This window comes from Eschscholzia californica, unplaced genomic scaffold (assembly GCF_041429995.1).
Source record: "Eschscholzia californica isolate CP2 unplaced genomic scaffold, dmEscCali1.0.p SCAF_2, whole genome shotgun sequence".
NCBI lineage: Eukaryota > Viridiplantae > Streptophyta > Magnoliopsida > Ranunculales > Papaveraceae > Eschscholzia > Eschscholzia californica.
This window is the reverse complement of record NW_028238309.1, coordinates 38,257,475-38,309,616: the sequence shown is the minus strand read 5'-3', so window position 1 is coordinate 38,309,616 and position 52,142 is coordinate 38,257,475. Positions and strand designations below refer to the sequence as shown.

The 52,142-nt window shown below is 36.5% G+C and overlaps 2 protein-coding genes and 1 long non-coding RNA gene across 3 annotated transcripts; 1 reads left to right on the top strand and 2 right to left on the bottom strand.

Annotated features, from left to right (window-relative positions):
- Positions 1 to 17,309: 17,309 nt before the first annotated feature.
- LOC147557733 (NAD(P)-binding Rossmann-fold superfamily protein) lies at positions 17,310 to 22,718 on the bottom strand. Its single transcript, XM_086659338.1, has 6 exons — positions 22,270 to 22,718; positions 20,695 to 20,847; positions 19,841 to 19,934; positions 19,025 to 19,107; positions 18,618 to 18,771; positions 17,310 to 17,849 (listed from the first exon to the last, which is right to left on the bottom strand). Exons 1-6 carry the CDS (start codon positions 22,450 to 22,452, stop codon positions 17,614 to 17,616), a joined length of 903 nt encoding a protein of 300 aa, XP_086515464.1. The 5' UTR covers positions 22,453 to 22,718; the 3' UTR covers positions 17,310 to 17,613.
- A 4,319-nt stretch (positions 22,719 to 27,037) lies between these two features.
- LOC147557732 (uncharacterized) lies at positions 27,038 to 32,068 on the bottom strand. Its single transcript, XM_086659337.1, has 8 exons — positions 31,690 to 32,068; positions 31,526 to 31,597; positions 31,329 to 31,388; positions 29,271 to 29,342; positions 29,117 to 29,185; positions 28,144 to 28,755; positions 27,968 to 28,039; positions 27,038 to 27,487 (listed from the first exon to the last, which is right to left on the bottom strand). The coding sequence occupies exons 1-8, from the start codon at positions 31,804 to 31,806 to the stop codon at positions 27,251 to 27,253; spliced, it is 1,311 nt and encodes a 436-aa protein (XP_086515463.1). The 5' UTR covers positions 31,807 to 32,068; the 3' UTR covers positions 27,038 to 27,250.
- A 6,289-nt stretch (positions 32,069 to 38,357) lies between these two features.
- Positions 38,358 to 44,633, top strand: LOC147557731 (uncharacterized). The gene is made up of 2 exons (XR_015235346.1): positions 38,358 to 39,790; positions 43,594 to 44,633. It is a non-coding gene; the product is annotated as an uncharacterized LOC147557731 (long non-coding RNA).
- The last annotated feature ends 7,509 nt before the right edge of the window (positions 44,634 to 52,142 follow it).

Here is a 52,142-nt window from a genome sequence, read left to right as displayed (position 1 = left end):
AAGCTGGAAAACTTTGGTTATCACAAGAAAGATACATTGAAAAGGTTCTAGAAAGGTTCAACATGGACAAGACAAAACCAGTAAGTTGTCCATTAACCAGTCACTTAAAGTTGACTCGTGATCAGTGCCCATCAACTAGAAGTGAGAAAGAAGAAATGGAGAAAATTCTTTATGCTTCAGTTGTAGGAAGCTTGATGTATGAAATGGTGTGTACGAGACTGGACATTGCATTTGCAGTTGGAGTAGTAAGCATTGTACTAGGCCTCACAACCAAGTTAGTGGGTCTCATGATGAGACATGAAAATGTCCCATCTGAATCTTTTAACTCGGGTTAGTTAGTCCAATTCGAGCAGTTACTCTGATGAATTGTGTGTTTCTTTTGTCAAGAAGTATTTTATAGAATCGAACGTAGAAAACAGATATAATCGAGCTAAAGACACACTTGAGGGTTTATTGGTCATTTTGGTGGTAAGGGTATTCGGCGAGCTGTGGCCGATGTTGATTCTCAGATAAAAATAAAGTCCAAGACAAATCCAACGGTGAAAACGGGAGTCAAATTAGAGTCCAGATGAGTGAGTTATAACAAGTCAAAGTTCTGAGTCAAATCAGTTGACATGAAACAAGCAAAAAGAATGCCAAGACACGTGGCGCGCAGAGGGAGCGAATCTAGCGGCTCAGATCGATAGCGGGCTCTTTACGGTCATTTGTGTTTGTTACGCGGGAATGTTTAGAGTTCAAAATCCACTACAACCGACTGCAACATATTTCCGTGTACTCGAGTGGGTCTCTCTGATCCAACGGGCCAAAGTTAGCCAGCACAAATGGCTTCAACCTACCGTGCGATGCAGCTTTATTCACTACACTGAGATGCACAGAATCAACCCCTTTATTAGCCAACATCAACAGCTCACGTACTCGGCTCTCCCTCTTTATCTCCTCGAATATTTTCTGTTTTAAGAAATCAAAACAGTAGATAAAGAGAAAGAAAATCTCTCCCTAGATTCTTCATGAGGGAATTTTCTTCAATGGAAAGAATGGGTAATGCAAGGATTTCGATTGCATATAACAATGAAAGAAAGAAATCTAGAGAGAGGTAGGATTTGATTGAAACCGAGTTGGAAAGAGGAAGGGAAAGAAAAATTGAGCAAGGTTGATTCGGCTGTATATATTCAAAGAGATTGAAGAAGATTGACAGTAGAGATATATGCAGGAAGATTTGTTGCACTAATAGAGGAGTTGAAGGGTATATTTTAGAGAGTTGAAGATGGGTTTGAAATCAACAGCATAGAGAGAGAGATATCTTATCTCTATCATTCTCGGTTGTTCTAGTAGAGAGAGAAACATATTAGAGGAAATTGAAAGATTTATGAAAGGATTCGGTAGGTTGGGATTTGGTATGTTATACTTCAAAGAAGAGATAGCTAGAATTAGAGGACTGGTTTTCTCCTTTTCTCTTATAAATACAGAGACAGTGAGCATCAAAAGATCATCTCATCTTTGGGGGTCTTCTCTGGAGCTCAAATAAAACACCAAGATCAGAGAGAGATAGAGAGGAAAGAAACGAGATTACACCATTATCAAAGATCATCACTCGGTTTTAGTTTTATTATTCTTTTTATTTTCTTGTATCCTCCTTCTTTGTGTGTGAGAGAGAGATTACAGAGAGAAGAAAGAGATTGTAGACAGAGAGAGATATTGTAGAGAGAGAGAAAAAGAACAGAGAAGTTTCGGTTTTGAAAATAGATTATCAATTTCATCTCTTCTTTTTTATTTTTCTTTTTATGATCTTTTTTCTTGGTGAGAGAGTGAGAGAATACAGAAAGAGAAAGAGATTACAGATAGTTAGAGAGAGAGAAAAAGAGTTGGGGAAGACGAGAGAACTATTTTCCCACAGAGAATTCAATTCTGAGAAGACGAGAAAATCATTTCCCTTTAAGGCGCGTTTGGCAGATAAACAGTAAAAACAGAAGGAAAACTGCTCCTTACGGTGCGTTTGGCTGCCAGACAGGAAATCAGTATGAAAAGTTCTGTTCTTCTTCCATTTTCTCTCTTATTCTTCGTATTTATTTTAATCTCATATTAAGATTAACTAACCCATCAATCTAGGTCTAGGATGAAACCACATTCAAAATTTTAATCGGGGTTTTAACGAAAACATTTTCCGGAATTCGGGTAGTTCATTATCTTGAATTCCGAGTTATCAAAAAAAGAGTGCTTTAATTTGTCCAAGTATTTGTTCTTAAAAGTAATTATATGTGGTGAATTTAGAAATCCTAGGCTCTCTCCCCATTTGACTTCTCCCCATTTGAGTTCGCCTTTTTAATCGTTTTAATATTTTATTTTTTTATTCCAAAACCAAAATCAAAACCAAAAATCGTACTAATTCTAAGTTTCAGCTAAGATTGACTAGTCTCTGCGGATCGACCCCGACTTACCAGGAAATTCCAACTTGACACCCGTGCACTTGCGGGTGTAGACCTATTTAGGAAACTTTCTAGGCCCATCAAGATTTAGGCGCCGCTGCAGGGGACTATGTTTTAAATTTTTTCTAAACTTAGAAAGTTTTATTTTTGGTAAGTTTTGACTTTTTGAATACTTTGACTTGCTTTTCTATTTTTGGTGTGTAGAGCTCTAAGAAGCTAAAGAGGAGGCGCAACAAGGAGGAGGACCTCAAAAGAAGAAATTTACATTTTTTTTTATTTTTTTTCTATTTACTTTGGTGAGAAAGAGAGACTTTAGACTTTTTTAATTTTATTTTTTTTGGATTAAAGTTTTGACCCTAAATTAGAGGGCTTTTAAATTGTAACTGAAAACCAAACGAAGCCTCGGGTTCGAACACTTGAGGGAAGAGTGGCCCGGGTCGCCTGCAAAGGTCGTCGCCCGTCTCGAACAGGAGGTAACTTCTCTGATAACCCACGAATCTCCTGTTAGTGGGTACTTTTCTAAAAGATCTTCGTAGTGCTTCCTCGGTTTTCGATTTAAAAAAAAAATTTTGGACCAAAAGAAAGGAATCAACTGTAGTTTTGTAAGTGTCAATTCTCATCTTGTGATCGTGCCTGACCATCATGGCACATTTTTCTAATGGTTGGACGTAGCCTGTTGATGATGATGACCCTTATCTAAAAGGACCCGTCATCAACCGACCTGATATAACTTTAAGAGAATACCAACAGTTGCGTAAAGACTGGCTTAACCGACCTGGTAGGACTCTAAGAGATTATCAACGATTTAACGAGGGGAATAGGCAAGTTGAGCCTAACCGACCTGGTATGACCCTCGGGGAATACCAACAAATGTGTAAAAACGAGCCTATTCGACCTGGTATAACATTTGGGGATTATCAACGAATGTCTAGAAACGGTTCGATTAGTGAGATGAATAGACCAGAACCTGATCGATCTCGTATGACATTAGGAGAACACCAAAAAATGTATAGAGATGGTCAGATTAGTGATGGATATAGTCCGACACCAAATATGTATGAGAGACCTTATAGTCCACACTATTCTGAGACCAATGATTTTAGAGGCACGTATGATCCTAATATGTATGGTGGGAGTTATTATCAAGAGTCTTCATTTAATTACACTAGTGAGCCTTATTATAAGGGGACTCTCGAGGACAGATCCCAAACAGAGTCTAAGAGTCATTTTACTGAGATGATTTCGCAATTTGTAGAGGCACAAATTCAAATGAAGCAATAGTTGGATCAGACGTTTGAGTCTCTAACAAATGAATTAAACATGATAGAGTCACAGGTAAAGATGGTCGGATCATAATTATTCGTCAACGGGGAAGGGGTTTCACCACCCCAAACTCAAGAGGGTACTAGGTACGATGACGAGGGTAATACGTCTAACCCTAGTACTAAGTTAAATGTCGACGAATCTACTGAGAGGACCCTAGAGCCCGAACGGACTTATGACATTGTTGTCTTGTTTCCTCGACCCCTGTCGTCTCATCATGATAGGACTGCATTAGACGTTGATGTTCAGGATGATGGCTCTATGAGCAAGTTTGAGGGTGACATAATTTTGAACTTTCTGATATTGACACGTGTAAGGAGTCAGTCTTAGATGAAATTCTAGGAAGGCATGATATTATAACTGACTGTGAGGCTTCAGATGTCTTTGAGGACATTGATGACGTTAGAGACATGTTAGATAATTTGTCAGACTGTTTACCTAAGGAAACCAAGGACCTTGACTTGGTCCCCGAGCATATTGCCTTACCCTTAGAGTCTAGTTTGACCTTCCACATGGTCTCAGACTCGGTCGTTGATCCCTTTTGGGACACTTCAGATGTCTCCTCGAGGACGTCTATGGAGATAGTGGATATTCTATCCACTAAGCTTAGAGACGACTTTTTGCCTTCGAAAGATTTATTGGCCCTTCACTGTTATGTCGATCCTTTTGATAACTTTCTAGATGTTGGTCACATGCAATCTCTGCAATTCACAAAAATGTGATACTATCGTTCACTGAAAACCTTGTGTTTTGGGTGGACCCACAGATATATCGATTATTGGTTTACAGTTAGTTACACTTCTGTAATCCAGTAGGTATAATACTTTCTACTTTTCGAGTCATCTGTTTCGTCTGGCTGAAGACGTTAAACATAGCGCTTTCTGGGAGGCAACCCATGCTTAGGACGTTGGAATCGGGTAATATCTCTCCCTTCACCCTGTGATCTGACGCGTCCAGAAACGGCCAACGCACACAATTTAATCTTGGGACGCTGCTGTATCTTTTCTCGATAGTCCTGCAATGTACTGAATCAGTTCTATCCCAATTGCCAGCGCAAGTTACTCGATTGGTGATGAGTACGTAAAGTACTCCATTTTTGGGCTTTATTTTATAGTCTTTACATGTTAATTTTGATGGAGTTAATTAAATTACATGGTTTTGTAGGAAGCTCCCAAAAAGATAAAGAAGTTACTAATACAAGAAGTTCCTAAGGATATTGAGATAGATGTATGGATTGGTAACTATAAAGAGTGAAGTTGCTGAAGAAAATGGTTTGTTTAGGGTGCGTTCTGCAGTTTGGCATTTTTCAGGGGGTCATTCTGGATTCTTGGGGACTGAATTGTGAGAAACAGGAAGTACATTCTGCCCACAGCCCACGTGAATGGGAATTATGGTAATGGTGACGTCATCATGACATCAGCACAACTTTTTACAACCAAACAGCAACTTCCACAAATAAGGTGCACCGAGAATGCCGCCTATGCAAAAGTCGGTTATTGCTTCCTATGAATGGGATATAGGGTCGATTGGCAATTTTTGGCAACTTTATTATGGGAAGTTACTAATTAAATTAGTTTTGCAAATCTATAAAAGCCAACCAACTCAACGAATTAAAGACACACCCCCCACACACTAGTGAAAGAGCAAGTTTAGAGGAGCAACATTAGAGATAAATTAGCTTCTTTGGGTGCAAGAATTTGGGAGATTCAAGGGCTATATCGAAGACAAGTTTTGGAGAAAGACGAGAGGAACGGGCTTCATCAACATTAATTCGGTTTTATCTTTTCCTTTCTTCTCTTTTCTTTTACTTGTTTATCATTAATTGAACCATGTATTTAATATACATGGGTTTCTAACTCTCCCACTAGGATAAAGGATGAAACCCTAACATGAATATTTGAAATTTTAGTATCATAATTTATTTTATTATCTCTATTAGTGTGCCTTAATGTTTTATAATTAATCGTACTTCGGTTAGCCTAAGAAACTAACAACTTGGTTCTTAATTGCATGATATTTTAAGTGAAGTGGGTTATGGGTTTAGTTAATTATAAAAAGGTTCTTTATTGTTTTATCTTCCGAAAATTGAAGATTGAGTTCTAACAATTTTTGAGTTATAAAAGAGAGATAATAATTTGAATTAGATATTAGATTTGAATATGATTGTTAGTGGTGAATTCCAATATCCTAGATTCACCAACTTATAGTTTCCATCACAATTTACTTTGTTTCTTAAGTTTTAATTTTTAGTTTCTCAAATTATTCTAAAAATCAATTGTTTACTTTCCTAGTTTGTTAGTTAATCTTAGGTTTAGATTTAATTCCAAACAAATCTTCGTGGGATCGACCTCGTAATTCTTGCCATATTTACATACGGTTCGTACACTTGCGAGTTTTAATTTGACCTAATTAGCCTAGTATTTAGGTTCACTAGATTTCACATCAATTAGTGCCCAAGTTTTGGTAAATACCATTCCTTTCTCTCTCATCTCTATCTTTTATTAACAGCATCAATTAGAAGGAAAGAGATCCTTCCCTTGTGAAGATATTAATTTTATAAATGGAGAAAAAGGGAAGCAATATAAACAGAGATTTCTTGCTGTTAGAATTGAGATCTTAGAGAAAGAAATAGAATGCTCTCGCCCGGATATATTTAGACAGAGAAGAATTCAATTAAGCTGGAAGATCAATTGACAGTGGAGAGAAGATATCTCCCTCTCTAGAAATTTAAACAAGAAAGAGAAAGCTTCTCTTTACATAAAGGAAAATAGAGAAGAATTCTAACAGAAAAGTTTAGAGAGAGAAAATTGGATATCTGAATAATACACAGAGAAGAAAAAAAAATCAAAGAGAGGATTGAAGATAATTGCAATAAGGGAAAGTTATTTTCTTCTCGGGTATAAACAGGGGAGAGAGCATCATTAGGGGACATCTCATCTTTGGGGGTCCTCTTTGGAGCTAAAATAAAACACCAAGATCAGAGAGAGATAGAGAGAGCTGCTACCATTGTATTTTTCTTTCTTCTTTTACTGTCTTCTTTATCTTTTAGTGAGAGAAAGAGAGCAACAGAGAGAGAGCGAGAGAGAGTTATTTGTAATCAGAGAGAGAAAGAGAGCAATTTGTGGAGAGGATTATCTGTTTTGTTATCTAATATAATCTCCTTCAAGTTTTGATTCTCGGATTGAAATTAAAAGAGAGAGAGAAATCAGTTGAGGAAGACGAGAAAACTTCTTGGAAAATAACTTTCCCAGAGAGAAAATACTTCCGAGAAGACGAGAAAACTGCTTCCTTAAGGTGCGTTTGGCTGCCATATAGGAAAATCAGTGAGAAATTTGAATTCTTCTTCCATTTTTCTTCATATTTATTCAATCTTTGATCATGACTAGCTAACCATCTCATCTAGGGTTAGGATGAAACCCATTTTTGAGCTTTTAGAGACATATTTTCGTGTGATTAATTCTCTTGATTTTGTTTAAAAGTTTAAGTTGTTTTAGTTAGTTAAACTTATTTTCTTTTCATTGTCTATATTTTTAGTTTGATACACCATGCTTAGATTAAGTTTTTTGATGGTGTATGCTTATCGATTAATAGCCAATAGTTTAGAAATTTGTTTTTCCAAATAAAACAATTACAAGTTTATGATCATCAATCGGGTTTTAACGAATACATCTTCCGGAATTCGGGTAGTTTATTACCTGGAATTTTGAGTTATAAATAAAAAAGAGTTGATTAGATAATTATTAGTTCTAAGTGTGATTTTATGTGGTGAATTCCTAAACCCTAATCCTCTCCCCATTGATCCGTTTACCGTTTTTATTCTTTTAATATTTTAATATTTTATCACCAAAACCACAAAACCAATTTCCAAACAAAAACCGTCTTACTTCCAAGTCTTAGAATAGGTTTCACTTAGTCTCTGAGGAACGAACCGGTCTTATCGGAATTATCACTTGACGCCCGTATACTTGCGGGTATAGACCTATTTAGGAAACTTTCTAGGCCCATCAAGTTTTTGGCGCCGCTGCCAGGGACTAAGTTCAAACTTTTTTCTAAACTTGGAAAGTTTTTATTTTTGGTAAGTTTTGACTTGCTTTTCTATTCTTGGTGTGTAGAGCATTAAGGAACTAAAGAGGAGGCGCAACAAGGAGGAGGACCTCAAAAGAAAAAATTTACATTTTTTTTAATTTTTCGTATTTATTTTGGTGAGAAAGAGAGACTTTAGACTTTGTTAATTTTATTTTTGGATTAAAGTTTTGCCCTAAATTAGAGGGCTTTTAAATTGTAATCGAAAATCAAACGAAGCCTCGGGTTCGAACACTCGGGGGAGAGTGGTCTGGGTCGTCTGCAAAGGTCGTCGCCCGTCTCGAACGAGAGGTAACTTTCTCTAATCACCCACGAATCCCCTGTTAGTAGGTACTTTTCGATAAGATCTTCGTAGTGCTTCTTCATTGGTTCTGGAGAGAAAAAAATATAGGACCGAAAGAAAGGAGTCAAAGTTTCGTTGCATAAACGTCAATTCCCATTTTGGTATCGTGTGTTACCATCTCGAATACTCTAGAGATCATGGCGCGTTATTCAAACGGTTGGACATACCCTGTTGATGACGATGACCTTGATCTAAAGGGACCCGTCATCAACCGACCTGATATAACCTTAAGAGAATACCAACAGTTGCGTAAAGACTGGCTTAACCGACCTGGTGCGACTCTAAGAGATTATCAACGACTTAACGAGGAGAATAGGCAAGTTGAACCTAACTGACCTGGTATGACCTTCGGGGAATACCAGCAAATGTGTAGAAACGAGCCTAACCGACCTGGTATCACATTTGGAGATTATCAACAAATGTCTAGTAACGAGCTTATTAGTGAGCGGAGTAGACCAAAACCTGATCGATCTCGTATGACATTAGGAGAATACCGACAAATGTATAGAGATGGTCAGATTAGTGATGGGTATGGTCCGACACCAAATATGTATGAGAGACCTTATAGTCCACACTATACTGAGACCAATGATTTTAGAGGTACGTATGATCCTAATATGTACGGTGGGAGTTATGATCAAGAGTCTTCATTTAATTACACTAGTGAGCCTTATTATGAGGAGACTCTCGAGGATAGATCCCAAACAGAGTCTAAGAGTCGTTTTACTGAGATGATGTCGCAATTTGTAGAGGCACAGATTCAAATGAAGCAACAGTTAAATAAGACGTTTGAGTCTCTAACAAATGAATTAAAGATGATAGAGTCAGAGGTAAAGATGGTCGGATCACAGTTATTCGTCGACGAGGAAGGGGTTTCACCACCCCAAACTCAAGAGGGTACTAGGTACGATGACGAGGGTAATACGTCTAACCCTAGTACTAAGTTATATGTCGATGAATTTACTGATAATACCCTAGAGCCTGAAAGGTCTGATGTTGTCTTGTTTCCTCCATCCGTGTCGCCTCACCATGATAGGACTACACTAGACGTTGATATTCAAGATGATGGCTCTATGAGCAAGTTTGGGAATGACACTATTCTGAACTTTCCGACATTTGAGACTTGTAAGGAGTCAGTCTTAGATGAAATTCTAGGAAGGCATGATATTATAAATAACTACGAGGGTTTAGATGTCTTTGAGGACATTGATGACGCTAGAGACATGTTGGATAGTTTGTCAGACTGTTTACCTAATGAAACCATGGACCTTGACTTGGTCCCCGAGCATATTGCCTTACCCTTAGAGTCTAGTTTGACCTTTCACATGGCCTCAGACTCGGTTGTTGATCCCTTTTGGGACACTTTAGACGTCTCCTCAAGAACGTCTCTGGAGATAGTGGATATTCAAAGAGATTGAAGAAGATTGACTCGGCTGTATATAGTGGATATTCAAAGAGGAAGGGAAGGAAAAATTGGGCAAGGTTGATTCGGCTGTATATATTCAAAGAGATTGAAGAAGATTGACAGTAGAGATATATGGAGGAAGATTTGTTGCACTAATTAGAGGAGATTGAAGGGTATGTTTTAGAGAGTTCAAGATGGGTTTGAAATCAACAACATAAAGAGAGAGAGATATCTTATCTCTATCATTCTCGGTTGTTCTAGTAGAGAGGGAAACATATTAGAGGAAATTCAAAGATTTATGAAAGGATTCGGTTGGTTGGGATTTGGTATGTTATACTTCAAAGAAGAGATAGCTGGAATTAGAGGACTGGTTTTCTCCTTTTCTCTTATAAATACAGAGACAGTGAGCATCAAAAGATCATCTCATCTTTGGGGGTCCTCTTTGGAGCTCAAATAAAACACCAAGATCAGAGAGAGATACAGAGAGAGATAGAAAGGAAAGAAACGAGATTACACCATTATCAGAGATCATCACTCTATTTTAGTTTTATTATTCTTTTTATTTTTGTGTACCCTCCTTCTTTGTGAGAGAGAGAGAGAGAGAGAGAGAGAGAGAGAGAGAGATTACAGAGAGAAGAAAGAGATTGTAGACAGAGAGAGATATTATAGAGAGAGAGAGAAAAAAAAAGAACAGAGAAGTTTTGGTTTTGAAAATAGATTATCAATTTCATCTCTTGTTTTTTATTATTCTTTTTATGATCTTTTTTCTTGGTGAGAGAGTGATAGAATACAGAAAGAGAAAGAGATTACAGAGAGTTAGAGAGAGAGAGAGAAAAAGAGTTGGGGAAGACGAGAAAACTATTTTCCCACAGAGAATTTAATTCCGAGAAGACGAGAAAATCGTTTTCCTTTAAGGCGCGTTTGGCAGATAAACAGTAAAAACAGAAGGAAAACTGCTCCTTACGGTGCGTTTGGCTGCCAGACAGGAAATCAGCATGAAAAGTTCTAATCTTCTTCCATTTTCTCTCTTATTCTTTGTATTTATTTTAATCTCATATTAAGCTTAACTAACCCATCAATCTAGGGTTAGGATGAAACCACATTCAAAATTTTAATCGGGGTTTTAACGAAAACATTTTCCGGAATTCGGGTAGTTCATTATCTTGAATTCCGAGTTATCAAAAAAGAAGTGCTTTAATTTGTCTAAGTATTTGTTCTTAAAAGTAATTTTATGTGGTGAATTCAGAAATCCTAGGCTCTCTCCCCATTTGACTTCTCCCCATTTGAGTTCGCCTTTTTAATCGTTTTAATATTTTATTTTTTATACCAAAATCAAAACAAAAAATCGTACTAATTCTGAGTTTCAGAATAGATTGACTAGTCTCTACGAATCGACCCCGACTTACCGGGAAATTACAACTTGACACCCGTGCACTTGCAAGTGTAGACCTATTTAGGAAACTTTCTAGGCCCATCAAGTTTTTGGTTTAGAAAAAATTTAAAACTAGTCCCCGGCAGCGGCGCCAAAAACTTGATGGGTCTAAAAAGTTTCCTTAAATAAGTCTACACCTGCAAGTATACGAGGGTCAAGTAGTAATAATTCTGGTAAGACCGAGTCGATCCGCAGAGACTAGTCAAATTCGTCATAAGACTTGGAAGTAACACGGTTTTTGTTTGAAAATTGATTTTGGTGATTAAAAATAAAATAAATAAAATATTAAAATAGAATTACGAAAATAAAAAAAAGAACTCGAATAGGGAGAAGTCAAATGGGAGAGAGCCTAGGGTTTCTGAATTCACCACATACAATCAGTAGAAGAACCAATAATTAGACGACTTGAATCTCTCTTTTTATAACTCAGAATTTCGGATAATGAACTATCCTAATTCCGGGAGATGTTTTCGTTAAAACCCTGATTAAAAGATTGAACATGGTTTCATCATCAACCCTAGATAGACGATTAACTAATCATAATGCGAGATTAAAATAAATATAAAGAATAAATGAGAAATAGGGAGGAAAACAGAACTTTTCTCACTGATTTTCCACTGGCAGCCAAACGCACCCTTCAGGAAAATAATTTTCTCGTCTTCTCGGAAACGATTTCCCTGTGGAAAATTTGTTTTCCACGCAGTTTTCTCGTCTTCCCCACTTGAATTCTCTCTCTAACTTTCTGTAATTTCTCTCTTTCTCTACTATAACTCTTCTTTTCTCTCTCTATATCTTATATAATTGAAAATGAGAAATCTATAACAATGAAATTACTGAAAAACGAAATATCTTTATAAACCAAAAACTCAAATAATTCACTGATTTACTCTCTCTATCTTCAATCAAACTCTCTGTTTTATCTATCCATTTCTCTCACTAAGAAAAACCAAATACAAGAAATAAAACAGAGGATCACCTCTTTCTCTCTCCAGAAAAATGTTCAAAAACAGAAAATTGAATCTAACTAGCTAACTCTCTCTCTCTCTGTTTTCTCTTTAATGGGTGATGATAATGGTTCTCTGTTCTTGTTAGTCGTGAGATGATGATGATGATGACAACTCTCTCTCTCTCTCTCTCTCTCTCTCTCTCTCTCTCTCTCTCTCTCTCTCTCTCTCTCTCTCTCTCTCTCTCTCTTTCTCTCTCTCTATCTCTATCTCTCTCTCTCTTCTTCTTCTTCTTCTTCTCTCTCTCTAATATTCCTCTTTAATTGAGCTTGAGAGGATGATTTGACCCCCAAAAGATGAGATGTTTTGCCTCCTCTACAACTCTCTGTTTTTATATGAAGAGAGAAGAGAGGTCGAATCTTTTTTCTTTAGCTAACTCTCTCTTTAGAAATGACAACAAAATCCTCAAGAATAACTGAAAAAGAGAAGAATTCCTGTTTTCAATCACTGATCCTCTGAAATTAATCCCACCATTAATGGCGCTTTCCTTCTTTGAACAAAATCTTCATCTCTCTTAATCTCTAATATATATTTTCTTCCATGTTCAACCTAAATATTTCTCTCTTTAAATATTTCTTCAATCATTTAACTTCCCTTATCAATCTCTCAATCCAATTCCCAGCCTTTCATACTAAGAGAAAATTCAATTCTCCCTCTCTAAAATATCTCACTCAATCCCTCTTTCCTTCTCTGTAAAATTTCCATGAGCTCCATCTTTCTCTCTCTCTCTTTATCTTTAAAGTTAATTTTGGTTAGTTATTGGATAGAAACGAGGAGAAGAGAAAGAAAGAATCTGGGCATTTGAACGTGTTGTTATAGTGAATGCTAGGGTGCGTCTCGGTATATATTAAGATAGTATGGCGCGCTGAAGAGATGAATGCACGTGTCTCTGGCGAAATCTTTGTCGTCTAGAGCCCTCGGACACATGGTAACCGCATGTATGTGGATACATGGAATTATGTTCATGAAAAATACCAAATGTCGTCCCGCTCATCCCACCAATATACCGAAAATTCTCCCTGGTCGTTAGATTGTCCGCCACGTGTATGAAGGTGCTTGGTGCTGAATTTGGTCAACTAATTTCAACCAAATTTTTGACTTGCTCCCGTTTGCTCACTAGAACCCCGATTTGACTCCCGTTTTCGCCCACGAGTTCGTCTTGAACTGTACTTTTCATTCGAGCACTAATGTTGATCAAAATTACCATAGTCAAGAAATGACCGAAATACCCCTAAAACGTATTTCTCTCGATTTTTATCCGTTTTTCGCACTGAACTCCATAAAAGACACCTGCGAAAGAGAAACACACAATTCATCAGAGTAACTGCTCGAAATAGACTAACTAACCCAAATTAAGAGATTCAAATGAGGCATTTTCATAACTCATCACCTCACGACCAAGCTAGATAGAGGGCCTCACAGCCGAGCTAGCTAGAGGGCCTCACGACCGAATCTATTAGGGTTAGATTTAAGAGTTTCTATGTTTGAGTAATTCCTATGAAGTCTAGATTTAAAAGATTCTATGTTTGAGTATCTTTGATATTTAAGAATCCTAGTTTGAGTCTATCTAGAAGAGTCTAAGTTCCTATAAAAGAAGTCATGTCTGTCATTATTATTAAGATTTCAGAGATTATTAATCACGTTTATTAAAGTTTATCGCATTTTCCCTTATTTTATTAGTCGTTCAATCAAGTTTTATTCTTCTTTTCAATTTTCGTTGCGTCTACATCATAAGGTCTTTAAGACAAGAAATTAGGGTTACTATTTATTTCGCCCTTTTCTGCTTTTTTGTTTATTTGTCTTGGATGTCGTCGAAATCGACGAAATTGATGATAAAGAAGACGAAGCAAGGTATAATTCGAATCAGTTTCCGGCAAATTATTTTCAGAGATAATGAGATGGTGGTGGTTAGGATGGTAGTTGTCGGGGGTGGTGGTGGCCGGATTTAGTGATCTGAAAAAGAGAGATGAGAGAGAAAAATTTGAATTTATTTTTTAAAGTCGCCGGTATGGAGAAGAAAATAGTCAACAAAATTTTATTCCCTATAACAATTAGAAAATATATTGGTCAACTAAAGTTGACCAATTTTTAAAAAGTCTTTGCACCCCGAATAATTTTTTTAAATCAGCGGCCGTATCAAAATGATACGATGGAAAAATTAGAAGATATTAACATACTAAAATTGACATTAACATATTAACATGCTTTTAGGATTTTTATACTTTACTCCCCAAACATAATTTATTAGTTATTTACCCCTCCAGTAATTGATCTTTAATTAACTCCCTTTAACTAGTGTGTTTTGTTATTGTTCTGCCAAGACAAATATTGTATATGGTTGCCGGAATACCCTTATGGACTCAAATGAGTAAAGCACCCCTCCTTGACTCACCTATTTAACTTCCTTAACCTGCTTCTTCCCTCTTTCCCCTCTTGACTCAGTGAGGCTTAAATTTATTGAAAGTGCTACACAACTCAACGAATTCAACCCACTTGGTTGACAATAAATACAACTGGACCATTAAAATAAACGGTCTGGTTTCTAGGTTTTTATTTACTTTTATCAAGTGTGGTCCAGCTGTATTTGTCAATCAAGTGGGTTGAATTTGCTGAGTTATCTAGCATTTGCGAAGATTTATTAGTCTATAACCGTCTTCTCCGCAATCAATTTATTTTAGTAGATCATCCCTAAGGGAGCTAAACATTATCTCATCTTCTAACTTTACAGCTAATGTGTTCTCCATCAAATTTGTAAAGGAGATTTACTCATTGCTCTAATTTCATTATCATTTTCTAACATATCCTTAAGCATCATACCCATCTTCCTCTTACAAGTATAAACATTCAAGTAGAAACCAATCAATAATCAATCATGTTTTTCGTTTCTTATCTCATTTCTACAAATTAAAAAGTGATACATTTAATTAGACCCAAATTTAAAATTCAAATTTTGAGTTTTTAGTCCAAAAGCAATAGAATATTGAAAATTTGAATTATAGGAAGAGGGATTGAATTTCTTGTATAGACTTATTGTTAGGAAAGAACAAAAGTTTGGAGCAAAGAATTGGATGAACTTGTAAAACAAAACATTAGGTGAGGGGGGTAAACAGAATTAGCAACTAGTTATGAGGGGTAAAGTAAAACAAACTCATATTTTTAGTAACTACTAAAAAGCTGTCTTAAATCCTCATCTTAGAAAGAGAGAATGAGAAATCTTTCCTATTTAATGAAACTAAAGAGAAAATCTTCAAACTCATCAAGAACTTAATTCATCTTGCTCTTGGTAAATTCTTCTTCATTCTTCTCTTCCCTCTTCCTAATAAGCAAGAAATAAATTCCTTATTTTCTCACACTAAATTTTAACTTCCTTTTCCTATTCTTTGAGTAAGCAAAGAAATGGTACGATCAAAACAAAGTTTAAAACTCATACCCAATGAAAAAACTCGATTATCAACTTTTCTCACAAGAAAAAATGGATTGAAGAAGAAAATTAATGAACTCAGTATATTGTGTGACGTTGATGTATGCATGCTAATTTACGGACCATCTGCTGACGGTAAGATTCACCCTGTTGTGTATCCCGAGAATTCGGATAATTTTCATCGTATTGTTCAACGATATCAAAGTATGGATAAGGATGATCGTGGGAAACGAAGTTTGACTGTTTCTGATTTCTATGATGATCAGATGAAGAATATTGAAGATGAAGTTACTAAATTAACAAAAAAGAACGATCAAGATTTTGAGAAATTTATAAGGGATGATTGTCTTAATAATCTCACCGTTGATCAACTTCATCAGATTATAAACAAGTTAGATTTCAAGATTGATCTTCTGGAAACTAAAAAGGATATGATGACCATGAAGGGTAATTATGGATACTCCAGTGTTGTACCGAATCAAAACCCTGCTGATATACCTAGTACAAGTCATGGGATTAATATGTCTAAGAGAGATGATACCATGTATATGCAACCATATTGTAATGGTGAACCGTTTGATCAATATCATCAACAAATAATGCCGACGGATTACCCATCATATGATAATTCATCGATGATGTACGATAATAACCTTGTTACGATGAATCTAATGAGTTCATTCAACTGTTACGATGGTATGAATTTCATTGACAATGGTTTAGACTTTTCATATCCGAAGGTTCAAAATCAACTGCCATATGATGAAAAGATTATTACAACAATGGGAAATAATATGGAGTTTGGAAATTCTACGATTTCATTATCATACAATTTGCAGGCATCCATGGTTCCCCCAATAGATTCTAAGTTTCCAAATATGATGGTGCATGGAGATGGAGAACCATTATCACCTGAATTATCAACAAATCAGATGGTGCAAAATCAATCAACCTTTTCAAGACTGAATTGATGTCCAAGATTTTTCCGTGATGGATTAGTGTTTAGCAAACCACTAGTTATGACTCTTTCTTTTTTGGGTTATATGTTTTTTTTCCCGAGTAGTATATGCATTTAAACAATTGGGTTTTCAAATTTTGTGATATTAGAGAGGTTATTGATGTTCTTTTTTAAATGGATAGGTTATTGATGTTAATTAGATATATGGCAACCCAGGAATAATCTATATTCGAAATACTACAACTGAAGGACAGATTCACCGAGTCGAAAATTTTCTACATTCCTAGAGATTACAACGTGATAGCATACGCATTGGCTAGATGGGGGAGAAAAAATCGCCAGAGGAGGATTTGGGACGTCTTGCCTTCTTTTATTTCCAGTTCTGTTTAGTTTTCTTGTATTATCTTAACAAAAAAAGATTAGATATATGGCAATTGGTTGGAGTTAAGTTTTGAAGTATTTCATCATGCACTTTTTCAGATCCCTCTAATGAGTTAATTACTCATTTTCAAATAAAGAAGAGACGAAAATCACATTATTATTATGGTCTTGTCGAACGCCCCAAAAAGAGGGCAACCAATTTTCCTCTTCACATTCTCACAATCGAGGTTGTTGTAGTTGTGAGGCTTACTTCATTTGGTAATATGTGTATTTCTTTACTAGATCAGTGTTTGAATGAGCTACAATTGGCTCATGACCATATTCAGTCAACCGTGGTCCGTGGTATGGCTAAATGAGTAAGACTAAATTTCATTATTCACGAAATAATAACATTATTCCGATGAACAAAAAACAAATAATTTTGTGGCTCCCTTGAGAGACCAAAAGTACACCTCCTGCCTAGAAGCAAGTAAGACTAAATTTCATTATTCACGAAGTAATAACAAATTATGTGAAGGAATATCACCCGAATTCGATTACACAATACTTCATTCATATTTATAGAGTTGAGATGTTACATTTTAAGCTATTTGTCTGTTTATTGTTTTAATTTGACTCATGTGGATCTAACTCCTCTACGTTTTACTTGTTTTTGTCGGAGGTACAATAGTAATTCTAGGTTATTTAAATCAATGCATTCTTAATCGAGACTTATTTATGTCCGACTCAAATGGGCCCAGCTAAGACCATTCGGTACGAGGCACGACTGAATCTAAAAAAAGATACATACATAAATGAAACTCAAAACACTGGTAATAGCTAGGATGTAGAATAAACAAATCACCAGGGGATCTCTTGACCATCCCAAGCGAAGAATTTGCCGTTGTCAGACCTCTTGACATTGTTGATGATGCCTAAGAGTTTATTTACAGAGAATTCCTTGGAGAATAACTTGTCTTGAGCAACATTTCTTTGAAAGGGCTTCGACAAATCTGTATCCACAGTGCCAGGGTGCAGTAAGATACAAGCAATTGGATCTTTTTTTCGCGCAAATTCCACTGATACCGTCTTTGTCACTGCTACCAGAAAAAAACATTATTAGGTATACCCTCACATTTCACCGTAGAACTTGCATCAACGTGTGGTGAAATTAGAACGTAACTTCATAATAAATTGACAAGTTACTTATTTTGTTTAGTATATCTGCAACATAAACTGAAAATTTGCATACTTGTAGTAGAATTTCATGGCTACACCACCACCTTCTTACCAATTCACAGAAGTAGAGACGTAGACGCTTTAAAATAATGTAATCAGAACTAGAAATCAATAAACATAGAAGAAGATAACATGTGGAGGAGTTGCATGCTAGTATAGCTTATGACTCTTTTTCTTGGATGAGACAACCCAAGAATAACACATTATGACCTCGGAGACTCAACGGAAACTACAAAAATTCATAAGAAAAAGAACCTAATCTTGATCAGTACAATCTAATACTGGCAAGATGCTGATTAAGACTTCAGTTGAATTTAGATGCTAGTACATAATTAGCAACTATTTGGAGAGATTGAACCTAGTTACTACTAGTGATTGCTTAATTCTTTCGGTGATAATCCAAGATGTTTGCACTAGTTGATTCCAGCCATTACGATTTATATCACATCAATATGTGTAAGTTTTTTTGTTCAAGTATTTAATATTGATGCGTTTGCAAGTATTTTTACTAACATTGAGATATACAAAGAACAATGTTCCTGGCAAAAGATATGAAAAGAACGAACAAGGATATAAATACGTGGTTGCATCAATAAATTAAGAAAATTTGGAGTATAAGAATGTACACTGATTGAGTGCTGTCTTTGAAGATCGATATGAATGCCATCCCCCCAAGCGGTTATCACCTATGGATCCGACTCTGGCACTTAGATTTGCAACCACTGCAACATCTCGTTGAGTCCCGGATCCTCCTCCCATCTTCAAAAGAGGCCACATATGCTGCTAGTTCAAAATATAAGTTAGCATTATCGTTTCAAATGGCCTGTATAAATCAACCTTAAAGAACTAATGGTTCAAAATAGATGCTGTTAAAATCATAAGGAATTGATGATTTATAAAATAGACATTGTTAAAGCATTAAGATTGGATACTCAACAATATGAACGAACAATTGATAATAATAAGGCCATAGTGAAGACATTTAAGGATCTCACGAAACTAAAGATAGAAAAGGAAAATTGACATTGCACACCTTGATCACTAAAATGGGCCCCACTGCGTTCACCTCGTAGGAAAGTAGTAAAGAAGACCTTTCTAATTTACTCAAAGTTGTTTCTGCATGGAAGATGCATAATGATTAGTCTTTTTTTAAGATGTCCGACAAAGAAATTCATTGCCTGACAACAATAAACAAATAATGTTATGTCTATTAAGCAAATCAAAACATCAAATTGGGGTGTCCCTCGCGTGCAGGTTCAAGTATTTGTCTACCGAGCTTCTGCACTATGAGAAAACCATTTTTAATCCCGATAACATGGTCCGGACCTGACGTCAATGTTAAGTCTTTTTGCACAATACTTCGCTAATTTAATGGAGGCAGAAGAGGTGCTTCCCTCTCTATAATCGGGTCTCACATCCGATAATGAACTATCAAGAGAGCAATGCTAATTCTACCTACATTGCCAAACCCCCATAACGATTTAAAAAGCAAGGCTGAATCATCTTTGATTCCCAAACCTCCGCTTCTAAACGGTTTACTTATGGAATTTCCACGAAATGAATCTTACGGTCTTCAGCTTATCATGCCACAGGAAATTACTAATTTATTGCCTCAATCACTCTTACTACCGACATAGGCATAGAAGAAAAATCAGTAAAAAGAAATTGGAAATGCCACAATTATATATATAGTGCATATATATATATAGTGCAGGTGCTCAGCCCATCCTGCCCCGACCCACACTATAATTTTAGACTCCTCCATTCTTCGTTTTTCGCCCCTAAAGCTTGTTTTATAACATTTACTAAACTGATAGTCAGAACTTTAAAATGCGGGTAAAATTTGTACCAGGTTGCAATAGATTGGGTATTGAAAGAATTCCAGTCGTATTAATGAGAAGGTTCAAGGCGCCATATTTTTCTTGTATAGAGTGTGCCGATGCCTACAAGAAATGACATGACCGAGGTTAACTAACATACTTTTTCAGTTCTTCCTCAGATAAATCAACAACCAAATTTTATGATAGGTAGTAAACTTCAAGAGCATCAAGTGATTGAGAAAATTAACATCTAACTTGAACCAAATAACTCGAAATACAAATAAGTACGTAATTACCAATTGCACATTAAACTTAATAGCTACTACAGCTAAAACTAAATATCTGTTTTCATGTTCATTCCTGTAGCTAAACTCCTCATTAATTACAAATCATTTTGCAAGTTCCTAACCAGTACTACAATTTCTTCTAAAATAGTATACCAGTTATATTATATAAAAGAAGTCAAATTTGTCAATTCCTGGAAACCCATCGAAGCCTATATTTTCGTTTCAATTATGATTTCCAACTCCATTTATGGTAACAAAAAAACAGTACCTATATGAACTTTTCACAATCTAGAGTGATAACAGAAAACTAGTACTGCAGCTGTTGTTTCTGATGAATAAAAGTTGGATAAATGCATCAAATCTAAATACCAATGACAGATTATTATAATTTGATTACGGGGTTCTGGGAACAATGCCTGGTAGATTTTGATGTAAGAATACAGAGGAATCAAAATGCCTAAAGCCAGTTTATTTCCTTTAATACATAAACATCAGGATCTGTTTTCTTTCCTTCGTTGACGGAATTAGCGAGATGAGAAAAGGGTGCAGGCCATAAACAGAGGGTTTGTCAGTGAAAAGCTTGCAAAAAAGGTTACCTCGATGGTGCTGTCAACTGTAACATCCAACTGCAATATGTTGAGGCGTTCTGTAAAGGTCTTTTTCAATTCCAGAAGGTTTGTGGCTTCCTCAGGATTCCGGCAAGTGGCAACAACATGCCCTCTATCATTGTACTCCAATAGTTGTCTAACCTATAAACCGAAGAACAAAAAAGGAAACACAATTTATATACAAGTATGTAATTTGTGATTTTACCAATAGTAATATCATCAAATATCAGGTTTTTGTAGCTGTTTTTTTTATTGTATGTGCCAACTATGTGGGGATAATACTATGGTTGAAGTGAAGTAACGTCAGACTAGGAAATGGAAGTAATACACTAGTACATGAAATTCAGATATAAGAATGTTTGTTCTTCATTGTCAAATTAAAATAAATAAAATAGTTGTCTAAAACAATGTTACTGTCATATGGAAAACAACATCAAAAAATAGGGCACCAACTCGAGAAGAGAAAGAACATTTTTTTTTCTAATGGCCTTTCTTGACTGCGATCACGTGATTCTCAGTCACAACTTGTGCTTCAACATATTCAGAACTCAATAAGAATTTGAAATTTTTTGCCAGCCATACAAGTAGCTAAAGTAAAAGGTGAGATCTTAAGTTCACCACTCTTAAGTAAGTGTTTGTGTCATAATGTGATGTAAACACGTCGCTAGAACCTTCAACAGAGGTTAACTTCATTGGAATAGAATGCCATATGTTTACAAATAATTCATAAACTCAAAAGTTCAAACTAAACAAAACATAAAATCAATCGAAATTACATAGACAACGGTGGTACATGTATCCGTGCACCACTTCACACAAGGTAGTGAATATGGCAACCTATCCCAAGTACATCAATTAGTAGGAATGAGAGGATTAATATCGGACCCCCAAGAACAAATGATTGATTTACCCATTCAAAGCAATTTAGGCGAAGGACTCTCTTTAACGGAATATATAATTTAAAGCAAGAAGTACAAAGAACTGAAACAAACCCATAGATCAAAGAGCTTATTGTGAACTTTAGCAAACACTCACATCCCCATTACACTTTGTGGTGTTTATGCAAGTGTTATAAGATGAACCGATTCAGAGCAACCCACGTGGATTCGGCAAGATAGGGTCTGAAATTCTGAATACTAGTAGTTAGTTCAAAACATAGCTAAAATTGTTCCCATCAATCTTTGTCGAATTCAGACACGCTAATTACAAATTGGTTTATATGTTATTGAAAAACAAACCCTTTTCGTCCTGAAAGTATATGAATTCAATTCATAAAGTAAAGGTACAAAAAACTTTCCGTTACTTAAAACCTATCCATTGATTGTAATTTTGCAAGACTACATATGGTTCAATTAGGCATTAAATGTAACAGTATGATGACAATTAACTGAATCTAAGAATTTGGGTGACAATGGGATGGATCTCCAGGAGAAAGCCCTAATTACTTACAGGTTTTTTTCTTATGATTCTAAAAAGTAATAAAAATGATATCTAAATTTGAATTTCTAAGTAAGAAATAAAACGAGTATAGGTGAGAGATTGAGGGGGAAAATAATACTCAACAAATTCAAGACCAAGTCCTCTTGAAGCTCCCTGGACCATAGAAACTCCTCCAACTTTCTCTGCTTCTCGTTTCAATGGCAGGGCGTAACTGCAGAAAGATGAAACCCTACTTCTGCTACTGTTGCTGGTGAAGGTCCTCAAGCCGGCAATGAGGATGGTTCGCATCATGAGAAGGCCAGCCATTCAAATGAAGATAATGCCGCACCTCGTTCAAATTCAATCTTCTAGGGAAATCAGGTATCTAGAAGAAGATAAATTCCCCATTTTGTTAGATGTTTTTTTCAGTAGTTAGGTATTAAATGAAACCAGTTATTACAGTTGTCAGTTCCTCAATCAAAAGGCCACAGCTCGTCTGCTATGGGGAGGGAGGCAATGGTTGCCGAGACGGAAGACTTTTGCGATAAACTAGTCAATCTAATTTGACTCTATTGATTTTATTGTTTTGAGAAGGCCACCAATATTCTTTCAACAAAAAAAAAAAAAAAAAGAGAAGGCCACCAATATATGGACAATCGAAATTTTTAGGTGGACAACAACAGTTTGTGGAGTACGTGAATTAAAATTGGCCAGCGCTTTGGGGAAAGCTAAATAGTTTTCGGAGTGTGAAGACTTGGTCAAAAATTTGTCAATTTTGTTTGACAATTTTATTTAGGGGGAAAGCAAAATACTTCTCCACCTCACCTCACTCTCTCTCCACCTCACCTCACTCTCTCTCCACCTCACCTCTATCTTCTCCGATTAGGTCGCCGGCCGGAAAATTTTCCAGTCGGCGACCATTAAAAAAAAAAAATTCACTCTCTCTCTCTCTCTAGAAACTCCGGCGAAGGGGTTTCCCTTCGCCGGAGTTTCTAGAGAGAGAGAGAGAGAGTGAAATTTTTTTTTTCTTCATGGTCGGCGACCTAATCGGAGAAGACAAAGAGGTGAGGTGGAGATAGATTGAGGTGAGGTGGAGTGTTTTTTTTATTTCCCCTCAAAATTTATTTCACCGGAAAATCTCTAAAATTCTACATATTCCCTTTAAAATTTCACACCTCAGAAACTATTTAGCTTTCCCCAAAGCGCTGGCCTTAAAATTTGAGACAACCAAATGGAGGGATCTAACACTAAATACCCCTTTATCTTTGGTTGTCAATACGTGGACAACTGTTTTTCTTATATGAACAACTATCTTATGTGGACAACCAAAATAGTTAATTTCTTTTATGTGGACACCAGTTTCTAAGGGGACAACTCTCTATTATTTTCACTCAAGTCCTCTTAGAATTAGATGTATTATTTTAACACCTCTCTCTTTTCTCCATAAATCCTAAGTAAGTTTGGTCTTCTTCTACTACTTCATCTTCATCAGCATCCCAAAATTCTAGAGAGAGAATTTTTTTGGAGAAGATTATGACATCAAACAAAGGGAAGGGAATTGTTAAAGGATATTCCTAACCAGAAAAATCAGATTGAAAAACCCTAAAACCTGTTAAACTTGTAAAACCTAGAAATCAAAGATTTCAAAATCCTATATTTTTTTTTACAAACAAGTAGAGTTGCTCCTTCCTCGTGGAAAATCGACAAAACACGAGAGATCTTAACTTCGGACTTTTTGTAAAAAAAAAAAAATCTGACTTGCCAATTTCGTAGATTTCCCATGAAAATTTGGCAAGACAGAAGGAAACTTGCCACGAAAATCTAGCATATTTTCGTGGATTTCCCACGAAATTCTGGGAATTTCTTCTTCACTTCGAATTTTTGCCTTAAAATCATTTTGTTTTCTTTCTAACTAGCCAAACGAAAATACAAAATAAAATTAAAAAAGTTAGAGTTTACCTCATCAATGTAGGGTTTGAATAAAACCCATCTAGGGTTTGATAAAAAACAAAGGGAAGTAGTAGAAACTATAGTTCACTAAAAATAAAGAGAAGTGGTAGAAACTATAGTTTACTAAAAAACAAAGGAAGTGGAGATTGATGAGTTTTATCTTCTTCATTCATCTAGGGTTTAATAAAAAACAAAAGAAAATGGTAGAAACTATAATTTACTTTTAGTAGCAATAAAAGAATAAGAAGAAGACTAAGAAGAAGGAAGAAGAAGAAGATGATGAAGAAGATGATGAAGAAGATGATGAAGAAGAAGACAACTTAGGTTTTCAATTTTGAACTATTATTTTGTTAATGGTCCACAAGTTAGTAACTGTTACTTTTAGTAACGGGCCCGAAAATAGTTGTCCATATAAAAAAAAAAAACAGTTGTCCATGTATTAGCCACCTTATCTTTTTCGTCTTGATCTGCATCACCATCTTCAACCGATTTTAAGTCATGACTACCACTTATTGAGGGTTTGTTTGATGATTCCGATGAATAGCTTTAGCAATGGAGTGGGTTTGAACATGTTGTTGGTTCTGGTGTTAGGGTTTGTTGTGTTGTAGTTAATCCGACTCTCATGGTGGATCTTAAATTTTGATTCCTGATTCTACCCAAAAGTTTGGAAGATCGGATTCTTCAATTCCATATCTTCTTCTACAATGATTCTATTCCATGAATTCGATTTAAAATCATTCTTATCAAGTAAGGGCTTCAAATGTATCTCATCTCCTTAATTCTCATCAAAGAACCCCCTAAAAAAATGTGAGAACCCTGTTTTCTGAACCAGTAACTAACTCTCTCTATCTTATCATGGAATCTAAGTATTCTATAATTGAATTCGATCAAGAAGAAATTTTGTAAGAGGAGAAGCTTTTCATGTAGACAAACTTCAAAAATGAAAAGATGCATCCCTTTCCTGACAATAAATCTTTAATCCTGATGAAGATTGAATAATCTGAACATAGTAGAGAATATGGTGCTTGCCTAATTTAGTGGTGGTCGTCGGTAGTCATATAGATGATGATCATGAAGAAGAAGAAGAAATACAGTTGAATATTTAATCCTAAATCATTCGATTTAGTTGCCTCAAACTAAATTTCTTGTCCCTAATTTGTTTGTCCATCTAAGAAATTTAGTTGTCCATATATTAGTCACCTTTGAGAAAGGACCTATTTTATGATCGTCAGTGTTTTGGGAAAATAAGCAAAGTTTCCGAGGAAATAAGTTGTGGGTGGAAACAAATTTTTTTGTTTCCTCCAAACATCACCCTTTCAATTTTTTTTTTCTTCTTCTCCTCTCACCTCAACTAGAACTCCGACGATCTCCACCGGATTCCGGCGACTTCCACCATTAATGTCGGCGATCACCATCAACAGAGTTCTTTCTTCTTTCTTATTTCTTATTTCTTCTCTCTCTTCTACATGAGGAAATAAGTTGTGGGTGGTATAGGAAAGCAATTTTTAACAAAGGCAGTGCATTAGATAGGGAGAGCATTTTTTTAGAATAGGGAGAGATAATAACTATTTTCTAAAGTATCTCAACTTTAAACTTTGGTCTCTCCCCTTAAACTAAGACAACACTCATCTCCATAGAGGGGTTTGTAATTCTTGTTATTGTTTGATTTGTCCATACAATTTTAGGATTTTAACACTGATTAAAGTAACTTTTGAAGATTTCGAGTATCAATATTGCATTGAAGAATACAAAGAAGGAAAGGTAGGAGTTCTTCCTCATAAAAGAAATTTCGCTTAGCATAAATAAAACTTCATGAATGAAAATAGTGAAAATTTTCATCCAGAACAACTGAAAATTTTAAAAAAATTCGTCTAGAGCGGATGAAAAAATAGAACAATTTCAGCTTGCTCGGCCGAAATATATTTTTTTTTCAGCGGGCCCGACCGAAATTTGTTGTCTTTTTCAACCAATCCGACCGAAATTTGTTGTCTTTTTCAGTCGACCCAACCGAAAATCCTTTACGAAACAAAAACGACCTTAAACCCTAAAACGTTTGTTCAACTATAGATGAAGAAAAGAAAATGATTCTTCTGTACCTGAGACATATTATCTTCGTTATATATGTCTTCTTTTAAGTCGATATCTTCGTTTAAGTCGATGTCCTCGTTTAAATCGATGGTTTCGCTTAAGTCGATTGACTTTTCTTTCTTGATGTAGGTTGCCTCCTTCATTAATGGTGGTTCCTCATCCATGAGATCTTGAGGCATCATTAAAAGCTTGAAATTAAGACTATAGTGATGGTAAACTTTGCAAGTTTTTTTAATAATAATAGTGATGTTGATTAGTGACGATATTAAGGTTGTTTATGTGAAAGAAACTTACAAGTGAACAGAATATTAGGTTTCTTATTATTTTTATCGAACTCCTTATATTTTAGCACTATTTATTAAATGATCCTTATAACGGTCTCCTTAAACTAATTTGGTAAAGGAAGAACAAGTACATAAATTGACCTTACTAATGCACTGCCTTTACTAAATATTACCCTTCTTATACCAAAGGCCAAAAGGACCTTGAATGATATTGATACATCATGAATATGCATCATGAATTAAAGATGTTTTTTTATAGGTTGCAGCTTTGTGGACTGAATGTATTTTGAGGACTCCAAAGTTAAAATTATTTGTCAAAAGAGAATGATGAAGCTTTGTAAAAAGAAAAAAAGATTGAGGATTTTGAAATGCATGACCCTTCAATGTTTCTGTTGTCCCACAATCTGGGAAACACCACTGCATCCTCTAGAATTTTCGCCCCAACAATGTCCTAAAACACATCACTTGGAAATATGCTACATCCGCACCAACATTTACAGAAATATAATCACTAGATATATAAATCAATCACAAATCAAATATTAAAGGTATCTAAAATCCACTAGTAAGCACTATTAGTTGCAAAATCCTTTAAGTCATGCTTTCCTTTATTTAACCATATAAAAAATTCGAAATATATTATTGGATAACAAAATATCAAATAATGGTATATTCCATAATCCAAATGTAGTTATAAACACTGTCTGTGCCTCTGTGGACATGGTTCGTGGAGTCTCTTAAGGGTTTTGTAGAAGAAGATTTACAGTCTTTACTCTTTAGACTGAGACAACCAATTAAGATCTCTAGCTTTCAGCTATGGGGAATACAGAACCAATCTTGTCATTCCCATGACGGTAACATTTGATGTTGACATAATAAGGACCAATCTGGACATGGTTGTCTTCTCCACCAGCAAAGAAACAAAGAGTATAGAGAGCAACTTCGAATTCAGGACTCACTCCGACTAGTGTGCTCGAAACAGATTTAAGTATACCATTCCATTCAAACTGTACTGTAAGCAATTGAGTTTCCGAGTCTGGCTGCAGGTTCGAGAGAAAATTATTTAAGAAAGATCACATGTTGTCAGATAAAAATTCTAAAGCCAATCCAACGAAATAATATTAGCATATACCACATTGGCTGGGCATTAAATAAGTTTTGGGTAATTTTTTCTTACAGGATGATTTTCAAATAGAGTTAAGCCCAAATGACTCTAGGATGGTATCAGAGCTATTGTTTCAGTGATGGGTATGGAAGGGGATTGCCGAGTGAATCCGACCCTCAACGCCAGGGCATTAGAATTTGTGCAGTAGATATAAGTCCTGAGAATCCTTTCCTCACAAAGCAGGTTTTCAAGGAGAGTTAGGCCCAATGGACTTTAACAAAGAAAACTACAAGTACCAGGTATGAGGTACAAAGAGAAGAGGTTTCTGTCACATATCTGAGCAAATGTCGATAACGGACTAGTAGTTTATTGTTGTTTTTAAAAAGTATGGGCATAAGCAAATGAAATCACTTACAGTTTCTCCACGTCGTCGAGGGAAAATATAACCTTGATAATCTACTCTTCCTTTTGCTTCTTCCAGGTAGAACTGCAAAAACTCATGATGGGTTAAAATTTCCGAAAACCGAAGAATTGATTTGTCTTATATCGAGGGAATATATCAAAAACAAGGAGGAGAACTGAGAGCGAAACCTGAAGCCAGTTATGGAAACCTGAGACTTGATCCTCCCCTCGAGTTTTGATTTCTCCAACAAAAACATGTTCAAAAGCAGATGAAGTACTAGATGAACCGCCTCGGCCATAAAGACCAAACCATAATTGAGTCAACATTTGCTTAAAATCTTCATAGTTCTGAGATACAATTCCTTTGGACGTCAGATACTTGTGAAGATATTTGATCGGTGCAGTTCTGCTAATCTCCTCTACAAAAGCAGCTTGCTCATGCTTCTCTTCTGTCGTGACTTCTTCTTTAGATCCTACAACCGGATTGTAGTTATCTAAAAGAGCACAAAAACGTCCATACGTTGGACGATTGGAGATATCTTCGCTAATCCATTGAAATAAGCTTCCTTGAGCCATATCTTCACGTTGGTAGACTTTCTTCCCTTCGCCACAGTCAATCTCATAGTCTTTTCCAGGTAACAAACGGTTCGAATCGAGCTCCCAAAGTTTATTACAAGCCTGTGAGATATCAAGAAGCTCCTCTTCTGTAGGTTCAATATTAGCACCATACCCAACATCATCATCAGAGTACTTCTGCTCACTTACTGGTCGTTTATATCCACTGAAATGGTCTTTTCGAATCTGCCAAATTGCGAGTGTTGATTAGTATCTAAAATACACAAATTAATGAATATAATTGATCCAAATATGTGAGAAGGTAGGGTTTGTTTTTTTATGTCAGATCTGAAGTCTGACTCGAACTCTCGAAGTTTGAGTTGATAGGAGTCATATTTCAATATGTTGTTTATTGTCTAGCTCCTGTTGTCTGAACTGAGCTGATTTTGGGTCTATATGAGTCAGATCTAGACAATGAGAAGAAAAAAAAAACACCATCGTAGTATATGTACTCCACACTTTCTCGATTTCAAGAAAAATATTACAGGATATCATGTTCTCTGACTCAAAAATCATGTAGTATACAAAAAGATGGCAAAAAGGGTACCTTTTGAAGCCTATCTTGAGATGTTCTACCAACAGTCTCCCAACCCTCACTGTTTCCCAGTTCCTCTTCCTATACAAATCCACAATAAAGAAAACTCTCAGCTTCTTATTACAGAGCAAGAAATAAGTATAAGTAATAAATAATCAAAATGAACCTTTCTGTTCGATTTGTTCTGGCTATAGTTGTGCCCAACACTTTCCTCTTCTTCATGCTTCCCATACCCAACCTGCAGTTAATCATTTGTTTGTAAAAACATTACTCAAAATTTTGAAATCGACTTCAGAACAGAGTGAAATATCTCATTCAACATTACTAGAATGTTGAACGTTAATTGGAAACAACGAACAAACATTATTAGTTATAGACTAGTAGACCACAGTATGGGTACCCATTTGGGGCACAGGAGTAAAATATGACTCTTTTGCATATAACATTAGAGTTTACAGATATTACTTGTATATCAAACCAGTGTCCTAATGGGACCAACAATTAGGCTTAACGAAGATTAGTTGCAGGCTTGCAGCATAAAGTATCACGGTCCAAAGTATCTCCATATATCTATATAAACAGCAATCATGGCACAAGATCATGACATGTTATTGGACAGACACGCAAGGTATTAAATTTCGGCCTTGTTTAAAAGAGACATATTTTGTGAAAATATTTCGACCATGGCTGCAGCAATTACAAATTTACGGGAACAGTTGAAAAAAGAAAATGATATATAGACTAATTCATACTTTCATAGTAAGGACAATAAACATAAGAAGAAGGTCGTCCTATATAGTAATAGTAATTATTAAAACAGCTTCCTCATAAAACAATCATACTCTGAATCATTTCTTGTAGGCCCGACATGTATAATGGACACAAAATGTTAGCTCAAATAGACTATGGTATTGAATTATATGTTTTTTGAGTTATACAAAACTAATGATATTGCTATTTTTTATTTGCAGTCTCGCAGCTGGTAAATGTGTATTAGGAGCTCTTCCTGTTGATAAATTCGCCAAAAGATTCTAAAGCATTAATGACAACAACAATCACTGCCAACGTCTTGACAATGGCCACAAGGGTAGTAACCAGACCCCTTTCGCAGCCATCGACCCCATTGAAAACCGTTCGCCTAAAGCAGCCCATATCCACGTGCTTAATCTTACACAAACCCCACCATACCTCGTGGGAATAGATATCTTATTCAAATCCAACCTTCGAACGAAATAATCTGCCCAGAACCAAGCCCCTCTCTCTACTCCCGCTATAGCTCCTGTATCACTATTCCCAATCGAGATTCTTCTCATACCTAGCAAAAATCTGCCTGAACCATGATTCCGTACTGCTTGGAACACGTGTCAAATGGTGATGAATTACATTAGACATGTCAAATGGGTGGTATTTTGAGCTGCTATGTCTACCACGATCAAAGAGCTAATTTTGGTTCCAACTGAAGTTGCTTTAATCTGGTGTTAGAATTTCATTACACTTGCATTTAGTTTTCCTGATCTTTTCATTTTAAACCAGCTTAAACCTTCACCTGCGTTTACTATAGAAAAAAATTGATCCAACGAACGATTTGTGATAGTGTGGAACTGAGACAGCTTAGTTAACGAAAGGCCTTCATATCCTATGGCTCGATTCTTGTAGAAAAGTGGTGGTCTCTGTTTTTCCCAATTTTACACCTCAATTAACCTAACAATCATACCGATCTTGAAATACTTGCAGCACACTTGGGCAGCTACTGATAACGTCATAATAAAGCAACTCCAAAACAAATAAAGGAAAATCTTCGAAGTCAATAAGCTAAACCACTTTATCATGGTTTATGGTTTAAATGGACTCCTACGTAATTATCAACTGTCTTATGCTGCTGATAAACCTCACCTAATTCAATCAAGGGTCTCTAGAAATGACTTAATCAATGCTGTATGGCGGATGGATCAGTATTAATATATGTTAATTGACGATCCAAGCCCCAACTACAATGGATCTTGTATCTGTTAAGATTGGACCTAAGTGCCAAATGCGAAACAATATTGGTAACTGCTGGGTCTTGGATCGTAAACAACTACAAAAGAAGTTCTTGTGTAGATCAAAGTGTTCTTAAAGAATCCACTAATTTTCACACCAGTGTTAGTCAATTTCATGTGAGCTAATTGTTCAAGTAGCAATCCCATCAATAACTTGAACATGATAAAAATAAAAATAAGAAAACCTTTTTGGTTGGGGCAGTCTGCCACTCCTCAGTGCGTCTTTCCTCTCTCTCATTCTCTTCCTACACAAGAATATACACATATATATGTTCAATTTCAACACAGCAAAATTAGGGTTTATTCAATTGTTCAAATTGAACTCACCAGAAAATAACCCACAAAATCAAAATTAAAGAAAAAAAGAAACAAGGGGAAGAACCTTTCTGTTTCTGTTCCAGTGTTGATCCGTCTTATTATCCTGCTGGTGGTCGTCCTGCTCCCCTGAAACTACCTGCAAATTTTATAACCTAATTAATCAATTGGGATCCAAGAAAACAGAGGAATGGGTGAATCAAATGAGATCCAAAAGTAGGAAATACTAACTTCCGCCCAGGTAGATCTGGATCTTTCGTCTCTAGACTGAGAATTTGACTCATCTTCCTCATTGTTGTTGTTGTGATCGAAAGCAACATTAATCAAACCTTTGATCAGACCTTCCATACTATTTCTCTCACTAGAACTCGGAGGTTTTTTCGTCTTCTTGTTGGAATTCCTGATTAAATGGATGACGGTGAGAAAGACGGAGAGAGACTATATGTGTGTGTTTGTGGTGGTTGAAAAGACAAGGCAGTGAACAGTTGAAGATGAAAGGAAGTTGAGAGAAATAAATAAATAAAATAATAATAGGGGTCATTGAGAGAGAGGTGGTGAGGGCGGAGGAGATATTAACATTTATTTTATTTTCTTTTGCCGACTAATTCACGAATCCCATGAAATCGTATCTTGACATGTACAAAAAGGGAAAATTTTAATGCACTCACCATTTTTTTTCGTAGTTGTGGGCATCCACAAAAGTCTCAAAGATAATGATTTTTGTCAACTAGAACTGATTTAGAGGTTTTATTTTAGGGTTATTTCCCTAGTGGCCCCAAACTTTGTGACCTGCTTCCCGCCTGGTCTCCTACTTTACAAGAAATACTCATATGGCCTCATTCTGTTATAACACCGTTACTCTCTCTCTTCCATTTCTTTTCTCTCTCCTCCAGCATGTTTTTTCTTTCTGCCACCTCGTTAAAACCATCCACATCATCGTCTTCACCGGCAGGGTCGCCGGCCGGCCAAATTTCCGGCCGGCGACCTTCAAACTTTTTTTTTTCTCTCTCTAAAAAAAAAATTAATTTTTTTTGTAAAAATTCTCTCACCTCTCTCTCTCTAAACTCCGGCGAAGGGAAACCTTCGCCGGAGTTGGGTCTGTTCATCACGAACAGACCAGATTAGGGTCTGTTCGTGATGAACAGAGGTCTGCTCATCACGAACAGACCTTTGTTCATCACAAACAGAAATTTGGCCGGCCTTAATCTAAATTTGTCAATGGATCTCCCAATATTCGACATCTGACCCGCATCCGTATTCGAATTTAAAAAAATATCAGAAATTTCGGATATTGAATACGGATTTGGATATTCCTTTTCGGATATCTGCTTACCGGATTAGGATATGGATATACTGATATTCGATCCGATAGATATTTGTATCCGTATCCGATAAGTAATATACAAAAATAATAAAAATTTAAATTTATTCATAATAATATATAAAATGTATTGTTGAGATTTATTATTTAGATCTAATGGTTAAAAATTTAAAGAAAAAATTTAAAATTTTGTTAAATTTTTGGATATCAGATATTATCTGATATCCGTTAATATCACCGGATTTGGATATTGATTTATAATATCCGCCGGATAATTATCAGATATCGGATAGCTTATCGGATTCAGATATGCCTACATCCGATCCGATAAGATACCGTTTACAGGCCTAGCTTAATCTTCATCTTTCTCCTTCGTGATGATTTTTTTACCTCTCTCTTCCTCTTTCTCTCTATCCTGCTCGAAAGTCTGAAACTTTCCTTGAGATCCCTTTCGTCTCAAACGAAGAGGGTTCTGGTGAGGGGAATGCTTTGCTTCACCATAACTCCGAGTGAGACATAGACAGTGAGTAAGAGATAATAAGATATAGAGAAAGAGGGAATTGCTTGAGAGAGAGAAAACGCGTAGTAGGTAGATCAGAGGAGAGAGAGAGAATAACAGGAGGAGATAACGAGCAGGAGATAGAGAATGATAGAAAATGTAACAGAGAAAGTGAAAGTGAAAGAGGAAATAGTTTGTGGTCGAAAATGGTGGTGGTAGTTAGAAATTGGAAGTTTTGGTAGTGGCGGAAATGTGAATAGGAAGATTATGGGGTAAAATACTATCACGTAAATGTTTGGTCGAAAAGATGAGTATGCCCCTAAGCCAACTTGGTTAAGTCTTTATTTCCGGGACACTACTTTTTGGATGCTCCAAAATTACGACCTTGACTTTACACAAAAGGGTGTCATAGATTAATCATCCCAACTAGCCCAAACTAAAAACGGATCGCGTAAATTGTCAAAAAAAAAATGGGAGTTAATAGGACGAGGTATAAGCTGAGAAAAATAAGTAAAAAGAATATCCACATAAGTCATGTTCAAAGTGGTCAAAAAGCTATATGTCGATGTACTAGTGTTTCTGCAAATTTTGCCGACTTTGGTGCATTGTAAGTAACATAAGTCATATATTGACACACACAAAAAGGAAAATGTTATATGCACTCACCATTTTTGTTATATACACTCACATCAAAGGTATTTCTCGTTCAAAGTCAAAGGAAATGCGAGTGCATACAACAAACAGTACAAAATCCAACTTGTGATTCTGACCCAGTTATATATTATAGAATTAACTTTTGCCTTGGTTTTGGGACATCCATAAAAGTTTCTGGAGAATAAAGACTTTTGACAATTAGAATTTTTTTTTTTAAGGGGGGGGGGGGGGGCGTTTGGACTCAAAGTCATTATATTTTAAATGTCATTGATACATCATTATTTCTATGAAATACATCATGAATTTAGATAAACACTTAAACGGCAATTAAGACATCTTGGGCCCTAAAGGTCATATAAAGATCCTTAAGGCCATCTTAGTGGGCCTGTAAGCCCATGGAATCCTACCTTTACTTTCTTTATTACCTAAATTACATGTAGGGACGGAACCAGGACCAGAAATCAAGGGGCCGATATTAAACTATATTTCTTAACATTCATGGAGTTATATGATAAAATTGATGATTTAAATTTTAAAGCACAATTTAGTTCACAACTTGCTAGTCCTAAAAAGTGAAATCGCTCTAATGAATCGAAACATAATCGAACAAGAATTGTTTTAGTCGGGTGTTGAACTAAAAACCTTATAAAAATTTAAAAAAATCTGAGCCTAAACGGACTTAAACTCGCGTCCTTCACACTCACAACTCTCATCCATACCATCTCACCCACGCCACATATCTGTGTCACTTTGACTTGCAAATTATGTATTTAACACACTGAGTGGGCACTCAACTATACTTAAATGGATTTGTAGCCATCCAAGGGGGACCATGGCCCCCTTGGCCTGATTGTAGATCCTTCCCTGATTACATGGGATAAATCTTGGTGATAAACTGCTTCAACCGAGACTCGGTCTCAAGACCTTATGGGCTTAAGAGGGAGTGGTAAATTAGAATTGACATAGAGAAAACTTAATTTCGAGTCAAAATATTGATTTTTTTTCTTTTTGCCCCCTTAATCTTCATTCCCCCCTCTTTCCAGCTGATTCCCTTTCTATCTTTCTCTTCTACTTGTTTTCTCCCCCCCGACCCTTCTCTATCTCTTTCTCAATTTCCCTCAATCTCTCTCATTGTCTCTACACACTCTCTCCTACTCGTTTTCTCTTTCTCCTGATCTTTCTCTCTCCTGCCATTAACTCCCCTCTATGTCTCACTATCTCTTGCTCAAAAGCTTGAAAGCCTCTCCGTGTTTCCCTTCATCTCAGACGAAGGGAGTTCCACGATAGAAACACTTTTCTTTGTCAAAACTGTGAGCGAGAAGAGGCAATGAGTAGAAGAGCAAGATAGAGAGGGATTGTAGGAGAACAAGCAAGAGATAGAGAGACAGAAAGAAAATCAGAGAAAAAGAAAGAAAGAAAGAGAAAGAGATAGAGAGAATGACATGAGAGGGGGAGAAAACGAGTAGCAGATAGAAGAAAAGAGAAAGATATAGAAAAAGGAGGTGGGTGGTGGTCGGAAGTTATGGTTGTGGAGAAGAGGTGAAGATGATGATTAGGGGGCAAAATGCTATCATGTAAATTTTTTCTTTAAGAAATAAATATGCCGCCAAGTCACTCTTGGTTTACTAAGTCTTTATTCCTTGCACACTTTTTTGGATGCCCCAAAGCTGCAACATTGACTTTACATACAAAGGTGTCACAAATTAATCACCCAAAATTATCCAAATTAAAAAAGTGTCTCGCAAATTATTGAGAAAATGGGAGCTAATAAGAGGTCTAAGATCAGAAAAATAAATAAAAAGCATATCCCAAAAGTTAAGTTCGAAGTGTTAAAAAAGTCATGCATCTATGTATATCACATAATATTATATGCATAGTGCCACCATTATAGATGTTGCATTGTCCGCAATCCAGCTATTTTCTAAATAGGTACACATTATTTACATTATTTACATTTTGTATGTCAAATATCCGTCGATTATGCGTAAAAGCGGTTGCACAGTACATAAATGACATTATGGCGAACAAAAGCACTGTTGTATACAATATCTTCAAAATGTATGATGATGTAGGAGAGTGGTTAGGTGGGATATCAACCAGATGATTACATTTTTCTGATTGGATAATGAACTCTCTCCTTTGTCTTTCTGGTTGAATTCAGTAGCAATGACCTGCAAAATAAAGAAAGATACTCTGACGATGAAATCGGTGGGGAACTTTTGCAGTTAAAGGAAATAATTCAAAGATTCTAATTGCACAAGATGACATTCAATTCCTTTTAGGGAAAACCTAGTGTTCTTATATAGGTTTGGATGATCGCGACAAAGCAAAGCTGAGATGATTGGTGATTAGACATCACTTCTGATGATAGCCATGTGGGTGTGACCATTTGGAAGATAACATCTGATTGAGTGTGTATCTTCTGAAATTGACGGATTCTTCTAACACATAATAGTGTTTGTATGAAAAGTGGATTTTTGACTCCGTTTGGCCTTCCACGTCATTATTGTTCTCTTTAGGCAGATTTGAGCTCAAGGGGACCGAACTCACTTAAGCCAATCTCCTTGCTTTGTGCCTTTAAATAAGGTAGGGCTCAAGTTGTGAAGCTGTCTCGGATCTACCTTCCCTCTTGCCTCGAGGCAGAAGAAGGCTTAAGGTGTCGAGCTGACTTCTTCAAACCTGTCTCCATTGTTCAGAGACCAAAACAAAGCTCCAGCTGAAGTTGGCCCGAAGCTACTTCACTCGCCTCTAGGCAACAAAGGGTTCAAGGTGCTTAGGGAACTCGTGCCGACCTCCTATGTCAGGGCTCAAGTGACAAAGTTTCGTTGGATCCACCTCTGTGATGGCTTCGACGAAGGTCTGACTATATGCATTCCTGGATGATCAAATGAGTCTTTGACTTGATCAATATTTGACTCAACATAAGTCCCCCCACTCCCTAACCTTTCTTCTTAGACTCTTAGTCGTCTTCCTGCTAAGGTTAGTAAGTATACTAATGCTGAATTAAATGAGCTAGTCATCTTGATAAGATGAAGCATACCTTAAAAAAGAGTTGGTTTGTTCAGCTTGCCCTATACTTCTTCAAATACTACGACCGAGCTTTGTGGTCGGGGTTAAAGTTCGTGCATGAGCTTATGATGCTTCTAGCCGGCATGCGCGCGTGCCTTGTTGTTTGCTCAGACCCATGTGTTCATCGATTGTAGGTTAGGCTCTGATTAACGATTCAACACTGAAACATCTTTTCATTGAATTAACGGGATCGTGTAGGCTTGTTATTCCTGTTGTCCGTATTCAATCACCACCAGATATGGCTATATAAAGGGGAAGTTACTCATTTCTAAGTTTCTTCTTCTCCAGCTCCTACTTCTTTTCAAATGTTCTCTCTCTAGAAACCCTTCATATTTTTATCCAAGATCTTTTTCTTCTTCGGTGTCTTCTAAGTGGAGTTTTAAGCTTTTATATGTGCGATTACTTCGACCGCTACATCAAGAGTATAGGTAGGAATCGGGTCGGACGAGCCACCCGCAGGCAGAAAAAGACTTGGGTCGGGCGGGTACGGGCAAGTTGGAATGATGATCATTGAGGCAGACGAATGGGCCGGGAGGGGAAAATGTTTCTCCTTGTCCACCAAAGCACGTCTGAACCCGTTTATTTTGACGGGCCAGCCGGGTAGCGAACAGGTTCGGCTCGGGCAACCGAGATAACAAAATTGTCCCTCCTTTGTTTCAGAAGCACACTGTTGACGAAAGCTATTGCCATGGAATCGTTGAAGGAAGCCGGCGAAGATAGTTGATGGGTCATGAAAATGTCCCATCTGAGTCGTTTAATTTAGCCGAGTTAGTTCGTTTCGAGTCTTTATTATAATAAAATGGTTGGTATTCTTGATTAGGTGTCTTTTGCAGAGTTAGGTGTGAAAAACGGTTAAAAATGAGGAAAAAGGATGGATGAAGGGTATTTTGGTCATTTTGAGCACAAGGGTATTCTGGAAAATTTGGACAAGGTCAGTGACGAGTGAAAAGTAGAGTCCGAGACGAGCTCGTAGGAGAAAACGGAAGTCAATTCGCAGTCCGGAAGAGTGAGATATGCATAGTCAAAGTTGGAGTCAAACAATGTAGACTGGTGGGACACTTTCGGGCACCATTCTGGCTGGTGGGATAATAGCAGGTGACGTGGCACGTCCTGAATGCACAAACCGGACAGCAGCATGTGGTCCCTCTTTTCACTTTTAAGCCCTCTGAAAATTACTTTTATACCCCTCCTTTTTGTCTCACTTTATGTTCAACCAATAGGAAATCATTTCTTGAGTAGAAAGCAACCCTAACTTCCTATTTTAACCCTCTTTCTCCCATTTTCTCCCAATTAACTCCTAAAACCCTAGCCATCAACCCATCTATAAATAAATCTCTACCTCTTTCATTTCTCTTTAGACTTAAAATCCCTCTCAAAAGGCTTCCTTCTCTAATTTCTAAGCCACTTCTCCTTCCCTCTTCTAACCCTAAATTCATTTCTTCTATTACTTTCTCTACCACCTTGATATCTTCTTTCTAATTTCTTTCTACTTCTAATCTCTACATCTAACCTTCCAATTTCTTCATCCAAACTTCTAATTTCCTCATAAATCTCTTCTTCTTCTATCTCTCTTCTAAATCTCTCTTCTTTCATCTTCTAAAAACTATTATTTGGAGTTTTGGGTAATATTCTTGGAACATTTGGAGCTAATATTGGACATCAACATGGAGGCACAAGGAGTTATGGATCTAAATCTCATTTGGTGATTTCTTTTCATTATCTTTTGTAATTCCATTTACTTTAGAATTTCAATGAATATTACTTTAGATTTCATGAGTAGCTAATCTCGTACCTAGGGTTGTAGAGGAAACCCATACTTGGGCTTATTTTGAAATATGTTATTGATTAATGAATCCTTGTATTGAGCCTCAATGCCTATTAATTGTCATTTGATATAGATTTTATGGTCTTTTCAATGTTCATGCTTCATAGTGAGATATTTCATGCTTTTGTTAAGTTATTAGATGAGGTATGCTTATTAGATGATGAATGATTGTTAAGGTATATAGGTTTTATATGATAATCAATTAAAAATACTTGATTTTGAAATGTGTTATTAAAGAATATCTTCCGAAATCTAAATAGTTTATTATGTTAGATTTTGAGTTATATATGAACAAAGGAATTTATTGATTGAATGCATGTTTTAGATAGTCCATTTATGTGGTGGAATCAAGAACCCTAGATTTCTTTCCAACCTTGACTTCACTCTTCTTTAGTCTTTTTATTGTTTTCTTTGTAAAATAGTTTTTTAAAAACAAATCAAAATTAATGAAAGGGGTTTTAATTTAAGATTTAGATAAAATTACTTGTCCCTTGGAACGATTTCCCGATTTACTAATTATACTATAACTTGACCCCTACACTTGGGGAATAGACCTATTTTAGGCCTATCAAGTTTTTGGCGCCGCTGTCGGGGATAAGTTTAATTTTATTTTCAATCTTGAATTGGTTTTTTTTTTATTTTTGTCTCTTTTGATTACTTTGACTTGCTTTTCTTTTCTTTGTGTAGATTCACAAAGGAGCTAAAGGGAAGGAGCATCAAGGAGAAGGATATCAAAGAAGACCTTTTTAGATTTTAGTACGTTATTTTTATTTTGGTGAGAGAGTGTTATAACTTTTTTTGTATTTCTTTATTTTTTTTTTTTGTATTAAGGACTTTATTGTTTTGACCCTAAATTGGAGGACATTTAATTTTGTAACCGAAACTAAGAAGCCTCGGGTTCGCACACTTGCGGGAAGAGTGGCCCGGGTCGTCTACAAAGGTCGTCGCCCGTCTTGAACGGGAGGTAACTTCTAGATCACCCACGAATCTCCTGTAAGTGGGTACTTGTGATGTTTTTGCTTGCCTAATTGATTGTAGAACTGTTAGTTTAATTATCATATTAGTAAGGGCATCAACCCATTACAAGATAGGAGTCGGATTTCATCACCGGTCTCTTGCCCATCTAGGTAACAACATTGCGCGATCCCAAGCGTCACTCAAAATTAAAAATCGATTTAGACATTGGCCAAGGGTAACGAGCTTATAGGACCTTCTTGACAAATCTCGAACTTGATTAGTATTTGGAGTTTTCCCAGGAAGAGGGAACGATCCAAGCGCACAATTCTTGATCGTTGTACTGTGACGGAGTAACTCCTTATAAGAATCATAGTTCAAGATTTGGAAAGAAATAGAAGCTATCTAGATCGATTTTTAGGTGAAAAAGACTACCCAGTCGTCTAGATTGTGTCTAGGTTGCTTGGTGAAGTCAGCTTGCTTGCTTCGTTGTTTTCCTTAGGATCTTCGTAGTTCCGTTACTCTTTTAAAACAAAAAAATCAAAAAAATGGATGGATTCTTCTATGAGGACGAATTGGAAGAGAGACGGAAGGAACAATCATTGTTAAAAACACAAGAGATACTTTTACGGAGCATGTCTAGACTTGAGGCGACTAACGCTACTCTAGATAATTTTGACCAGTCCTGTAATGATGGTCATAACGTCGATAACTATTGGAATCATCATCAACCTCAACAAGGTTGTGTCCCTCAGTTACAAAATACCAATAATTATCAACGTTTTAACTATCAAAATTATTTTGAAAATCCGAGGGATAATGTCTATGGTGATAATTATAGGGAGTATTGTCAACATCAAGAAGGTTATGAGTCACATTATGCACATGTCAATAGTTCATCCTACAGTCAATATAATGAAGAGTTTTATGATCCAAACATGTCCCAACCACCTCAATGGGATAACATTCAAACTAATGACTCTTCATCATCTTCATTAGACGAACTTTATAGTCTTCTTGTCAGGAGTAATATAGAGCTTGAGCAAAAAGGTCGGGAGCTACGAGCTGAAAGATTAGCTAAAAGTGAAAGAATTGATGAAAATCTAGAATTGTTCCTCAATAAAAAACCAAACATCATAGATGATGAGTCCTTTGATAATATGGAGTACAATACACAATATCATGAGTCTTATGATGATGAGGATGGTAGTATAAATGAGGAGAATACTTTGTTTGATCCTACTACATGTTTAGTTTCTGACCATAGTATTTTGCCAACCATAGAGTCGCCGCTATCATCATATGAGTCCATTGCTGAGGAAACTCTTGAAACAACTTCAGAGAAACCAAAAGCTGAGTCTGTTTTGTCTCCCGGGTCTAAACCTTTTACTCATCTTGTCCATGATAATCTTTTGGATCAATCTAGATTTCTTACTAAAGATGAAGATGAAGAACTATGGCTAGTTGGAATGTCTAAAGAGAGTGATGACTCATTTGACTTAGGTGAAACCTTAGAATTCTTTAAGGACACTAATGACATCATAATAAGAGAAATTTTAGAAAGTTTTTCAGAGTCTTTACCTAAGTCAGATTCAAATAAGCTAGAACCTAACTTGGAGGTGATTATACAACGAGCCAATGAGGCTATTTTAGAACCTCCGAGTTTGAGTGTTGATCTAGGTGAGTCAAACCTCTTAAATAGTCATGCACCATGTCCCTCGGAAGTCCAAGTAACCTCGTGTCAATCACTTGTGTATTCTTCCACAGTCTCTCAATCAATTTGTCATGTTTATGAGGATCCATTTTATCCAATGTCTTTCAACTTTAGCTTATCGCCAAACTTAATGATTGTTGCTTCATCTAAGTTTGGGGATAAATCATTCACATTGGAAGTCTCACTTAAACTGCCATATCATTCTATGGATGTGAGACTGAACCTTCCTGGATACTTCATTTTTTGGGTTGACCCTCAAATCTTCCGATTACAATTGTATGGGGAGTCATCAACCCTTAATCCAGTAGGTTTACAGTAATTTTTCTTTGTTTTTTCATCGTTTGGCTGAAGACGATAAATTTAGCGCTTCTTGGGAGGCAACCCATGCTTCTGATATTGGACAGTGGAGTATGGTAATATCTTCACTCTCATCTTTTTAATTTTGGCATAGTCTTCAGAACATTGAGGACAATGTTCGGTTTAAGTTTGGGGATAGGGAACAACTTTTGCTAAGTCCTTCATTTCGAAAATTCAAGAGGGTTCAAAATTTTTCAATCTTGGACCGAAAATGTGAGTCTAATAGTTGTTTTTGGCTTGTTAATAGTTATAGAGTCGAGTTGATCGTACTATCCGGTTGTTAAAAGTTTCTTCATGAATGTCGAGTCTTGAGGTCGTTTGTGTGCTAGACATGTGAGTATTACGAAAGTGAAGGGTAGACGGTTCTAAGATAACTAGATTAATCATTAGTGGAGACTTAACCCTTGTGAGATTTCTGAGCCTTTCTATTACCTTTGAGCGTACTCTTCTGCGCTGACTCTGAGTAGAGTGAAGAGCTACTCAACCTCGCAACTTTATAAAAAGAGCTCATTTGATCTCGTGTGCTCAACTTCCATAGCCACTAGGAGTGACATCAAGATAGCAAATAAACCTTACTCTTGTAGTCCATGAAACCCGATAATAGTGTCAACTTTAGGAAGACGGATACTCCACCATCCATTCATCATATGACTCCCGAGAATGAAGGCATGAAAAGTAAAGAAAGAAGAATGTGAAAGCAAAGTGCGAAAAATGGAAAAGTTGATTGTTGAGAATACTAGTGTTGGTATTGCATTGTTTGTAAAAAAAAAAAAAAAAAAAAAAAAAAAATTGTGAAAAATGAAAAAAAAAAAACAGAAAGATTGTGTAAAAAGTTCATGTGAACTTTAGTTTGTTATGTAAAATAAGTGTTCGAAGCAAAAAGCTAAGTATGGAAGTTGCTTGAAGTTCTCTAACATTGAAGGCGTCGACATTCTCGGGATCTCATCACCATCCATCTCATCACTTGTATCCGTTGACCTTTAGGAAGCATTATTAGAGGGTAGAGTGGGTGAGAAGGGTAAGTGAGCTTCCCCATTCCATTTAGTGGTTATGTTCCTTTTCGTAGATCATTCGTTCTAAAATGTTGTCCTCACCCTTTTTATGTGTTGAGTTCAAGTTTAGTGATCACACTCGCACATACGAGCGAACCTTTTCTGAGTGATTTCATCTTTTAGAGTGTATGTCTGTGAGGCCAAAGTCGAGGCAAAATGTATTAAGATAGGGATCAAGGCTCTGTTTGTTCGGAACTGAAGTGATTCTCATTGTGGCTAGTCACGTACACTTCGAGTCTAGATTACTAGTGAAGAGATTTTTAACGTCTGTATAGTGTTGTTAACTTTGACTGATTCCTATTAGCTTGCTAAACTTTTCTAGGAGATAAACATTTTTGGTCTGTCTTAGTTGACTTTGAGTGTTTTTGAACCCTATTGTATTTTTGAAATGTTTTTGAATTTTGTGGGTACATTCTCTGGAAACCCTCACGAGACAACACTCGTCCACTAGGGCAATCTAGGGGTTTAACGGCTTGTTGCATATGCTAAATGCAACCGGGATTCCTCCGAAAGTGAGTTAGGTTTTTCTTTTATTTTGTTTTGCTCGGGGACTAGCAAAATCTAAGTTTGGGGATGTTTGATGGGTCATGAAAATGTCTCATCTGAGTCGTTTAATTTAGCCGAGTTAGTTCGTTTCAAGTCTTTATTATAATAAAATGGTTGGTATTCTTGATTAGGTGTCTTTTGCAGAGTTAGGTGTGAAAAACGGTTAAAAATGAGAAAAAAGGATGGATGAAGGGTATTTTGGTCATTTTGAGCACAAGGGTATTCTGGAAAATTTGGACAAGGTCAGTGACGAGTGAAAAGTAGAGTTCGAGACGAGCTCGTAGGAGAAAACGGAAGTCAATTCGGAGTCCGGAAGAGTGAGATATGCATAGTCAAAGTTGGAGTCAAACAATGTAGACTGGTGGGACACTTTCGGGCACCATTCTGGCTGGTGGGATAATAGCAGGTGACGTGGCACGTCCTGAATGCACAAACCGGACAGCAGCATGTGGTCCCTCTTTTCACTTTTAAGCCCTCCGAAAATTACTTTTATACCCCTCCTTTTTGTCTCACTTTATGTTCAACCAATAGGAAATCATTTCTTGAGTAGAAAGCAACCCTAACTTCCTATTTTAACCCTCTTTCTCCCATTTTCTCCCAACTAACTCCTAAAACCCTAGCCATCAACCCATCTACAAATAAATCTCTACCTCTTTCATTTCTCTTTAGACTTAAAATCCCTCTCAAAAGGCTTCCTTCTCTAATTTCTAAGTCACTTCTCCTTCCCTCTTCTAACCCTAAATTCATTTCTTCTATTACTTTCTCTACCACCTTGATATCTTCTTTCTAATTTCTTTCTACTTCTAATCTCTACATCTAACCTTCCAATTTCTTCATCCAAACTTCTAATTTCCTCATAAATCTCTTCTTCTTCTATCTCTCTTCTAAATCTCTCTTCTTTCATCTTCTAAAAAGCTATTATTTGGAGTTTTGGGTAATATTCTTGGAACATTTGGAGCTAATATTGGACATCAACATGGAGGCACGAGGAGTTATGGATCTAAATCTCATTTGGTGATTTCTTTTCATTATCTTTTGTAATTCCATTTACTTTAGAATTTCAATGAATATTACTTTAGATTTCATGAGTAGCTAATCTCGTACCTAGGGTTGTAGAGGAAACCCATACTTGGGCTTATTTTGAAATATTTTATTGATTAATGAATCCTTGTATTGAGCCTCAATGCCTATTAATTGTCATTTGATATAGATTTTATGGTCTTTTCAATGTTCATGCTTCATAGTGAGATATTTCATGCTTTTGTTAAGTTATTAGATGAGGTATGCTTATTAGATGATGAATGATTGTTAAGGTATATAGGTTTTATATGATAATCAATTAAAAATACTTGATTTTGAAATGTGTTATTAAAGAATATCTTCCGAAATCTAAATAGTTTATTATGTTAGATTTTGAGTTATATATGAACAAAGGAATTTATTGATTGAATGCATGTTTTAGATAGTCCATTTATGTGGTAGAATCAAGAACCCTAGATTTCTTTCCAACGTTGATTTCTCTCTTCTTTAGTCTTTTTATTGTTTTCTTTTTAAAATAGTTTTTTAAAAACAAATCAAAATTAATGAAAGGGGTTTTAATTTAAGATTTAGATAAAATTACTTGTCCCTTGGAACGATTTCCCGATTTAATAATTATACTATAACTTGACTTCTACACTTGGGGAATAGAGCTATTTTAGGCCTATCAATAGTCATCGAAAATATCTCGGTGAAGATGCTAGATGGAGATAGTCGTTAGTAGTTAGTGCGATCTTAGACTCTTAGTCTTACTGCTTAGGGATTTTAGATGAAAAGGAACCTTAGGGTGAAGTGAAGTTGATGAAAGGTGAAGTGACTATGTGAAGAAGAAATTTGAAGGTAGAATAAGAGATGTTACTGAGAGAATATATGTTAAAACTTCAAGGTTGAAGAAGAAGAAAGAGATGCATTGCTAGGGTTTGGTCGTTTTGTGAATAGAAGAAGGGAAAAGAAAATAAAGTAGAAGAAAAGACTTTAAGGACTTGGGGATTCTGCATTAGGGCTTTAAGGTTGACCTGGATCGAACAAATGAGATTAACTCATCCGACGGTCTAGGTTAAGCTACCTATTAATCTGTATCGGGTGGGTCTCGAGTGTAACAAGCGGGAAGGTAAAGCAGATCTTATGGGCAAAGAATATGGTACGGGCTCGGGCGGGTAGTCGGCGCAAGGTACCAACCCGAGCCCGTCCATTTTCCTAAAAAAGTACGGGCGGGAAGAGCCCGTTAGCGGGCACCGGGCACTGGTTCCGAATGCGGGTTACGGGTACCCGCGAGCAAGTTCGGGCCTTCGGGCTTTATTCGCACCCCTAATCGAAAGTCAACTACGTTACAGTAGTCCATTACCCGATTCTCAATTTGAAAAAATTTAGAGGACAAAGGATCTCTACCTGATTTTTCTTGAATTGACATTCCACAGTCTCCCTCTCCAAGTGGTTCATCCAGCTAAAGTTGTAAGGCCAACACCGATTATTGTTTCTTTCCTAAGAATAGTCAGGCAGGAGCGCCTGGGCCAACCGTAGTTGGGATAACTAAGACACGTTACTTGCCTTTGGTGATAAGTTCTAAATCTTGGAGAAAGATTGTGATATCGTCAATGAGATGGTCGATGAGAAGAAGATAGACCACGGTGAACATATAAGGAAGTTTTATTGCAAGAATTCGAAGAAGGTTCTAAGAACTCCCCAAATCCAGTACGTTGCAGGATAACAGGAAACATTGGACATAAAATAGGGAAAAACTCAGAGAAGATTTTTGGAAGAAGATCTCAGACGTGCGTCAAATGGAAGGATTAGAAGACAAAAATTATATAAGAAGATAATAAAATATTTGTTGCAATGATGAGTACGAATCTCGATTGACAGATCAATGACTCAAACGACGACGCGTGGCAGAAACTCGTGGCATTGAAGAGAACAATTGGGTTCTCGAGAAGATTATGGGAGGATTAGACAGTTTCGAAATTAAAGCGCTCCAAAAAGGTTAGATGACACCAACAGAGGAATGAGAGGACCTGACCAAGACAACTCTGGCGTACAGCGATCCATGCCCTAACAACTTTACTTTGTGAAAGGAGAACGACACGTGAAGGTAGATCATAACCCAATGCTCTGCCCAAGGTACACAATTTACCTTAGAAAAATTAACGGTTTGATAATATGATGTGATTGTATGACTATCTCGGACATGTGGTGAGGGACCCTAATGTTCTTCTTAGATTCTCTTCTTTCAACTGAGGAGTGGGGGTTTGACCAGTCAGGAAGGCAACGGATTGACCTGGATAATATGTGCTAGTGCGCACATGCAAATGATTAAACCCTTGATAGAGCCATCAGAGGGGTATACTATGTGTTGGCTTGGAGGCAAGCAAAGAGGTGTATCTGAGTCAACTTTGCCCCTGAGCCTTGCTTAAGTCTTGAAATAGAGTGGCGTAAGTTTTGAAAGTCAAATCGACACCTTGAACTTTGCTTTGTCTAGAGGCAAGTGGAGAAGTAGATTTGAGTCAGCTTTGCGCCTAAGTCCATGCTCTGATTAGAGAGACAAAGCAGGAAGGTCTGCAGAAGTCAGCTCGTCACCTAGAGTTATGTTAGAGGATCTGCCCGTGTTAAAATATACACACTTAATCAGATATTATCCTTTAACAACCATAACATGTGGCCCTCATCAAGCTGGTCTCTTCACATCGCATCATTTCAGTAGGTGCTTTGCCATCACACTCAAATCCTACATAAGATATCAGGTTTGTCCTAATATGGACGACGTTTTTACAGCCATACTGAATTTACTTCTTTAGACTGATTGAGAATCATAGTGTTCCTGCCCCCTGCATCTCAGGCTATTATCGGTTAAGAGAGAATATTCAAAAGAGTTTACGAGACTAATTTTCTATCGGGTACCCGAAAAAATCATCTTCCAAAATCATTAGTCTATGAGGATTTCTCTATTGTTTATCTTTTTCATTTTCATTCTAGATGTTTATTACACATATACTATTGACATATTAATAAATCAGAAAGGAAATAAGGGAAAAATATCCCGAATGATTTATTTATATATTTGTATATATCCCTTTAAACCTAATGTATATACTATATATATATATAGCTTGTTAATAATATAATTTCATCTTTTCGACTTCAATTATTCTGTATTTGGTTCCATTGCAAGACGGTTATTTTCCCATGGTATCACGAGCATAATTTGTTTTCATAATTATCGTCTACATCGACTTATTAGTTCTTAATTTCTTCTTTTCACTATATCGATCAGGTCAGTTCTATCTTAATTTTTTTTTCTACATTTCCTTTATCGTTTCAGATCCAAATCAGACCTTATTGGTCTGATTTGATTCTTGCTCCCATTTCAGTCATTTAGACTCGGACCATACTGCTCTGACTTCATTTATCTCAATGACCCGACCTAATTCAAGGTCTGCTTCTACTCTTTTTTCTGGTTCTTTATCTACCACCAATTTGCTTCAAAGTTTTTTTACCCTAAACCTAGACTTCTTTCTTTATCATCTTCTTGTGACAATGATTTTGTTTTTTTTCTTAAACATCAAAAACAAACTTCCCACATAGAGACTTCCAACTAGAAAGAGAGAGGGAACAAGAGAAAGAACGACAGAGATAACGCGCGAGAGAGAGAGAGAGAGAGAAGAGAGAGTAGGGAACACATATTTTTCCAACTTAACATGTTTTCATGACTGATCTACCCCCTTCTTTGCCGACGATCTCTACCGTTCCACTTGCCGCCGTTCTTGCTTTTCTTTTGTTCTTTGTTGCCTTCTATTCCCTTTGAATATTAGAAACTAATTAAATCCTAAGTTTTCAATTGGTGAGAAACTACTTAAGTCTAAGACCTATTTAGCTTATTTTTCTCTTGGGCTCATTAGGCCACTTTCAACTTTTACTTCACTTACACGCAAATTATTCATGTTTAAAAAAAACACTAATTGTTCCCCTTATATTTCCTATTTTTCTTTCGTTGCTACATTACTTGGTCACTTATTTTATTTCTATTTTTTTTATTAAATTTTTTCAATTAATTGTTTTCTTTTCTGACTTTTCTTTGACAGTCAAGACTTATGAAACTACGGTTCCATTAGAAACAATTGTCTCTGATGACTCCTCTCTTGTGGAGACGAATGCCTCAGCTTTGAATCGTTCTGCATCTTACTACATTCAACCATCTGATAACTTGACTTCTGTGTTTTACTCTCCATCACTTTCAGGAGATGATTATGCCCAATGGGCTCATGGCATGACCATGGCCCTAACAACAAACAACGTTTATCGATGACTCTCTCCCTAAGCCCGTGGATCCTACCTCAACAGCACACGTTGTGACATAATAGTTTCCAGCTGGATTCAAAACTCTGTTTCTCCTAGAATTCAGAAGATTTATATGTGTTTTGCTCTGCCTTTTTGGTATGGAAATTTCTGATGAAACATTGTGCTCAGTCAACTAACCCATACACATTTCAGATCCACAAGAATATTGTTGCACTTTGTCATGGTACTTTGACTGCACCTCTTATTTTTCCAAATTGAAGTCCCTCTAGGATGAACATGACACAATAATTAGGGGTGGGAGTCGGTCGGGCTCGGACGCCCGCGGGCAGTTTTTCTTCGGTCTCGAGAAGGTCAGGCTCATATATCTTAAGCCTTCTAAAGATCTTCTAGCGGATAGAGCCGATCATTTTCCACCTTTGAGGTGTCCGCGACCAGTTAGTGCCCGCCAGCCCGATCGGGCTTCGTCGGTCACGGGCCGAACGGGCTCAGGGTTACTCGACACTAAAAATTCATCAATAATAAAAACAAATTTTCTGAATTTTATTTGTAAATATAAAACAAAAATTACATAAAATCCATCTAAAGATATTTACACCAAATACATAAAAAAAAGAAATTACATAAACAAAAAATAGAAACAAAAAAATTACATAAAAAATGGAATTCTCCGAATCTTGAAGCCCTAACTTTCATCTGCAAACAAAAAAGAAATTGTGTAAGAAAAAATATTTTAATACCAACATATAAATCATATAATATAACTAACTTACAGAATTTAGATCTATTTCAGATAAGTTTACATCATCACCCTGAGAAAAATTACATATCTGATTCATCGGAATATAGATCTATTTCAAAACATACATCATAACAAAAAATAAACAGATCTGAATCATCAGAATATTAGTTGAAATTTTATCCTTTATAAAAATAGATCAAAAGATGTTTCTTGACGTTTAGAAGATTTCTTTGTAATTAATCCAGATCTGATTCATTAGAAAAAAAAGAAATCTTCATTTATAAATATATATATATCTGATTCATTAATAATCTTCATCTAGATCTAAAGAAAGCGAGGGGTAGTCTTCATACCGTTTTTTCTGTCCCTTCAGAACTCCTTTTGATCTTCTAGACATTGAATTATTGAAAACAAAGATTCTTCACAAAGCAAAAGTCGGGATTCTAAAAAACCCAAGAAGGTTAAACTCTAAAAACCTAGGAGGTTAATGAAGATATAGTCTCCATACAGTTTTTCTCATTCTCTCTCTGTTGAATAATCTCTCTCTCTCTCTCTCAAACTCTAGAAGCCTAAAAAGTAAAGAAGGTTCAGTAAAAACTAGTTTATATAGGCTAACCCTAAGTATGATGGGTGAAATAAGGAATCTCAGCCGTTGGATCATTGAATCCTACAAAACCTAGATCGGACGGGCTTCCGGACAGTTCTCAGATGGGGGTATAAGAGGTCGGGACTCTAGTATAAAGCCTTATTCGAGTCCCGCCCCCTTTAACCCGAGTTCCCGTGCTGGGTAAGCTAGGTTCGGGCTTCTTTTGGTCAACGGGTCCTCACAGACCTGATGATTAGGGTCGGGTTTCGGGTTTCCGGACCGTTTACCAAGCCCTAACAATAATGCCTTCACACCCTTGTGTTTGTGGTGCTGGTAAGGCTATGCTTGAATGCGTTAGCACTATCCGCATCATGGAATTCCTTGAAGGCCTTTATTATCGTTTTTTCGTTGTTCGGAGTAGTATTTTACTTCTAGATCCATTGGCCCCTTTTGCACGAGTATATAACTTAATTAAGGAAAAAAGCATAACAACACATCACTAGTGGCACTCCTTTTGATTATTCAACCCTTGCCGCTAAGGTGACTCCTTCTTCTCAATCACAACCTTTCGATCCTTCCTACTGGGGTAAGAAACCTCGTCCTTATTGCGAGACTTGTGAGCGATACAGCAAAATTATTGATTGTTACAACAAAAATGTTATTTCTGGCCACTGTAAGAAACTTGGTCACCCTGTTGAGCGATGCTTCATTCTCCATGGCTGACCTGATCGTTCTCAAGGTACTAAGCGATCTTTGTCAGGTTGTTGAATACGGGGGTCTATTACTTACGTAGTACTTTTCCAGCACATGTACTCAATAAGTTGCTCGATGTTTGGCACTATCGCCGTGGACATTCTAGTTTAGTCCGTTTGCATTTTCTTTTTAAACATTTTAATTATATCTCTATTCTTCATTCAGATAATTGTACTGTTTGTCTATTGGCAAAACAATATAATTACCTTTTAATAAAAGTATTTCCATTAGTATTTTTCCTTTTCAATTAGTACATGCGGATATTTGGGGACCTTTTCATGTTCCATCTCTTTGAAATAAACATTACTTTCTCCTTTTAGTTGTTGATTATTCTCATTACACTTGTACTTTCTTAATGCAGTCTAAGCTTCAAACAAAGTCTTATTTGAATTTTTCTTTCAACTTCACAATTAAACAATATCATAAATCCATTTCTTCTGACTTGGGTCTTCCTAGCACGTGACCTGTTAAGACCTTTCATTCTGATAACAAAACTGAATTTCTCAAAAAGGACCTTCAATCCTGATTTCAGTCAAATGGCATTGCTCATCAACGCAGTTGTGCCTATACTCCTGAACAAAATGGCGTAGTCGAGCGCAAACATCGCCACTTACTCGATGTTGCTCGTGCTTTGTGTTTCCATATCTAATCTCCCCATTTCCTTTTGGGGTGAATGTTTCAAAACAGTTGCATATCTTATTAACAAGATGCCTATGTCCCTCATTTCTGACAAGTCTCCTCAGGAGCTCTTATACAGTGTCCCACCTAGGGGTGGGAATATGGCCCGAGAGCCCACTACCCGACCCGGAACACCCGAGTCCGATGGCCTAATGAGACAACCCGAAGCCCGTGACGGGTTATGCCTGCCCGGCCCGCCTATAAATAATGGGCGGGCTTGGGCCTCACTTAGAAAATTGCTACCCGAGCATGAAACCCGGTTGTTAAGCCCGATCACATAGCCCGTAATTTTAACCCGTCTGGTAAGCCCGTTTGAGGTGACAACGAACACATCATTCCTTCAGTAAAAATAAGTTTAAATTTTTTAGTCAAAGAGGCGCCAAAAATTTAAACGTTTTATTCAGCTTTTCCATTGAGTAGGTGAAGGCATTAAATGAAAAGCCTAATTTTGCAGGGAGTAAGACAGTAGGTGAAAGCTAAGAGTTCCACATGTCATTACCCCTTGTTTTGTAGTGTTGACTCTTTGACTCTACTAAGCTACTGATAAAAAGATAAGTACCAACAAAAGTGAGAAGTAACCTAACGGTCACTTCTTTCTTCAGATCT

Bases quoted from the DNA above. Each gene is read 5' to 3' on its own strand.
- LOC147557733 (XM_086659338.1), bottom strand. From the start codon at position 22,452: ATGGCTGGCCTTCTCATGATGCGAACCATCCTCATTGCCGGCTTGAGG. The intron at 20,848-22,269 runs GTTGAGTATTAT...TTCGGTTTATAG, and splicing joins GAGGACTTGGTCTTGAATTT to GTTAGACAACTATTGGAGTA. The intron at 19,935-20,694 runs GTAACCTTTTTT...CATTTCTTGTAG, and splicing joins CAGTTGACAGCACCATCGAG to GCATCGGCACACTCTATACA.
- LOC147557732 (XM_086659337.1), bottom strand. From the start codon at position 31,806: ATGGAAGGTCTGATCAAAGGTTTGATTAATGTTGCTTTCGATCACAAC. The intron at 31,598-31,689 runs GTTAGTATTTCC...TAAAATTTGCAG, and splicing joins CCAGATCTACCTGGGCGGAA to GTAGTTTCAGGGGAGCAGGA. The intron at 29,343-31,328 runs GTTTTCTTATTT...GATTAACTGCAG, and splicing joins AGACTGCCCCAACCAAAAAG to GTTGGGTATGGGAAGCATGA.